Here is a 72089-nt window from a genome sequence, read left to right as displayed (position 1 = left end):
TATCATTTCAGTAATAAAGATTGAATTTTCTAAAAATGTTCTACTTTCTTAATACTCTGTTCATTTAGAAATATTTGGAACTAGGAATGGAAAACTACTGCATAGTCTCTCAAATAGCTTCTAATTTGCTGCATTTAACAACCTCATATTAACAAAACATGGTTCTCAGGAAGGGGTCATGTTATGTTTTTCACTTATTTTCACTTCCTCCCCTAGTAAATTAGACATATGGATAAGCAATTGGAGTAATGATTCAAATACTTCAAATTCCAGGAAATAGCATGCCTTGTCTTCCAGTTCTCTTCTGTATATCTAGTGCCTTGTACAGGACCTGCAGAACAATGGAATTTCCTAAATATTGAATTAATTGAATTGAATTTGGTAATATTAGTGTAAAACCTTTTTTGAAACAAAGGGGCTTGTATGTATTCAATATAATAGTTAATTGTATAATATTACTCTGATAATATTTCCCTGAGCTGTAACCTGGATCAGAAAAGAAGCACAGGAAGAAAAAAAAAAAAAAAAAAAAAAAGGAAATAAAGAAAAGATTAAGCCTTAGTATAAGCAATGCATGATTATGTTTGTTGTAATCATTAGGAAATTAACATTTAGCACTCTTTGCAGGATATTGTCCTAGCCATCTTGGCAGGGATTTTGAAATAAAGAGTTATATCATGGAAAATATCTAAACAACGAAAAGTTAAGAAGCACAGCCTCTAACCCAAGTAAGTTTTGTTATACATTCACATAAGAAAACTCTCTTGGGGAGGAGTCTCCTTTCCAATTTTTGTGTAATACAGGTGTACAAAGGAAAAGTTAGATAAGTATTGCAGGCTGCTGCCTGCAAACCCGAGACCGATATATCAAATTTATAAAGGCTATATTAACAAAATACAATATAACTTATTAAGTTTTAAAAACACCATGATAATCTAGGATCTGGCTCAAATTTGAGAAATCAGTCACTATTCATTACAATAGGTTATACTGATTGGGGGAAGGATGTGAGAGCTTGTCTTCCATTACATGTCTAAGATTACTCTGTGTCCCTGGAGAGGTAGATGAACAGACTCCTAGGATTTTATCATGGGTCTGTGCTTATGTGTGACGGGTACTCAAATGCCTTCCACACACAGTAGTTGGTATATACAGGCTATATTGATTGATATTCCCAAGACGTGGGTCATGAACTTAGGAAATTAGGTCAGCGAAAGAAAGAACCATTCTGTAGACATAAGGCATCCTATCTTCATTTAGAAATGCCTTGAGTTCAGGTAGGCATTTTCTATGTTATAAAGTCTTGGTTATTACTATACTCGTACAATTTAATGTTATTTTATTTTATTTTTTATTACTTAATGAATTTATTACATTTATAGTTGTACAATAATCATCGCAATCCAACTTAGTGTTATCTATTAAACAATATTTCCTGAGTGATGATGGTGTTGAAAATGTTAAGCCTGAGGTAAACAGTAAATATGATAACAAATGATCAGTGTTCTCAAATAGTTGATAATTTAGAAGATTTTGTAAATGGTGCTAGTTGAGTAGTCACAAGCCAAGGAATGCAGATACCATAAGAAGCTGGGAAAAATGCAAGGAATAGAATCTCCTCTAACGTCTGAGAGGAGCACAGCACTGCTGCCACTTCAATTTCAGACCTCTGGCCCCTAGAACAGTAAGAGAATAAAAATCTGCTGTTAAGTCACCAAGTTTATGAAAGTATGCCATAGAAAATTTGTTACAAATAGGAAAACTAAGATAGCAAAATGAACCACACTCAGACACAAATGCTCACACACAGAAAGTGTGTATCAGCAACATATGACTGTAATGACCATAATATTAAAAAGAAGACAAAAACTCCCTGAAGACAGGCAAAGATGACTCAACATACATTTAGCAGGAACTCCTGACCCACTGTGCCTTAAGTATTATCTTTATGGTCTAATAAACTACTATAAGCTTAGAGGCTTAAAACAAGATGTACTTATTATCTCACAATTTCTCTTAGGCCACAGCTCATGAATGACTATATGATTGCATGTCTGGCCATTTCTCCTTCCAGGAAGAATGAACAATAAGGTCCACTTCTCTAAGCTCTGCCTACTAGGAGAGTTTTGCTTCATCACTGTCTTTCAGGGATGGCCCAGAATGGGCTATCGTGCTGAAGCTGCTCACTTTCAGGGGCATACAGAACCATGTCTAAACCAGGCCTGGCTCTTCTCTTCCTCTGTGAACTGATTGTAGGCCAGAGGGGAAGGCTGGGGGAGGGAAGGCAATGTTGCAGGAGTGGCAACCATGGGTATCTGAGCTACTTCTTCATATAATTTATGTGGGCCTTCAGAGCCTGCTTGGGGCTATTCATACATACAACTTATATTTGATGCTGAAGTGTTGCTGTGCACTCCCAACATGATGGGTTGGTGTGTCAGATGGGCAGCTCAGGTTGCATATGCTGGGTTGTGGTTAAGGGTTCAGCCTCTGCTAAGCCCAGTAACAGGCCAAGAGCTGTTTCTCAAAAGGAGAATAGTTCAGCAGAGGATGGCAGGACTTTGCTCCACAGTCCTAAGGGCCTGCCAGAAGCTTCAACAGTTTCCCTCTCTGCCACCGACACCTGAAGCACCACTGGATCTGTTAGACCATATGGCCCAAGTGAATGAGAAGCTTGCTTAGCAGCCTGGACCTGTTGCAGAGCCTCCTCCTAGGCTGAGCCCCACACAAAACAAGAAGCTTTTCAGTCACTCAATAAATAGGCCAGAGCAACCCACCCAAGTGACAAATATGTTGCCTCCAAAATCCAAAGTCTAAATCAAAATTGGAATCCTTTTTTTTTTTTCCAATATATAATGGGGAAAAAATGTTCGCAAATCATTTATCTAATTTCAGACTGATATCCAGTATATATAAATAACTCTACAAATGAATAATAAATAGAAATAAATAATAATTGAATAATAAAAACCCAAATAACTCAATTTGATAATGAGCAAAGTATTTGAATAATCATTTCTACAAAGAAGATATGCAAATAGCCAATAAGCACATGAAAGATGCTCAAAATCAATAGTCAGTAAGGATGTGCAAATCAAAATCACAATGTGTTACTATTTTATATCCAATAGGATAGCTGTGTTCCCAAGACAGGTGATAATCACTGAGAAGTAGGTAATTTGGAATCTCATAGACTTCTGATAAGATTGTCAAATGGTGTAGCTACTTTGAAAAATAACTTGGCACTTCCTCAGAATGTTAAACACAGAATTACTGTCTGTCCTGGTGGTTTCACTCTTAGGTATATAACCAGGTGAAATTAAAACAGAGGCCCAGGAAAAACCTTTTTTTGCCTTTTTTAGTCGAGGATAAATAAAAATACGTACATGTACAAATAAAGGACATTTGATTTATTATGACAATATTTTGATTTAAATAGTAGGATTTTGATGCATTCTCTAAGTGTTTTAATAAATTATTCAACATTTTGGCAGAATCATTAAATTGTCAATTGGTTGTAAAATGATACTCTTGTTTTCTGTTAACTCAATAGGTAAATTAAAAGCCACTCCTGTAACATGTCTAAACCTAAATACAAACCAATATTACTCTAAAATTTCAAGAAGAATTGAAACCCAGTAACTTTTTCTAATACTCAGGTACATTTTTTTAGACTCTGGAGTAGAAAAGTTAGTTCCCTTGTAAAATAGTGTTGTAATTTTTTTTAACTGCATTCTAATCCTCTGAACTAATTAGCACATTTTATGACTTTATTTGGATGATCTCCAAGTTTATATCCATGCCACTACACTTCATAATTACTTTATTTAAAGAGGCTGCATCAGACCCTCACCACTCGAGATGGTCTGCTATCAACTTATGGGATGACTACGTTTATTAAGCAGATGTCAACACTACAGATTTTTAATTAGTTACAAAGTATTTGTATCATTTCCTCGTATTCCCAAGCACCATAGTCATTCATTGCCAGACCTCCCTGTCACCATTCAAATCAGACAGAAAACACCCTAGGGAAGGTGGAAGCCAAGGCCAAGCATATGTTACCCCTGCACTCTCTTAGAGTAATGACTTGGCAATAAAAATGGAGCTAAGTGAAAGAAAGAAACAGAGGATCTATAAATTAATGCGTTCTCACTTTACTCCCAATGAAGACAACTTCAACTGCACTACAATTCTCAGAGAATGTTTCTCATTTTACACTTAACACCCCCAGTGGAGAAAATCTTGCTAAATGTTAATGTGTGAGTAGCTGATGTCTTATAAATAAAGTTTTGCATCTTCAGATGGCACCAAAAATAGCCAGAAAAATTGAGACAATCGTTTAGAAACTGTATGAGAAAGCTGAAAGGAAGAGTTTGAGTCTCATATTTGAAATCCAAGAATCTTAACTGTAAAATACTCAGACAAAGCCATTTTGTATAATGATGAAGAAACAGGTTTTGCAGTGAGACAGGCTTGGCTTATATCCCTGGTCTGTGCCTAAGTATGTGTTGGACCATAGAGAAGTTATTCACATTTTCATGCATTTAAAAATGTATAGTGAGCATTACTGCACAAACACAATGCTAGGTACTGGTAATAAATTCCTGTAAAAGTCATAATATTTTTTCCTTATTGGAACTTACATTCTTTTGGGGAGGTATATCACATCCAATTAAAAATCCATCCTTCAAAACAAGGACCTACTGCATAGTACAGGGAACTGTATTCAATATCTTGTAATAACCTATAATGGAAAAATAAGAATATACATATATTATCACTGAATCACCTTGCTGAAACTAACATAACACTGTAAATCATATATACTGCAATTTAAAAATTTTTAAAAATCAATGAGTTCACAATAGACTTTGGTAAGTGCTAGCAAAGAAAAGAAACAGAGTGCCAACCTAGAACACAATGCAGTATACTGTAAAAACCTCTTGATGAGTTGGAAATTTAGATCAGTACTGAAGAGTGAAAAAGTGAAAACTATGATTATCTTTAGAATAGAAATTTGTTGTATACATGGTAAAAAATAATTTTTCTATAAAGATTTTTAGCAGAGTTTCTGGCACAAAATAAACACTCAAAATTGGGGAATTGTAATTATTATTTTTGTCACTATTATCATTATTCAATTTCTATTTGAAAATCCCACCAGAAATTATTTGTTGAGGATCTCTTTGAATGTATATCTTACCTAAATCTGATTGACTGACTTGGGGTTTGGGGCTCTTGTAATTGTCTGTTTTAAATATAAAAGAAACTTACCACCTTCTGGATACTTTGTTAGGCCATTGTTTGAAATGCATTTATTTACATTTAAGAAACCTGTGACATTTTTCATGCTTTATGGAGAAATGATTTTAAAATACAGAATATATTTGTTTTTATTTTGTTTTATTTGTTTATGGCCACACCCACAGCATGTGGAAGTTCCCACGCCAGGGAAGTTCCCACAGCAGTGACAATGCTAAATTCTTAACCACTAGGCCCCCCGGGGAGCTCTTAACGGAATATATTGGTCAAGTGTGTAAAAGTTCTTCAATACCTGGGACTCACAAAATTATAAACCACTTAAAATTATTTGCTCTCTTTATTCATTAATTAGAAACACTTTTATCTTTATTTTATCCTAAATGGACATATGAGATACTTTATTTTTTTAATTGAAGTATAGGTGATTTATAATCAACTGATTTTAGTGTATAGCAAAGTGATTGTCATTCATTTTCTTTTTCAGATTCTTTTCAACTATAGTTTGTTATACGATACTGAGTATAGTTCTCTGTGCCATACAGTCAGACCTTGTTGTTTATCTATTTTATATATAGTAGTTTGCATATGCTAATTCCAGACTTCTAGTTTATATCTCACCACCCCCTTTTCTCTTCAGTAATCATAAGGTGTTTTCTGTGTCTGTGAGTCTTTTTATTTTGTAAAGAAATTCACTTGTATCATTTTTTTAGATTCCACATATAAGTGAGTTATTTGATGTTTTTGTCGCATTGGTCTGACTTACTTCACTTAATATGATCATCTAAGTCCTTCCAGGTTGCTGCAAATTGTATTATTATTTTTAATGGCTGAATAATAGTCAATTGTATTATTATTTTTAATGGCTGAATAATATTCAATCGCATTTTCTTTATGCACCCATATGTTGATGGACACTTAGTTTACTTCCATGTATTGGCTACTCTAAATAGTGCATCTATAAACATTGGGGTGCATATATCTTTTCAAATTAGAGTTTTCTCCAGATACATAGGCTCAGAAATGGGATTGCTGGATAATATGGTTACAGTATTTTTTAGTTTTTTAATGACATAGGTGTTTTGAATTAGAGACAAAGATCTTATTAAATCTACACAGTATATAATGAGTGTGGTGATCCCACTTTTTCCTTATCCTTATCCCTCATGGCAATACAACAAGATATAGGTCAGTTGTCGAAGGAGAGTGGCGGAATATTCCAAAATGAGAGAAGTGGAAATGGCTTTTCTTTGTTTACAGAGGTGTAGGGGGCAGCTATCCCCTTCCTCTTCTAAAAGGATTTCCTCTTTATTACAGTACTTTTGTATGTAATTAAAATATCTCCAAGAACCAGAAAGCCCTTACAATATAGATATGTCTTCCTGAAATGTAAATAGCTAAGAGAATAATGCTCCAGTTTTCTAGGTAGCTTCCTATCTAACCTAGGTACCTGTCCTAGAATATAACTATTTGCCTGTAAGAGAGAGAAGTTTTGGATAAATAACTACAGAGTTAACCCACATTGTGTTAACATATGTTACTAGGAGAAATGAACCAAACATCCCCTAACATATAGCATAACTTTCTTTCTCTTTCAAGGCTAGGTTTCTATGAAAGTACACTGGGAAACCTACTGAAGTTTTATTTCCCAAAATGTGGGTAGAAGAAGCTAAATGCATATGTAGAAAATGTTCTTGTTATGCAAAAAGGGAAAGAAGCACAACATTATCACATCCAAATCTGTTACATCACACTGAGTAAAGTGTGTTCAATTGCCTCATATTTTATAGTGTACCTTGTACTTTTATATTGACAACTTTATTGTCTTATCAACTCTTGTGAAATCATGCTGAGTCTCTTTGATCTGCTAAACCAAATTAAGTTTCTAAGCTTTGTTTTCATAGAATTTTAAACAAAAATTCGGTAAGAAAATATTATTCCATTGGAAGTTTGACTTATCGTTATTGGGTCAGAGGTTCTGAAATTTGCCTTTTCAAAAAGTGATGATTGCTGTTCGGGTACCAATGGTAGGCAGTATTGTACTGTATTTCATTTTAGTTCAAATGTGTGCTTACTCTAATTTAAAGTCCTATTTCAGATTAGTAAATGTTCCCAAATGTGTAGGAACAATGAAATGAGCTCTCAGAAGCACATCTGGCTCCTTGTCTGCAAAACATGACTTCACCTTTCCTTTCACCACAACCCACATGTGCATCAATATGTAGAGAGACACAGTTCTTTTTGGGCCTCTTTGTGATTCACTGTACTCCAGAGACTTGGATATTGAAGATAGAAGATAAAAGGTGCTGAAATGCATTTAGATAAAAGCAATTTTCACTAATAATCAAATTGTACATATTAAAAACTATCAACCACCTTCCCATAAATGCTTATCCTTTAAAGAGAGCTTTTTATACATATACATAACCATAGAATATGAGTATGTAGATGGTATGTATATCAACATCAGAATTATTTGATAATTACATATGTAAAAAAAGAATATGTACATATTCACATGTATATGTACGAGTATGTGTTTTAATTAAGCATTTCTTTTTTTTTTTTTTTTTTTTTTTTTTTTAGGGCCACACCTGCAGCATACGGAGGTTTCCTGGCTAGGGGTTGAATCGGAGCTGTAGCCACTGACCTACGCCACAGCCACAGCAAACAGGGGATCCAAGCTGCGTTTGTGACATACACCACAGCTCAAGGCAACGCTGGATTCTTAACCCACTGAGCAAGCCAGGGATCAAACCTTCACCCTCATGGATGCTAGTCAGATTTGTTTCTGCTGAGGCATGACGGGAACTCCTAATTAAGCATTTCTAATCTTAAAACATTTTTGGATATATAGTAAACAGTTTTTTAATTGAGTATATCATAAATTTAAAAAATCACTTTCTTATAAATTTTAAAGTTGTGTCCATCCTTGAAGCAGAAAAACATTCCTAGAAAGGAATGACAGAACATAATTCCAATGGCAGAAAAAGAATATTTATAGAACTCCAAAGGTCTGAGTGTTTGAATTTCTGCCACTCTTCAGGTCAGCTAGATTTGTAGAAGAATCTTACCCTTAAAAAAAATAATAAGTGTCAAAACTTAGATTATGACCGTATATCTATTCTAATTTGAAACCTATCATATAATGCATAAATGGTTCATTATACTGTTAGAAAAGGTTGACTTCAAATTCTAATTCATAAAACAAAACCAAGATTTGGCCAGATACCAGGCCAACAAAAGAAAAAAGAACTACTGATCAGATTAGGAGAGCAGTCATGAGATTTATGGTCATGCTTGCTGTGAGACTACGTTCATATGCATGACTTACAACACCCTTTAGAATTTGATGATGCTAAGTTTATCTTGTTTTTAGCCCCTAAAATTATTTTTAGTGTTATCAAAGTAATATATGTGCACAGTTAAAATAGTTGTTGTCCATTTCTATATGTCAGAATAAATGGAAGAATAAGCGAATTTTAAGATATAACTTGAAATTACTTTCAGAAAAAAGGACAAGTAGGGTTAAAAGTAGTTAAAATATGAAGTATTTTATGGGGAATATGGCAAAATTTTATTGAAAGATATTAAAGTCATCTTTAGTAAGTGAAGAGATACTCTGTGGTCCTGACATAAAAATATAGTATTTTAAAAATTTTAGTTTTCCCCAAATTAACATCAAAGATTTAAAGATCTCATTTTGGTAGATATTGATATACTATAACTAAAAACCTCATGAGAACACAAAAGGTCAAGAATAATTTATCAATATTGAAGTAGAATAAAAATGGAAATGTCCATAAGACATTAATTTTTAGTTTAAAATTATAGTTCTGTAAGAGAGCAGTGACATTTGCTGAGCTAAGCCAAATAATAGAAGAGAAAATGTTCCCAGATTTATGGCAGCATGTTATATGGAAAGGGTGACATTGCAAATTGATATGGAAAGAATGGACTGAGAGTAATACTAGGGAAATAGTGTATTTCTTAAAGAATAAACATAATTGGATTTTTTTTTTTTTTTGGTTCTTTTAGGGCCACATCCATGGCATATGGAACTTTCTAGGCTAGGGTCAAATCAGAGCTGTACTGCTGGTCTGCACCACAGCCATAGCAACACCAGACATAAGCTACATCTGCAACCTACACCACTACTCACAGCAACACTGGATCCTTAACCCACTGAGCGAGGCCAGGGATTGAATCCATGTCCTCATGGATACTAGTCAGGTTTGTTACCACTGAGCCACAACAGGAACTCTGAATTCTTATTTTTTTAACTGTACATTGAAACATAACCTCAGGGAAGTATTTCTAAGTATGAAACAAAACATCTATAATAAGCATCAGTGTGTATTTTAAGACCTCAAAATAAGAAATTATTTTATAAAAAATATACAAAAAGAAGCAAAGAAAAAACTACTCAGGAAAATATTAATAGATTTTAATACATTAAAATGGGAATTCCCATTGTGGCTCAGTGGAAAGAAATCTGACTAGCATCCATGAGGATGTAGGCTCAATCCCTGGCCTTGCTCAGTGGGTTGAAGATATGGCATTGCTGTAGTTGTAGGTCAGTATAGGTTGCAGACATGGCTTGGATCTGGCATTTCTGTGGCTCTGGTGTAGCCCAGCAACTGCAGCTCCTATTCAACTCCGAGCCTGGGAACCTCCGTATGCTGCAGGTGAGGCCCTAAAAAGACAAAATAAATAAATAAATAAATGTGTATATCAAGACATAAGAAAATATTTTTAAGAGAGTAATAAATTTACAAATGGAGAAAATATATTTGTGACACATAAATGTTAAAGGGTATTTTTAGTCAAATGGTCTTCCACTGAGCTAAACCCCCAAAGGGTATTTTTTTAATATATATATTTATATATTGAAAGCAATAATGACATTTAAAGTTAAATGATAGTAAAAAAGGAAAAATATCTAAACAAGTAATTCCTAGAAAAGGAAATATCACTAGTATGAAGATTCCAGGATTAAGAGAATTTTCAAACAAGCACCTCTTTCTTTTCCAACTGTTTCATGGTGTATGAGCCAGTCTCAGCCCTCTCACTGTTATTCAACTGACCACTCACATTAATAGCTTCATAAAGTTAAATTAGGAGGGGAAACAAGATGGCAGAATAGAAGGACTTGAGCTCCTCACTTCTCACAAAAACAAAATCACAACTAACTGCTAAATAACTATTAACAAAAAAGACTAGAACTGACCAGAAAAGTTATTCTACATCCAAAGACAAAGAAGAAATAACAATGAGACAATACATTGGGTGTTTTTACAATATAATCAAATCCCATACCCACCAGGTGAGAAACCCACAAACTGAAAAATAATTATATTGCAGAGGTTCTGCCACAGAAGTGAGAGGTCTGATCACCATGAAAGGCTCTTAAGTCTGAGCATCATCCTGACCCTGAGCTCCCTCTAAACATGCCCCTTGACATAACCCTGAACAGCAGGCTACTCCATCCACTGGTGGGCAGGCACCAGCCCCTCCCATCAGGAGGCCTACACAACTCCATGGACCAATGTCATCCACCAGGGTGCAGACACCAGAAGTAAGAGGGATTACAATCCTCCAGCCTGTGGAAGAAGACTACAAACAGAGAAAATGAAACCAAATGAGATAAGAGAAATATGTTCCAGAAGAAGGAACAAGATACAACCCCAGAAGAACACCTATGTTAAGTGGAGATAGGTAGCCCACCTGAAAAAGTATTCAGAGTAGTGAGAGTAAAGGTGATTCAAGATCTCAGAGAAAGAATGGAGGCACAGACCAAGAAGATACAAGACATGTTCAACAAAGAGTTGGAAGATTTAAAGAACAAAGAGGAACAATACAATAACTGAAATGAAAAATATACTAGAAGCAATCAGTATCAAATGAGGCAGGAGAAAGAATAAGTGAGTTAGAAAACAGACTGAAGAAAATCATTTCCATGGAGCAGAATAAATAAAAAGAATGAAATGAGTACAGTTTAAGTGAATTCTGGAACAACAGTAAATGCACCAACATTTGTGTTACAGAGATCCCCAAAGGAGAAGAGAGTAAGGGCTGGAGAAAATATTTGAAGAGATAATAGCTGAAAACTTCCGTAACATGGGATAGGAAACTGTCATCCAAGACCAGAAAGCTCAGATTCTCATGCAGGATAAGCCCAAGGGGAAATAGGCTGAGATACATATTAATCAAACTGACAAAAAATAAGGAGAAAATATCAAAGGTAATAAGGGAAAAGCAACAAATTACATACAGGAGACTCCCCATAAGGTTTATCTGATCATTTTTTAGCAGAAATGCTTCAGGCCAGAAGAGTGTAGCATGATATATTTAAAGTAATGAAAGAATAAAACCTACAACAGAGAATACTCTACACAGCAAAACTCTCATTCAGACCTGATGGATAAATCAAAATGTTTACACAGAAGCAAAAGTTAAGAGAACTTAGCACCACTAAACCAGCTTTACAGCAAATGGTAAAGAAACTTCTCTAGGCATAAAAGAAAAGGCCACAACTAGAAACAAGATTATCAATGGGAAAGATCACTAGAAAAGGCAAACATAAAGTTAATGTATGAAATCATTCACACACAAATCTGATATCAAAACCAGTGATTGTCATAAAAGAGAGTACAAATGCAGGATATTGGAAATGCATTGAAACAAAGAGAACAACTCTAAATAGCTCTTTTATACATAAGACTGCTTTATCAAAAATTCATGGGAACCACAAACCAAAAAAATCTACAGCAGATACACACACTAAAAAGAAAAAGGACTCTAAACACAACACTAAATATAGTCATCAAATCACAAGATAGGAGAACAGAAGAAGAAAGGAGAAAAAAGACCTACAAAAACAAATGCAAAACAATTTTGAAAATGGCAATAAGAAAATACATATTGATAATTACCTAAAATGTGTATGGATTAAATAGTCCTACCAAAAGATATAGACTAGTTGAATGGATACAAAAACAGGAACCATATAAATGCTTTCTACAAGAGACCCACTTCAAATCTAGGACACATACAGACTTAAAGTGAGAGGATGGAAGAAGGTATTCCATGAAAATGAAAATCAAAAGAAGGCTGGAGTATCATTACTCATATCAGACAAAATAGGCTTTAAATAAAGACTATTATAAGAGACATAGAAGAACACTACATAATGATTAAGGAAACAAACCAAGAAGTATGACAGTTGCACATATATATGCACCTAATATAGGAGCACCTCAATATATAAGGCAAATGCTAACAATTATAAAAGGAGAAATTGGCAGTAATTCAGTAATAGTGGGGGATTTTAACACCTCCCTGCCATCCATGGACAGATCATCCAGACAGAAAATCAATACGGAAACATAGGCCTGAAATGACATTATGCTAGAGGGACTTAATTGATATTTATAGAGCATTCCATCTGAAAGCAGCAGAATATATATTCTTTTCAAGTGCACTTGGACATTTTCAAGGATGGATTACATAGTAGGCCATAGAACAAGCCTCCATAATTTAAGAAAATTTGAATTGTATAAAGAATATTTTCTTGAAATAATACCATGAAATTTAGAAATTGACTACAAGAAAAAACTATAAAAAAATTCAAACATGTGGAGGATAAACAGTATGCTACTAAACAACCAACAGATGACTGAGAAAATCAAGGAGAAAATAAAAAATACCTAGAGACAAATGAAAATGAAAACATGATGATTCAAAATCTAGCTGATACAGCAAAAGTGATTCTAAGAGGGGAGTTTATAGTAATACAAACCTACACCTGAGGAAATAAGAGAAACCTCAAATATTCAATCTTATACATAAAGCAACTAGAGAAAGAAGAGCAAAAACCCCCCAAAGTTAGTAGAAGGAAAGAAATCATAAAGATGAGAGAAGAAATAGATAGAGGGAAAGAAAACAATAGAAAAGATCAATGAAAATAAACTTTGAAATGATAAATTGATAAACTTTTAGCTAGTCTCATGAAGAAAAAGGGGGAGAGTGCTCAAATCGATACAGTTAGAAATGAAAAAGAGAAGTTACAACTGACACCACAGCAATGAAAAGAATCATAAGAGAGTACTTCAATCAACTATGTGCAATAAAATGGACAACCTAGCAGAAATGAATAAATTTTTAGAAAGGTACAATCTTGCAGGACTGAACTAGGAAAAATAGAAAAAATGAGCAGACCAGTCACAGTTAGTGAAATTGGAATTATGATTTAAAAACTTCCAAAAAACAAATGTCCAGGACCAGAGGGCTTCAGAGGTGAATTCTATCAAATATTTAGCAAAAAATTAACACTTATTCTTCCGAAACTTCTTCAAAAAATGCAGAGGAATACACTGAATCTTATTGTGTAAGGCAATCCTTACCCTGATACCTAAACTTGACAAATATACCACACACAAAAAAAGAAAGGTACAGGCAGATATCACTGATGAACATAGATGCAAATGTCCTCAACAAAATACTATCAAAATGAATCCAGCAATACATTAAAAGAGTTATAAATCATGAGCAAAATGGATTTATCCAAGGATAAAGTATTTTTCAATATCTGCAAATCACTGATACTCCATATTAACAAATTTCAGAATAAAACCATATGATCATCTCAATAGATGAAGAAAAAGCTTTTGACAAAATCAAACACCCATTTATGATTAAAAAAAAAACAAACCTCCAGAAAGTGGGCAAAGAGAGAACCTAGCTCAACATATAAAGAAAGGCCATATATGACAATCCACAGCTACATTATTCTCAATGGTGAAAAGCTGAAAGTATTTCCTCTTATATCAAGAACAAGACACAATGTCTATTCTCATCATTTTATTCAACATAGTTTTAGAAGTCCTAGCCATGGCAATCAGAGAAGAAAAAAGGAGTCCAAATTGGAAAAAAAGTAGTAAAATTGTCACTGTTTTCAGATGACATAATAGACACAGAAAACCTTAAAGATGCTACTGAGGTCATCGATGAATTTGGTAAAGTACAATATAAAAAATTAATACACAGAAATCTCTTTCTAGAGAAATTAAGAAAACAGTCTCATTTGCCAGTACATGAAAAAGAATAAAATATCTAGGAATAAACCTACCTAAAGGATGCGAAAGAACTATACTCTGAAAACTACAAGGTGCTGATGCAAGAAATCAAAGATGACATGAACAGATGGAAAGACATACAGTGTTCTCGAATTGGAAGACTCAGTGTTGTCAAAATGACTGTACTGACCCAAGGCAGTCTACAGATTCACTGCAATACTAATCAAGTTACCAAAGGCATTTTTCTCAGAACTAGAACAAAAAATTCTAAATTTTTATGGAAATACAAAAGACCCCCATAAAGTCAAAGCAATCCTAAGTAAGAAAAATGGAGCTGAAGAAATCAGTCTCCCTATCTTCAGACTATACTACAAAGATATAGTCATCAAAACAGTATGGTACTGGCATAAAAACAGAAATATGGATTGATGTCACAGGATAGAAAGCCTAGAAATAAACCAATATACCTCTGGTTAATTAATCTGTGACTAAGGAGGCAAGAATATACACTGGAGTAAAGGCAGTGTCTTCAAAAAGTGGTTCTGGGAAAACTGGACAGCTACATATAAAAGAATGAAATTAGAACATTCTCTAACACCATACACAAAAATAAACTCAGAATGGATTAAAGACCTAAATGTAAGACTGAGAGGAAAACAATGGCAGAACACACTTTATAATAAATTGCAACAATACCTTTTTGGATCTACTCCTTAGACTAATGAAAATGAAACAGAATAAAACAAGAACTTACTAAACTTCAAAGTTTTTGCATACCAAAGAAAACCATAAACAAAACAAAAAGATGACCCACAGAATTGGAGAAAATATTTTCAAACAAAGCCAGTGACAAGGGATTAATCTCCAAGATATCCAAAAGAAAACCCAATTGAAAAATCGGCAGAAGTTTTAAATAGGTATTTCTCCAGAGAAGACATCCAGATAGCCAAAAAGCACATGAAAAGACGCTCAACATCACTAAGTATTAGAGAAATGCAGTCAATACTACAGTAAGATATCACCTCATGACATCATCAAAAATCCACAAACATTAAATGGTGGAGAGGGTTTGGAGAAAAGAGAACTCTCCTACACAATTGATGGGAATGTATTGGTACAACCACTATGGAGAACAGTATGGAGGTTCCTTAAAAAACTAAAAATGTAACTACCATGTGATGCAGCAGTCCCACTCCTGGGCATAACATATCCAAAGAAAACCATAATTTAAAAAGATGCATGCACTCCAATGTTTACTACAGCGCTATTTACAATTGCCAAGATATGGAAGCAATCTAAAGGTCCATTGACAGAGCAATGAATAAAGAAAATATGGTACATATATACAATGGAATATTACTCAGTAATATAAAATAATGAAATAATGCCATTTGAAACACATGGATGGGCCTAGAGATTATTATACAAAGAAAAGTAAGTCAGAATGAAAAGGACAAATACCATATGATATCACTTATGTGTGGAATCTAAAAAATTATACAAATTAACATTTAGAAAACAGAACAGAATTACTGACTTTGAAAACAAACTTATGCTGTCCAAGGGAGAATGTGGGGGGAGGGATGAATTAAGAGTTTGGGATTAAAATATTCACACCAAGGTATATAAAATAGATAACCAATGAGGACCTACTGTATGGCACATGGAACTATACTCAATATTCTTTAACAACCTGTATGGGAAAAGAATCTGATAATGAATATATGTATAACAATCACTTTGCTGTACACCTGATATTAATACAGAATTGTAAATCAACTAAATTCTAATATAAAATAAAAATGAAAAGTTTTATCCTGCCTATTGCTATCTTGCTAACTACACAGTTGGCCTGTGATCCATCCACTGTTGTACAAATAATGTCTATGTTCGTTTGCCTCTAGATGAAGCCAGTCCTACCTGGTTTAACTTGTGTGGTCAATTTCCTTTTTTCTTTTCAATAGTTTTATGAAAGTTAGGGCATTTGTATAAAATTACAATTGAAGGATGAAACAGTCCCTTCCCCAAGACACACACACAACACATATCCATAATTGAGCAGGCAGGTTAGAGAAACCCAACATTTTACAATAAGTAAAATTTCGAAATACACTCTGTTGTATTAAAATGCACAGTATCTCAGAGCTCCCACTATGGCACAATGGGATCAGTTGGGGGCAACTTGGGACTGCTGGGATATAGATGTGATCCCTAGGCAGCACAGTGGGTAAGGATCCAGCACTGCCACAGCTATGGCATAGGTCATGCCTGCAGCTTGGATCTGATCCCTGACCTGGAAGCCTCATATGCTGCAGGGCAGCCAAATAAGAAAAAATAAATAAAAATTTTAAAAAGTGCACAATATCTTAACTTAGTATTTTAATTTTTTCTTTATAATTACTTTTGTCTTTTATAAAGATAACTGAATTATATATAATTCTTCTGATATCAAACTAATACTCTAAAAAAGGATCAATTTCGAACTCTTCCAAAAGCCAAGCATGCCTAGTGAAATGGCTGAACCTACAGTTTCAATTGACATATTAAATTTGATGGTTGATATAATCGGATGCCCAATTTCAATCTGTGTTAGTTTCCCTTACTTTGTTCCTAATTACATATTTCTCATAGAACTGATCTCATTGTCCTATAATTAATAGCCTAGAATTTGACTAGATATTGAAGCATTTGAAAGAGGAAACAGCCTTCCTATCTCCACCACCTATCCTCATGTCTAGCACAGGAGAGGAGCTGAAAAATGTTCTGGAGAGAAATAAATGGCAGTAAGAAGAGCTATTCCTAAATTTGTTTTGGAGATATCTCTTTTTATATGCACAAATAAAATAGCTTACTTGAGTAAATTTCAGTAAAAAAAAAAGGAGAAACTGATCATGAAGTTACAGCCAAAGAAAAGCAGAACCTTTTTTGAAGCCATTGCTCAAGGCTAAAGATCCAGTTTGCCTATTCCTTATTTTCATCTCTGCCTATTTCATTCTTATCTCTGCACCATAACATTTAAAATTTGATTGAAAAAATATTTTAAAAGTTCCTATATGCTCTCTAGTTTTTGTGGCATCCAGAACTCCCACTTTACTAAAGCCTATAGCAAATTTGGAAAGAGTTATAATTTGCTAAATTTTAGTCCTAGGCAAAGTAATGTCTCCAAACTTAGTAGCACTCAGGAAGGCTGGAAGGAGGAAAGAATACTCCTAGATTTGTAGATCACATCTCAGCAAGGGGCACATTATACAAATATGTATCTGTTGCGAAATATTTCTCTACGTCATTTCTGCAAATCTTGTATCTGTGTTTGTTCCAGGTCTGTCTTTCAAAGAATACTTGTAAAGTGAGCAGTCGAAAGACAGTGTCTTACTCTAGGGCAAAAAGCAGCTTTGTTTCTTGACTGATATAATATAGAAAATGTCTTATCAGTGTTAAAATTGGACAGTTTGCCAGTAGTATCTATAAATAAATAGGGTGTTTCTTAAACTATGACAAATCCTACTTCATGGGTAACATCTGTCTGGGCCGACCTCCTCATGACCCTTTTGAGACTTGGGGGAACTAAATAACAAATGTGATATGAAACTCATGCTGCCAGAGTAGCAAAGTCCTTTTATTCTGACCCAGGAGTTTCACATCTTCTGCCAGATCCATGATACTGTGGCAAGCTAACTTGGTAGCTGGGCAAGTTGGGTAAAATCTCAGATCCTTCACACACAGCTCTTGACAATATGTATTACATTCATCCAGTTAATACTTTCTATAGTCCAATTCTACTAGTAATGATATGCTAGAATCATTTATACAATTTTCACCCATTTTCTTTACCTTACTTTGAAATTTGCCTTCATTTGGAAGCACAAATTTATTCACAAGAATATTTATAACTATCAAAATAAAATGATAATGAACATATCTTATTGGAGCAATAATTATGACAGTATTTATGCAAATTGTATCAAACCAACTTTAAGAAATCTAAGTGCAAAGAAATAGTTTTCTGATAAAATGCTTTATTTTTATGTGGGACAGATGCTATTATATTGATGCGTGCATTATAGTGATGAAAAATACATACCACCATCCCTATTTTTAAACAAGGACATCTAAATGTATATCCAACAAAGAATAAAGCTTTAGTGCTTTGATGATAATATTGCCAGAAATATTTTGGAAATTCCTCCTTTGGAGCTGCTTCTAGAGGTAAAAGGAAATATTGAGTATGTAAAATTATGGTAAATATTCATCTAAGTAATACTTTATTTTTATAAACTGCCAGTACATGTTAATAGCAAAACCAAATAATAAAGGAATGTTATGATTCTTAGTAATAGCATTTTAAGAGAAATGACTGTGTAGACTCACTGGAAGTAATTTTTTTTCTGTTGGCTGATAAAATAATTTTTCATATTCATAAGCTCTCATAACAATATTGAACAATGATTAGTCAAAGAGTGGAAAATCTGATTCACAATGAGACTTGATACATTCATTTGTTGAGATTTTAGCTTCTTGTTCTTTTACGCAGAGGGCTGTGATGTCAAAAAGAAGTAAGTCAGCGATCGTGGGAAACTTGCTTAGTATTTTTGAGCATTTTTATATTAAGTGGAACTAACCCTAACTAACTTATATAGATATTTTAAATATTGAATTAAAATACTTAATATATGCGAAGACCCTAGAACAGAAAATACAGAATGTATAATATACCTGTAAATGACAGTATAAATGTTATCAGTTCTTGTTATGCACCCTATAGTATAAAATGGTTGAAATTACAGTAGGCAGAGAGAATAAAATAACAGGTTCCTTTATTGCTACTGGTATGCTTTGCGTCTCAGTACTCCATTGGCTGGAGCTGAGACTCTGTTTCTCTCATTTCAATCAAATAAGAAATGAGCCAGAAAGACAAAGACAAATACCATATGATATCACTTATAACTGGAATCTAATATCCAGCACAAATGAACATCTCCTCAGAAAAGAAAATCATGGACTTGGAGAAGAGACTTGTGGTTGCCTGATGGGAGGGGGAGGGAGTGGGAGGGATCGGGAGCTTGGGCTTATCAGACACAACCTAGAATAGATTTACAAGGAGATCCTGCTGAGTAGCATTGAGAACTATGTCTAGATACTCATGTAGCAACAGAAGAAAGGGTGGGGGAAAAACTGTATTTGTAATGTATACATGTAAGGATAACCTGACCCCCTTGCTGTACAGTGGGAAAATTAAAAAAAAAAAATTCAGTAGAATCCCTTAAGAATTTGATATCTATTGCATATAAATTGAAGAATACAATACCTGGTACACGACCAAAGTAATTATTATTGAGGAAAGGGTAATTGTTTGGTGTGATTTTCTGTACTCCCAGAGTATTTAGAGAAAAGGATGTCTGTGTTTCCTCTGGACAAGTTGTGCCGTGTATATAAAGAGACAGCTCCAACTGGGGTATAATTCTGCCCAGAGCAGTTACTTGGAGAAGTAATTTGATGCTAGCTATGAAAAGCTGGTGACCCAACTGGTAACCACTAGTTTTTTTTCCTACATTGGTGAGTCTGTTTCTATTTTGTTTATTCATTCATTTATCTTTTATATTCCACATATGTGATAGCATAAAGTATTTGTCTTTCTCTGTCTGATGTATTTCACTAAGCATAATACCCTCCAATTCCATCCATGTTTTTACAATTGGAAATTTCTATTCTCTTTTATTTTTTTGTATTTTTTTTTTTACTCAAACGAATTTATCACATCTGTAGTTGTACAATGATCATAACAATCCAATTTCACAGGATTTCCATCCCATAACCCAAGCACATCCCCCCACACCCCAGACTGTCTCCTCTGGAGACCATAAGTTTTTCAATGTCTGTGAGTCAGCATCTGTTCTGCAAAGAAGGTCATTGTGTGCTTTTTTCAGATTCCACATATCAGTGAAAGCATTTGATGTTGGTGTCTCATTGTATGGCTGACTTCACTTAGCATGATAATTTCTAGGTCCATCCATGTTGCTAAAAATGCTGGTATTTCGTTCATTTTAATGGCTGAGTAATATTCCATTGTGTATATGTACCACATCTTTTTGATCCACTCCCTGTGGATGGACATTTAGGTTGTTTCCATGTCTTGGCTATTGCAAATAGTGCTGCAATGAACATCAGAGTACATGTGTCTTTGTGAGTTGTGGTTTTCTCTGGATAGATGCCCAGGATGCAAATCAAAACCACTATGAGGTACCACCTTACACCAACCAGAATGGCCATCATCAAAAAGTCTACAAACAATAAGTGCTGGAGAGGGTGTGGAGAAAAAGGAACCCTATTACACTGTTGGTGGGATTGTAAATTGGTGCAACCGCTGTGAAAAACAGTATGGAGAGTCCTCTGAAAACTAAAAATAGAACTACCATTTGATCATTCTCTTTTATGGTTGAGTAATATTCTGTGTGTGTGTGTGTGTGTGTGTGTGTGTGTGTGTGTGTGTGTGTGTACCTTTATCCATTCCTCTGTTGATGAACAATTAGGTTGCTTCTATAGCTCGGGTATTGAAAATAACGCCCCTATGAATATTGGGATGCAAGTATCTTTTTTATTTTTTTGGCTGCACCTGCAGCATGCATATAAGACCAATTTCTTGATTCAAGGGCTTTGTTTGGTATGGATGCCCTTCATGACTTTCCTCAGAGTATGTTGGCTATTATCTTCTTGATCAGCTGTGTGATTTGTGTTGTGGTGACCAGAGCCTGCATTTGATGTTTGGTGGGGCCCCCTTTTTACTCCCTAGCTTTAACAGCCCTTTATAGGTGGTATCTGCTCTAAAGTTGTTGTGTAGAAACCCTGAGGGTCAAGTTCAATAAGGCTATGTTTCCCTTAAGTGTAGACTCTGTCCCCAAGGTGGTGAACACTGAAGCAATTTGGTCACAGTAAACTGTGTGCCTCCTGTGCACGCGTTCCTGGTTTTGCCCAGAAGCAACCCAAGATTGCACTCCTTTGTCGCTTGTGTTCATCTGGCTCCTAGTGCTGGGGGCCCAGGGTATTGTGACTCTGGGGGTTAAGGTGGTTGTGCTGATGTCCAGGACATGGGCTACCTCTATGGTAGGCCTCTGCCCAGAGTCATTGGCTCCAGACCTGGCCACATCATTTGCAAGAGCTTCACCCTGCCATGCACACATTGGTAACGGGGCTCAGATGGTAAACCTGTGCCCTGTCTTGCATGTGCTAACAGTGGATCTGAGTAGCTAGACTGAGTCTTCTCTTAGGTCTCCTAATCTCCTGAGTTTCAGGGACTAGTAGCTATGCATACCAGCAGCCCTATCCAGCAAGCTTTACAGCCAGGAAGTGCTGTGAGGTGGCATTTATCAGTTCAGCTCTCTCTCTGCCTGACTGCTGGCAAGCTGGCACTCATACATGCCTCCGGAGCAGAGTCCAGGCCCCTCCAACTTCTCTATCTCTACACATGGGGGGTTTGCAGAGGCGGAGCCTTCCCATGCAAACACTCCTCCCCCTTCACAGATCCCTCCCAGGGGTGCTGCTTCCATCCTGATGCATTATTTTTTTCACCCTACTTAGTTACATGGAGATCTTTCTTGCAGCTTTGGTTGTAAAAGGGATCTTCTGCCTATTTACAGATGGTTTTCTGTGAGAATTTTTTTATGTTTGTAGAGGGAGGTGAGCTCCACATCCTCCTACTCCACAATTTTGATCTCCCTTTATTCTGTCTTTCCTTCCTTAAAAAAAATCTCTCCATGGAGGAATTTGACAAATAGAAGTTTCTAATTTTGATATAACTTAAATTGTCAATACTTTTTTTCATGGAAGGTCTCTTTATGTTCTGCTTAAGGGATTTTTGCCTGCTTTAGAGATACATGAGAATCTTACTTTTGTTTAAACTTCTTTCTGTTTCAGTTGAGGAAAATGATGGTCCAACTGAGTTAACTGAATTTATTTACAGGAATAGATACATGTACGCATATGTGGTTGTTGGGAATTTATATTCTGTATATGAACACTGTACTTTTCTATCAACATTGTCTGGTGTATTTACCTATAATTGATGAGGTGTAGCTGAATGAAAGAATGCAAGCTAGTTATATAACACTGAGGGGATTATGTGATTAATTATAAAATGGGAGAAACCCAGAAGTGATAGTTAACCTGTGCAAAGATGGCATACACCCATTTAAGCTTATCTTGTGGTATGGACAAGTAAGTGTATGTGTGTGTGTGTATTGAAAGCTGTGCCTGGGAATTGAGAGAACTCTGCTCCTGTCTGTACTTTCTTAAATATCACTAAACTTGGTTCTAGGTCAAGTCTATGATGTCTTATGATTTTGATTATCATTCCAACACCCTTCCTTTTTTGGTGTCCATGCATACATTTAGATCTATAATACACCAGAAATCAATTTATATCTATGAGTAGTGATGAGAAATTTAATTATACTTAATAAATTAACCCTCTAGAATTACCAAAAGGACTTTTTCACTCTACTCTGTAGTGCATAATTTTTCATAAATAAATTCTCCATATATATGTGGATCTGCCTCAGGATTTTCTGTTGTTCTATTGCTTTGCTTCCTTTTTTTTTTTTTTTTTTTTACCAATAATACATTTTCTTAAAAGTGCAGCTTTATACTAGATCTTTGTATGTTGTATTACCTTCAACTTTTGTCTTCATTCTTCAAGGCTTTTCTTGGTTAATCATAGCCCTTATTATTTCCATGTAAAATTTAGAATCAAATAGTCAACTAACAGAAATACACTGCATCAAGGAATGAATGGAACTAATAGGTCAATTTGGGGAAAACTGATCTCTTGACAATATTAAGTTTTCATAACACAATAACATGTTATATCCTTCTAAGTTAAATAAAATTATAAACTGAACTAGGAAAATACTTATTTAATTTCTGTTTTATTCAATGTCCTATGCTATGCAATTTTATAATTATTATTTAAATATATCCTAACCATAGTCCTGTGACAGTAATTTTACTATCTTTGCTTTATAGCCAAAGTTGCTGGTAATGTCTAGAACTAAATCAATTCTTTCTTTTTGTTTTCAATATAGCAGTAAAGCTTTTTTTTCAAAAATTTTAGTTACTTTTAGTGATTTTATTATTATTTTAATGTTCTCTAATAATATTCCACATAAAAATATCTGCCCATTTCCCATTTCATTTCGCTATTTTTCTGTTTTAATTACATGTAATAAAAACCTATTATTACACTAGTATGTATTTCTGTAATTTTTATTGTATACATCTATTTTACAGCTGCAATAATTTCACAGTATTGTATAGTTGAAAGTACTTATAAGTCTTCACAGACCATACTCAGTAGGGTTTTAACCAAGGTAAAGGATATAGTAAAACAGGAGAAAGGAAGCAGAGGCAAACATCAGGAGCCCAAAGATACACCTGAGTGCATCTCCCAGGTTTCTTAGAAACACAAGATGTACTTCATCCTTGGATTATGAAACACAAAAATAAATGGAAGTATTCTCCCTTTTGAAATGTCTAGTATGGGTATGATTAAGCATCCTTAAGGAAAGATGCATACATACATACATGCATACATACTTACCAAAAATCTGATGGAGAAAAATGGGAAGACATATAGGTAGGTAGGTTACTACCTAGGAAACAAGTTCTTATTTGTATGTTGCTTCTTGTTTGGCAGCAATTTTACATATACTCATAAATAAACATTCCCAGGTTAAAAAAAAATAGAACAACTTTCATTAAACCAACAATATGTGTTAGTCGACTTTGCACCTAAGATCCAAAACAATTAGCCAATTAAATAAATGTGTCATATAAATATTTATTTCATATCTAACCATTGTTAAGTTACCTGAAGGACATTTGCATTTTAACTACATTTCCTTAAGAAATCCTACAATCTTTCTTAATTATGAATGGATAAAATGACAGAAATTGGTGATTATGAATAAAATTCACATAGAAAATTGATATTTTATAAGGTCTGAGTAGAATAAAAACCAATTTATTCTAATACATTTTGAAAGTTCTAATACCTGGTTTCTTCCAAGAGGAACTGTATGTTTAACCAGATTGAAATCTGTAGGATTTGCTCATATAAATGCAAACTAGCTGTGCTATACTGAAAAGGCCATTTCCTCAATCTAAATCTCTTTAAACATCTGATCTAATATTGGAAAAATTCCATCAGGAAAGTCACAGCAAACTTTTCTATAAAGGCCAAGGAGTATCCAAAGGAAAATAGGAAAAATAAAAAATTACAGACGTATTATGCATTAGTTATTTATACCAATCCTTTTTTTTTTTTTTTTTTTTTTTGTCTTATCTAGGCCACACCCACAGCACATGGAGGTTCCCAGGCTAGGGAGCTGTAGCCACTGGCCTACGCCAGAGCCACAGCAACTTGGGATCCAAGCTGTGTCTGTGACCTACACCACAGCTCATGGAAATGACAGATTCCCTAACCCACTGAGTGAGGCCAGGGATCAAACCCACAACCTCATGGTTCCTAGTCAGATTCGTTAACCACTGAGCCATGACAGAAACTCCCCAATACATTCTTATATCCACCCAGAGTTTATTCTTCCCTGTACCCCAGCAAATCTTTCCATATACCATAAACACTACACTATGCTTGTAGGAAAGAACCTAGAAGACTTGCTGTTTTAAACAGGTTTGTGCATAAAGTAATAAAGACTAATTTTTACCACTGTCAAGTTGAAAAATTGCCTTTAAAAAGGAATACAATTTTTCACAAAGAACTATTGCATGGTGTTTTGAGACTCCAAAAAGGAGATGTGTTGTATTTTTGTTTTCTGAAGCCTGCAGTTCTTCATACAAACATTATTTCCTAGCAATTCTAATTCTGCACCCAAGACTCTACTAGGTGTAGAGGGAGGGAAAGGAAGATTGTTTATCAATCACATATTATGGGATCAACCTTACTATTTATTATTTTAGTGGTGCCTGAAAATATTCCTAACTCAGAATGCTTGGTGTGCTCCTTTTCTCTCCTTTCTTCTTCTATTTATTGACTGGTGATCTCATTTAGATTTAAATATCATCTGTGTGATGACAGCCCCTACATGTGTATCCTTAGCCAAGTCATCTCTGAATTCCAGACTTAAGTTTTCAATTGTCTACTATATATTTCCACTTGGAGGCCTATATTAGACTTCTCACAGTTAACATGTCCAACATTGAGTTCTACACATTCCTTCAAAACCTGTCATAGATTTCCTCATTTTTACTAGATGACAATTCAGTTATTTTTGTTCCAAGTTGGAGCCCAGATGCCATCTTTTTATATGAAGTCAGTGAGCATGATGCCTCCAGTTTTGTTCTTTTATCTCAAGATGGCTTTGCATCTGTGGCATGTGGAAGTTCCCAGGCCAGGAATCAAACCTACTCTGCAGTTGCAGCCTGTGCCACACGTGCAGCCTTGCCAGATCCTTAACCTGCTGTGCCACATGGGAATTTCCTCCTGCTGTTTCTGATAGTTCATTATAAATGTATAGGAAAACAGCCTATTTATGTATATTAATCTGTATTGTGCAACTTTACAGAATTCATTTATTCTAATAAATTTTTTTGATGAAGACTTTAGGGTTTTCTATGTGTAGTATAAAGTCATTGGCAAATAGTAATAGTTTTACGTCTTCCCTTCCTATTTGAATATCTTTTTTTTCTTCTCTTGTCATATTGCTATGGCGTGGGTTTCTAATACTATGTTATATAGAAATGGCAAGTGTAGACATCCTTGTCTTGTTCCTCATCTGAGAGGAAAAGTTTTCAGTTTTTCACCAGTGAGTATAATGTTTCCTGTGGGTTTGTCGTAATTGGACTTTATTATGTTGAGATATGTTCTGTCTATACCAACTCTGAAAGATTTTATCATGGATAGATGTTGAATTTTGTCAATTGATTTTTCTGCATTTCTTGAGATGATCAGGTGACTTTTATTCTACATTTTTTTTGTGTGTTATTTCACATTGATTTGCAGATATGGAATCATATTCTCATCTCTGGAATAAATCCCACTTGATCAAAGTGTATGATTCTTTTTATGTATTATTGAATTCAATATGCTAATATTTCATTGAGAATATATATATATATTTTTTTTTCTTTTTTGTGGTGTCTTTCTCTACCACTTTGATTTTTGCGTCAAAGTAATAGTGGCCTCAGAGAATAAACTTGGGAGTATTCTCTTCAATATTTTGGAATAGTTTGAGTACAATAGATACTAACTCTTCTTTATATGTTTGGTAGAATTCATCTGTGAAGATGTCTGGTCCTGGATTTTATTTGTTGGAAGTTTTTTGGTAATTTAATTTCAATTGGTCTGTTCAGATTATCTATTTCTTCCTGATTCAGTCTTGAAAAATTATGTTTCTAGGAATATATCAATTTCTTCTAGGTTGTGCTATTTGTTGGCATATAACTCTTCGAAGTATTCTCTTATTTGTTTAATTGGGTCCTCTCTTTTTTTCTGCTTAATGAACCTGGCTACACTCTTATCAGTTTTCTTATTAAAAAACAAACAAAACCAGCTCTTGGTTTCATTGATCATTTCTACTGTTTTTTTGTTCGTTTGTTTGTTTTGGTCTCTGTTTTATTTATTTCTACTCTGATCTTTATCATTTTCTTCCTTCTTTTGACTTTGGGCTTTGTTCTAATTCTTAGAGTTCTTTTAGATAGTAGGTTAGGTAGTTTATTTGATATTTTTCTTGTTTTATGACCTAAGCCTATATGTCTATAAACTTCCCTTTTAGAACTGCCTTTGCTATAACCCATCAATTTTGAGAAGCTGTGTTTTTATTTTCATTTGTCTCAAATTATTTTCTGATATATTCTGTGATTTCATTGTTGACTCATTGCTTTTTTTAGTAACATGTTGCTCAGTCTTCACAGATTTGTATTTTTCCTATTTTTCCCTATAATTGATTTCTATTTTCATACTGTTATGATCAGAAAAGATGCTTGAGATAATTCCTTGTTAAATTTGATGAGCCTTTTCTTGTGGCCTAGTATGTGATACACACTGAAGAACATTCCCTGTGCACTTGAAAAGCTTGACCGTCTTCTGTGCTCAGTGACTGTCACTGCCCTATAAGAGGTGGGTTCAGGGCCCAAGGAGCTAGAGTAGGAGCCCTGGGGGAGTTGGGTTTCTCTTGAGTGTGTTAGCAGTCTCTTCCTTGGTTTGGCACATGGCTAGGGGTTTTACTTTTTCCCTGTTTTGAATGCCTTGGTTAGAGGCTGGGTTGGGGCTGAAGGGGTTGATGCCACACTACTGAGCTGGCTTCACTCTCACTCGGGTGTATGCAGGGAAGTGTTATGTGCAGTGATATATGCACTGAAGCCTGTTCTGGCAGAGGCAATGCTGGAATCTAGTCCAACTTCATTCCCTCCAAGTATGCACACTCTCATTGGCAGTGGCAGCTTCCACTTTAGTGAGGAACAGTCCCTTAGCAAGAGGGACGGGAGCTGGAACCTGGGGTGACACACAGGCAGTTCTGTCAATGTGGCCAGAGCCCAGGCAGTTTTCAGTCTGCTTCTTCCTTGTAGTGACTGGGACAAGCAAGTCTGTTTGTGCATTCTCCATGAGCAATGCCTTGGTTTCTTACAGCCCTCTAGGAAGCCCTACTGTTTTTAAACCAGCTGAGAGGGCTTGTCTTCCCAATGACAAACCCCAGGATTGGGGTATGTAGTTTGAACCCTTTACTCCTAAGACAGGATCCCTGAGTCTGTACTGTCTTCTTTTTGTTTGTACCCATCTAGGGGTATAGGCTCCAACCAGAACATTTCCTCTCTTAACCTGCAGGATTCCATGTGGATCTTTCTTTGCAGTTTTGATTGTACAAGAGCTGTCTTTCTGCTTCCCAGATTGATTTCAGCAAGAGTTGCTCTATATATAGTTTTATTTTATTTTATTTTTTATTTTTGCCACACCCTCAGCATGTGGAGATTCCCAGGCAAGGGGTTGAATCGGAGCTGTATCTCCTGGCCTACACCATAGCCACAGCTATGCCAGATCTGAGTCATGTCTGCAACCTACACCATAGCTCATGGCAATGCCGGATCCTTAACCCACTAAGCGAGGCCGGGGATCGAACCTGCATCCTCATGGACTCTAGTCAGATTCATTGCTGCTGTGCCGTGATGGGAACTCCTAGTTGTAGCTTTGATGTTTTTACGAAGGGAGGTGAGCCCTATGTCATGCTCTATCATCTCTATCTCTCCTGAATTATAATAATTATGTGTTCTATTTTATCTATATTTACAAGATATTATATCTTCTTATTTTGTTTATTTACAGATACGTATCTTTGTGACATAATTCTTATTTTGTCTTTTCTATATTTACTTGAGTTTTACCTAGTTTTTTTTTTTAATAAACTTCTCTACAAAATTAATTTGTTCTCATTTTACGTATCTTTCAGTTTTAGAGAAGTTTTTGATTTAAAGAAATGGTATAATTTAGTACACAGAGATCCCAGATATCCTGCACCCATTTTTCCCTATTATTAACATCTTATGTTAATATAGTATATCTGTTACAACTAATAAGCAAATATTGACACATTATCATTAAAATCAATACATTATTCATATTTCATTACTTTTACATCTAATGTTCTTATTCTTTTCGTGGATCTCATACAAAATACCATATTATGTTTAGTCATATGTTTACTTCAGCTCCTCTTTGCTGTGACAGTTTCTCTGTTTCTCCTTTCTCCTTTGATTACCTCGATAGATATTTCATAGAATATCTCTCAATCGATATGTGTTTGATGTTTTTCTCATGATTAAACTGGGATTAAATATTTAGGAGAGGGAGACCACAAAGGTAAAGGGCTATCCTCATTTTATATCAAAAGGTATGCATATCACTATCAATGTTAATTTTTATCACCTGGCTAAGTTAATATAAACGTAAAGTTACATTTTTTAAGTTACTCTTTTTTTGCCTTTTATATTGCACTTTTTGAAAAAGAAAAAGAAATATCAGAATCTATAGGGGTTATATTCCGCTTCCTTGAGGGAAGAATATAGGTACGTTTTTGCAAAAAAATAATTGCCTATTCTCCTGCCTATTGAATAAATGGTTTGGGTTATGTTCTAATAGTACTTCGTGTTTCTCACATTGTCACTAGCCCCCCAAAATTGTAAAATCCAACCAAACAAACTCCTTTTGGTTTCAAGTTTTGGTAATAATTCTTTGTGGCTCCCAGCAAAGCCCTGTGGGCTACTGGCTTCGTCTATGCTGGATGATCCATCCTCAGTGTCATCCTTCTCATTTGTGAAAGCTAGCATATATTTAGAACTGAGTAGATATATCAACTTGAATTTTGCTCTTAATATACTAACCATAGTTATCTATTCCCTTGCTGATAATTCTAAAATCTTTGTCATATCTGAGTCTGGTTCAGATTTTTTCTTTGTCTGTTCAGGCAGTATTATTTCCTGCTTTTAACATTTTTTAGTTGAAAGATAAACATGATGTATTAGATAATAGGAACCGATATAAATAGACCTTTATTTTGAGGCTTTATTCTAATATGGCTAAGATCATGCTATTTCATATTTTCTATTTCTGTAAGTGCTATGGGCTTCAAATTACTGTTCTGTCCAGTGTTTTGTCTACCTTGAATCTTTGGACTTCCCTAAGAGCTCCTCTCAGATTTTTTGCATCTTAAATCTTTTTCAAATAATCTACTGTTATTTTAATGGAGTCCTGTTTGTCTAGTTGTGATATGTGGTGGAGGGGCTTTCTATAATCTTATGATTAAATCTCAGATTCTCAGTGAGCCAGTCTCCCTGGACTATACCATTCACAAGTATTTCTTATCTCCAACCCCTCCTCTTAGGCTAGACATGAGTGCTAAAGAAACTGAGGTTGAATAATGTCCCTTCCCTCATGCCAGATAAGGTTCTGATAAAGTCACTCCCAATCCCAAGTAAGCCTTTCTTGTAAAGAATCCTCTGGATGCATTTCACAATGGTTATGCTTTCTCTGCCTGTGCCAGAACTTGCAAGGGATCTTTCATAGCTTTTGATGATGAGTATTTGGTAATTCTGGTGTGTGTGTGTATATATATATCCATATACACTGGAGAGGGTGTTGATATGACTGAGGCTTACACCTTTAAGCTATCCCACACTAAGCTTCCAGCAATTTATAAACATAACCATTTAAGTTTTCCTGCCAATTACTGCTCCAGCAGCTTCTGCTCCAAGTAAGCAGATCTTGGCTCTGTTTTTATTCACCTGTCTCTTCAGATTTGGAGGTGGTAGTTGGTTTGCCCTTGCAAACTCAGTTTTCTGATGAGTTCAAGAAAAGTCTTTATCTTTTGTTGGTTCAGTTCTTTATTTTTCTATAATAATGGAATGACAATTCCAAGGTCATTATATGTTAGAGCTGCTACTTACTTATTAAGAATAGTATTCTATTCTAAAATGTCACTATGTTAGCAGAGTTCTTTGGGACTGAGTTATTATTTAAAATTCTGAACTTCATCCAGCACCAGTTTTAACTAGGTTGTATATCTGGTATAGCCTGGATTTAATGTAAAAAGGGGGCTTTAACCAAAGATCAAATCTGCAGACATTTCTAAAGCTAAGAAAAAGCAGAAAACCACTTCTTAATCATTTTCTTCCATATTACTTTACATTCCAACGTCTTTCTTCTGAGAGTGCTGTTTACTACATTGAGGGTACAAGGCAATGGCATAGCATCTTCAATCTACTGAGAGGAAGAGACTTCAACCTAAAAATCTTAATTCAGCCCAATTTTTAAGAATCTATTAATATTTTTCCATTTTAAACAAAGATATTTAATTTGTTTTTTCATAGTGAGTAGTTAGGGAATGTACTGTAACCATATTCTACTTTTTTATCTACTATTTTGTTAAATAATATAACCTAAATTCTCAGTTATTAAAATTAGTTTATAATTTTAATTTTCCTCTATTTTGATTTTTTAAAATTTGGTTTTCATCTCTGTTCCCTATTAGTTTTCTTTAATTGGAAATGAGTTTTTATCTTTCCATTTGTCTCTAAGTTTGTCACTTTTGAGTGGCTTTTTGTTTTTATTTGTCAGTTCATTGTATTTCATTATATTTTTACCACATCCTAATGACTTCTGGGAGATGAAAACTTCTCCTTTCCCTCAGGCATCTAAAACCAAGAATGCAGGTGGTCAGTCCCCTGCTGACGAACTATAAGTCTTACTAATTTAAGATATATATGTATTATATACTTTAAGAGACAGAAATTATAGCCTAACAGCCCTGCCCTGTCACAGGAGGTGAAAGACTAATTGGACTTGGAAAATTGGGGGAGAGTTCACAGAACTTATTATTGGTTTAGATGGTTTAGATGGGGGATATGATAGAAATAGTAGACAATGATGACTGAACTTGTAGCAGTTCTTTTTTACAGTAGCACCAAATTCAAACATGTATAACTTTTCTGTTACTGAACCAAACTTGGGTCTGCTTGCCCACATGTAGTAAAGCCAAGCTGCTGACACTGGATAGTGGTATAGGAAAGTGCAATGTTTATTGTAGGCAATATACAAAGAGTCCAGGCAGCTCATGCTATAAAAATCTTGAACTCTCTGGTGAGTTTCAGGGAAGCATTTTAAAAGGTAAAGCGAGGGAGGGGAGTCAAAGGCTGTGTGATCAGCTCATACATAGTTCTCTTATTGGTTGATGGGAGGGGTATCACAGCGGTTAACATTACTGATGCGCAGGATCAAACCAGTCTGGGGGCTCTGTGCTCATGGTCATAACTTCTTCCATTTGGCAGGGACTTTAGTACCTGCAAAATGACTCAAGAATGTACTATTATCTATGTACTTAAGGGAAGAACTAAAGATTCTGTGACTGAAACATAACTGATTTATTATTTAAGTTGTTACTAGTTCTACTGGCCCAGATGCCACTTTTGTCACTACATGCTTACATTTTTTCAATCGTTAATTCTTGAAGCAGGCTTTTTTGACTTAGGATAGGCCTGAGAGACTACAAACAAAAGGCAAGCAGACGTCTTGGGGGAAGGGGGTCTGTTGCAAGAAGGCCCAATAGGCTCCTGCTCAGTTACATTTCTACTTTCATCCTTCTGGTGTAGTTGCTATATCACTATTATGTTTTTATATAATTTTAACTTTGGAAAATATTTTCCACAGGTGAGTTGTATAGAATGGCATTTCACTTCATAGAAAATATTTTTATTTCCCAGGAAATAATAATTTTTTCATTTTTTTAATTTTTATGTACATAATACTTATCCACAAACTTGAAAAGCAATAAAACTCTTATTATAAGATAAATTTCCTCAAGTAACCTAATAATTCCATTCTTTTCCCCAAAAAATCCTATAGCTTTCCTGTATCATCTTTTCAGTCTGGACTATGTGTTTTCTAAGTCTGCTCTATAGGATATTAAGAGGGGAAATTTTTCTTTCATTTGGAGATGTCTTTCTCCCCTTTCTTGGGTTGGACCTAGTTTTCCAAAAATCCAGGTCTTTCTAAACTACTTATGTCTTCTTGAATTACTTAGTTCCCTATATTATTGTAACAAATCATTTTATGCTTGTCTGAGTAAACGTGCACAGGAAGTTAAGATTTTGTGATTTTTTAAAGAGCTTTTGGAATGAAAATATATTTTAACTATCTGCTCTCTTTAGTTTTTTCCTCTTAGTTATTTCTTTTTAAAATATTTTTATTTTTTAATAATGATTTTTATTTTTTCCATTATAACTGGTTTACAGTGTTCTGTCAGTTTTTTACTCTACAGCAAGGTGACCCAGTTACACATACATGTATATATTCTTTTTTTTAATTTCTTTCTAATTGTTTTTGCTGAAACATTTTTCACTTGGAGTATTTATGAATTAAATACTAATAAGCTGTTTGGATACTCTCTGGGCATTGGTGATCCTTATATAAAAACAGATATATCAGGAAACTGGGTCTTTCATTGACAAATCCACTAAAATTACTATACAGTTTTTCTTTTCTCCTGGACGAATTATTTTCCTTAGAAAGGAATTTTCATTCTTCTGTCCAAGAGAATGTAAACAGAGATTTTATTATTTTGAGAGAAATCAAAAAGAACTGGAGGTATCAAGATCCAGTATGAAAAGTTTTACTTAATCTACCTGCTTTTGTTTTAATTAAATTAAATTAATTAATTAATTTATTGCTTTTTAGGGATGCACCCACAGTATATAGAAGTTCTGAGGCTAGTGGTTGAATTGGAGCTGTAGCTGCTGGGCTACACCATAGGCACAGCAATGCAGGATCCAAGCCATATCTGCAACCTACACCATAGCTCATGGCCGTGGTGGATACTTAGCCCACTGAGTGAGGCCAAGGATTGAACCTGTATCCTCATGTATATTAGTTGGGTTTGTTACCACTGAGCCACAACAGGAACTCCCCTACTTATTTTTTAATAGGGCACCTATTACCATTCCTACCTGCGTCTAGTATGCGTAATCTGAAATTTAAATCTTTGAGTATCATAGAGTAAACTGTTTACTTCTGCCAATATTTGGGAGGGACAATTGGTTAATATTAGGGTTGAAAGAGTGGCTTTGGGAATTAACCTTCTCCTTAACCAGATATTTAGGCAATAATCCTTTTTTTTTTAGATTTTAATATTCAGATTTTAAAATTACCCAAACGTCTTAACTTTCTATCCTTTTCTGAGTTTTCTATAGAACATTGCTCTTTATTTCCACTATGCTGGAGGTTAATTTTCACTTGATTTGTTTAAAAACTCTGATACACTGTCATTTCATTTGTATGTCTTCTTTCTACTTTCAAAAGTTTTACTGACATTTATGTTGTACTTTCATCTCTTCTCTCATTGTCTTTCTATTTCTTTCTTTTTTTATTTGCTGCTTTTAAAAAAAATGTTAAGAGTTGTAATTTCAGAAATATTTTCATCCATTTGGGTCTAACAATATGCTCTTAGTCTTGCAGAGTTAAATGAAGAACATGTAACAAAGAGAAAAAATAATTTTAAATATGCCCTTATATTTTATCTTTTATGACTAGAAAAATATGGCTGGTAAAAACAGAAACTAAACAAAAAGCCAAAAAGATATATATGCCTACTTTGAAGTCTTTTCCAGATAAATTTTGAACCAAGAAAATTTGGGTAAGAGTGGGAAGACTATATTTGTATTAAAAAAATAATATGATTTTCAGCTGAGTTGCATCTTGGGGAATGGAGTTGAAATTGCTTCTATCTTCACTCCCATTTTCCATTATGGAGCTCATTACCTTATAGATTAATTCTTTCACAATGACTTAATAAATCATATTATATTTCTCATTCCATCCTAAGACTGATATACTTTCTAAGCCTACTCTGGAGTGAATTTAATAGATAAATGAACATTTTCAGATATTACAGGTATAGTTTCATTTTTATAAGAAAAATATACAAAGTATCTTTTTCCATGGTATATAAATTGTATTTGTAATCTACTCAGTATATGCACACAACTGCTAGATAAGAGGAGAAAAAATATATATCTCCTTCCATGCAGAGGATGCAGATGAGAATGACAAATCAAGATGCATTACAGAAAGCATAGTAGAAAACCACAGGATGTTAATCTTCTGCTACTGCTATGTGATGTCCCATAATTGTCATTTAAATTAAGGTGCAATAGGGCATAGTAGTGGTTTGGATTGGAGATAGATTTTTCTCAGATCTAGTCGGATTTGAGATAAATATTCTAAGAGCAAAGAGTTACAGCAAAAAAACAAATAAGCAAAAAGAGTGGGGAAGCATTTATTATTAACTTGTAAAAGCATTATCTGATGATATATCACAATGCAGTATGGTAATTATTTGGCTTTAAGTCTGTATATATTTAAATTTATTTTACCTTGAATAGAAACTACTTTCACATATATATATACAAATCTGGCTTGGTAAAATGTTATTAGTATGATTTTATTACCTTAGTAAATAAAAAAAAAATAGCTTAGGTAAAAATCAGTTTGAAAGGAAAAGACTTGAAATTATCCTTACAGCCCTGTGAAAAAACATATCTGATTTTATGTGTAAATACAAAAGAAGAAAGTAGAATAAAAGCTGTAATAACATTATGAATGAGATTAAAGAATTGCACATCTGAACCAGAAAGAAATCATTAGTATTATGTAGGCAGAATATTCTGAACACACAGAGCTATGTAATGTAAATATTCACAAAAGCAAAATATTTAGATTTTCCCTAAAGAGCATTTTGTTTTAGCTTTTATTGGTACAATGTATACATTCTTTAGAGACATCCACCAAATTAGGGGTAAATTTGCCCTTGTCAGTGCCTTTGTTTCCCTAGGCTGGAAAACAATAACCTGGATGGGTTAGAGATAAAAACGGCTGACATACACACTGGAACAGGAATAGTGTCTATTCATAGAAGCTACTTTGGATTTCTCCTATTTCAATAGACATTTGGTAGAGTACTCAGAAGGGTCTAAACTCCACAGGGGATCATAATTAATGTGCACCAAATACTACTTTTTCCTTTCAGAGTTCTTCCATCTCCAAATTAATTTTTTTTCCTAGGTAACTAAACTGCATTCCAAAGCAAAGAGCACAAATATTTAAAGGAATACATGTATATCCAAAACTTAATAAGGTAAAATACACAATGTCTGGCACCTAACTAAAAATTACTAAGTTACAAAGAAATAGGGAGATACAACTGGTAAGGAGCAGAAAAACCAATCAATTCAAAACTGTTCAAAACTGGCATAGATATTAGATTAGCCGACCTGAACATTTAAAAAGCTATTATAAATATATTCTCTAGTTATGACATAGGAAGAGAGAGATTTTTTTCAAAATATCAGTCATACTTTAGAGGTATAATCTATAATGCTGAAAAACACACATAATGGCAGTTACCCATTATAGAAGAAAATATTAGTAGACTTAAAGATATGTTTTATAATATTATATATACATATTATGTATATAATGTTGAAAGTTTTAAAACAAATAGAGCATCAGTGAGCTGTAGGACAACTTTAAGCTGCCTAATATACATGTAATTAAGAGTCTGTAGAAGAGAAAAGACGAAAGAAGAAGAGAAAAACAAAATCTTTTAAATGGCCAAAATGTTTTCAAATTTGAAGAAAACTATCAAGGACAATATCCTAGCAACTCAGTAAACCCAAAGCATAAGAAATATAATCAAAACTATACCAAGGAACATTATAATAAAATTGTTGAAAACCAGTTGATGATATTATACAATATTCCAAAAGAAGATTTTGGTCAGAAATAAAAATGCTACCAGATAGAAATATAAATCTACATGGAGGAATTATTTTCATTATTTATATCTCTTTAAAAGATAATTAACAACTTAAATAAAAAATTCCAGTATTGTATGTTGATAAAAGATATAAAAGTAAGAAGAAAACACATACATATGTGTATATATATATATGTGTGTGTGTATGTGTATATGTATATATCTCAACAATAATACAAAAGTCAGAAGGGGATAAAGTGAATTATGTTATAAATTTATCATACTCATTATGTAGTGGTATGATATCACTTTATGGTAGACTACAATAAGTTAAAAATATAAACCTAAATGACCACTGTATAACAAATAGTTTTAGCCAATAAGCCAAAAAAGAATAAAATAGGGTGATTATTATGGATTACATAGGGTGGCCCAGTGTAATCAAATGAGACATGTGGGAGAGAGAGGCTGGAGTCAGTGAAAAAGAATGTTATGATATAAGAAAAACTGAACCAGCCATTACTGGCTTTTAAGTTAGAAGGGAGCCATGAGCCAAGGAATGTGGATAGTCTCCAGAAGTTGGAAAAGGCAATAAAATTGCTTCTACACTGGAGTATCCAGAAGGGAACACAGCCTTGGAAACACATATTTCAGCTTAGTGGGATCTATTTTCAAATTCTTACCTCCAGTGTGCAAAAGCTTGTCAGTTTGATTAAGTCCCATTGGTTTATTTTTGCTCTTATTTCTGTAGCTTTGGGAAGCTGACCTGAGAAAATATTCATAAGGTTGATGTCAGAGAATGTTTTGCCTATGTTCTCTTTCAAGAGTTTGATGGTGTCTGGTCTTATATTTAAATTTTTCAGCCATGTTGAGTGTTTGTGTGTGTGCATGGTGTGAGGCTGTGTTCTAGTTTCATTGATTTGCATTCAGCTGTCCAGATTTCCCAGCAATGCTTGCTAAAAGACTGTCTTTTTCTCCTTTTATGTTCTTGCCTCCCTTGTCAAACTTTAATTGACCGTAGTGTCTGGGTTTATTTCTGCATTCTCTTCTGTTCCATTGGTCTGTATGTCCGTTTTGGTACCAGTACCACACTGTCTTGATGACTGTGGCTTTGTAATATTGCCTGAAGTCTGGGAGAGTGATGCTTCCTGCTTGGTTTTTGTTCCTCAGGATTGCTTTGGTAATTCTGGGTCTATTGTGGTTCCATATAAATTTTTGGATTGTTTGTTGTAGTTCTGTGAAAAATGTTATGGGTAATTTGATAGGGATTGCATTGAATCTGTAGATTGCTTTGGGTAGTATGGCCATTTTTACAATATTAATTTTTCCGTCCCATGAGCATGGGCAATCTTTCCATTTCTTTGTGTCTTCTTTAATTTCCTTGATTAAAGTTTTATAGTTCTCAGCATATAAGTCCTTTACCTCCAAAAAGAAAAGGAAAAGACAACTTACAGAATGGGAGAAAATAGTTTCAAATGATGCAACTGACAAGGGCTTAATCTCTGGAATATATAAACAATTTATACCACTGAACAGCAAAAAAGTCAACAACCCAGTTGAAAAATGGGCAAGAGACCTGAATAGACATTTTTCCGAGGAAGATGTACAGATGGCCAATAAGCACATGAAGAAATTCTCAACATCCCTGATTATTAGAGAAATGCAAATCAAAACTATCCCTAGATACCACCTCACACCAGTCTGAATGGACATTATCTTTAAGTCCACAAAAACAAGTCCTGGAGGGGGTGTGGAGAAAAGGGAACCCTCCTGCACTGTTGGTGAGAGTGTAAGCTGGTACAGCCACTATGGATATCAGTATGGAGATAGCTTAGAAATCTATACATAGAACCATCATATGACCCAGCAATCCCACTCTTGGGCATATATCTGGACAAAACTTTCCTCAAAAAAGACACATGCCCCCATAAGTTCATTGCAGCTCTATTCACAATAGCCAAGACATGGAAACAACACAAATGTCCATTGACAGATGATTGGATTAGGAAGAGTGGTATATATACACAATAGAATACTACTCAGCCATAAAAAACAACAAAATAATGCCATTCACAGCAACATGGATGGAACTAGAGACTCTCATCCTGAGTGAAGTAAGTCAGAAAGAGAAAGCCAAACACCATATGATATCACTTATATCTGGAATCTAATATAAGGCACAAATGAACCTTTCCACAGAAAAGAAAATTATGGATTTGAGAATAGGGGGACTTGTGGTTGCCAAGGTGGAGGGGGAGGGATTGGGGTGGTTGGGGACCTTGGGGTTAATAGATGCACAGAGATACCACCAAAAAAGAAAACTATCGGCCAATATCATTGATGAATATAGATGCAAAAATTCTCAACAAAATCTTAGCCAACCGAATCCAACAACATACCAAAAAAATTATACACCATGACCAGGTTGGGTTCATCCCAGGTTCACAAGGATGGTTCAACATACGCAAATCAATCAGCATCATACACCACATTAACAAAAAAAAAAGTCAAAAATCATATGATCATCTCAATAGGCGCAGAAAAAGCATTTGACAAAGTTCAACATCCATTCATGATCAAGACCCTCGCCAAAGTGGGTAGAGAGGGAACATTCCTGAATATAATCAAAGCCATTTATGATAAACCCACAGCAAATATAATCCTCAATGGGGAAAAACTGAAAGCCTTCTCACTCAAACTCTTGCCTTTGGAATGGATTAGCAATGAGATACTTCTGTGTAGCTCTGAGAACTATGTCTAGTCACATATGATGGAGCATGATAATATGCAAAAATAGAATGTGTATATGTGTGTGTAACTGGGTCACCATGCTGTACAGTAAAAAAAAAAATCATATTGGGGAAATAACTATTAAAAAATAGTAATAATAACAAAAAATTCTTATCTCCAGAACTATAACAAATTTGTGCTCTTTTAAGCCACTAAATTTGTAATAATTTGTTATAGCAACATAAAACTAATACAGAATCACACAAAAAATCAGATACTTTAAAAGAATGCACAAATGGTACAAATAGAAAACAAAACTGAAACATGAGCAATAAAAAATTGAAAAAAAAAAGCAGTCTAAATAACCAAAGTAAAGGTACTGCTTGTCAGTTTAAATTAAAAATTAAGTCACTATACCATTTCCTTTAGAAAAAACAATTTAAGACTCCAATTGGTGAACGTAAAATAATAACAAAAAGATATGTAATACACTAATCAAAGAAAACTGGAGTGAGTATATTCATAACACCAGAGTATTTCAGAACAAAAAATGTTATCAGGGATAAGGAAAGTCATTTCTTAAAGAAAAAGTCTCAATTACTGAAGGTATATAATTTTAAATATAAACACAGCTAAAATAAAGTATTTAAAATACATGAATAAACACATTCACAATTACAGTCAGAGATTTCAATATTACTCTTATAAGTGGCAGACTATACAAAAAATCAGCAAGGATATAGAAGATTTGAACAATGTTATCAACCAGCTGAAATAAATGGCATTTATAGAATGCTCCACCACAAAAAGTTGTATACAGAATATTTGTAGAGATAGGCCATATTCTGAGAAATAACACGTTACAATAATTGTAAAAGGATTTAATTCATACAAGTTATGTCCTAGCCCAAGATATGCTAGACTGGTTCCTTAACATTATGAAAATTTGTTAGAAAAAAATTTAATTGCAAATAAACGAGGGGAGGGTCATGGCATTTTTCTTCATATTTATCTTTAGATTCAAGAGATTCCTACCAAAAAATAAACTCCAAATGTGTCATAGACCTAAATTTAATACCCTAAAATTTGTAAACTTATAGGAAAAAACATATGTGATCTTGAATTAGACAAATATTTCTTAGGCATGACATCAAAAGTGTGATCTACAAAAGAAAAATATGCTTAATTGGATTTGGCAAAAATGAAAGTTATTTGATCTTCAAATAAGAGGGAGAAAATACTAGCCATAGGTAAGGAAAAATATATTTTGCAAAGTATATATCTGATAAAAGAATTATATCCACAATAAATAATTTTTCAAAAACCAATGGACTAGTTTCCAAATTCTGCCATATAAATTGCTACCAAGTAAGTGGCTTATAACAGAACAAATTTATTTTCTTTCCAGTTCTGTAGGCAGAAAACCCCAGTTTCATTGGAATAAAAGTCAGGTTAGATGACTGTGTTCCTTTAGGAGACTCTGGAGAAGAATCCGTTTCCTTATTTATTCCAGTTTATAGAGGCTACCTATATTCCTTGGCTCGTGGCTCTTTATTCCATGACCAAAGCCAGCAGCTTATCATTGTATCTGATTTCTGCTACCATCCTTACATCTTATATAAGAGGTTGTCCAGTCATGCTCTGGACTTTCGCTGAAGACCATGTTTCCTTTACAGTGAATCTCCTAATTTTAAGATATTTTATAACAAAAATAGGTTGATAATTTCCCAAATCATGAAGTCCTTGTTCATTTTGCCTAACATTTATTTTAACTCATCTCTTTCCTCTCCCATTTTACTATAAACAGTAGGAAGAATCCGAGTTCCAACAACTCTTTGCTTGGAAATTTCCTCCACTAAATTTCAGAGTTCAACATTTACAAGTTCTGCTTTTTACATAAGTACAGGTCAGAATTCAACTGAGCATTCTGCCACTATATAAGGATTCTCCTTTTACTAGTTTTAATAACACATTCCTAATATCCATCTGAATCCTCTGTAGCAGTCCCTTTGACATCTGTACTAAGCTTCTGTTAAAGATGATTTGTGTATTATTTAAGACCATATATGTTCTCTCTTCTGTGTTCCTCACTTCTCTCTGAACCCTCATCAAAAGCACTTTTAATGCTTCTACAGGAGTTTGTTTATGGTCATTTAAATACTGCCTAAAATAATGTAGTTTTTCTTTATCATGCTCCTCATTTCTGAGTTTAATACAGTAAAGTCATTAATATCCACATATCAACTCATAGTCCCTAATCTACTCATAGATTTAAAACATCTAGGCCTTTTCTATCATCCCCCCCCCAATATATCCATTTATCCTGCCTTTGCCTAATCCCAAAGCCATTTCCATGTTTTTATGTATTTATTACAGCAATACACCCTCTGTGCCATAAGCTGTCCTTAGTTTCCTTAGTATTGTAACAAATTGCTATAAACTTATTAACTTAAAACAATCAAATATATTATCTTATAGTTTCTGGAGGCCTGAAACCTGAAAATAGTTTTACTGGAATAAAATCAAGATGTCAGCAAGGCTGGTCTCTACTGGAGGTTCTAGGAGAGAATTCCTTGGCTCAAAGCTCCTTCATCCATCTTTAAAGCCAGCAGCATAGAATCTTCTCCAACCACTGATTTTGTCATTCTTATTTTGAACCTCCTGCTTTTTATAAATTGTGGAGGGGGTTGTGTGCAATCATCTGCTTTTTAAAAAAGACTCTTGTGATTACATTAGGCCCATCTAGATAATCTAGAAAGATTCCCCCATATCAGGATTTTTTATTAAATAATTTCTTCAATGTTACTATTACTATATAAGTAAACATATTCGTAGGTTTTGGAGAATAGGATATGGACATATTTTGGAAGCAATTATTCATTCTAGAACAGTCAATAATAGTAAGGAAATAGCTAACCCAATGAAAAAGTGAGGAAAATATTTGGACATTTCAGATGTCATATAAGCACATAGATTATGGAAATCATTAATCGTTAGGGAAATGCAAACTAAAGCTATAATTATATATCACTGCATACTTCTTAGAGTACTCCAAAGCAGCTGAACATAACTGATCCTAAGTGTTGCTGAAGATTTGCAACTCACTTTCACTACTAATGGGAAGGCAAAAATAGTATAACCCCAATGGTAGACAAGACGTCAAATTCTTAATATTGAATCATCATCTACTTACTACATTATTCAAGCCATTCCACACCTAGGTGTTTACACAAGAGAAATAAAAGTATACATCCATAAACGACATGTACACAACTGTCCCTAACAGTTCTAATTTGTAATAGTTAAAACTAGAAACAAATATCAATCAACAATTCAATAGATACTCAGTTTCAGGAATGATCACTCATAGAATTCTACTCAGTAAATAGGAATGAATTAATGATATATGATACACATTGGGTTGATTTGGATATGATTATGCTGGCTGAAAGAAGAAAGACCAAAGAAGAGTGCCTAATGTATGATGCCATTAAACTAAAATTCTAGAAAATACAGACTAATCTATAGTGACAAGAAAGGAAATCACTTTTGCCTGTGGATGTGGTAGAGTTGAGCTTTGTGAAAAATATGGGAGAAGACAAAGGAACAATATGACTCTAGTTAATAATATTGTAGTGGATATTGGAAATTTGCTAAGAGAGTACAATAGTCATTTTATTATGTATATCCAATCATCATTTTTATACTATATATTTTTTTTACTTATTTTATTTTGTTTTTATTTCATTTTATTATTTTATTTTATTTTATTTTAATTTTTTTGCTTTGTAGGGCCACATCTGCAGCATATGGAAGTTCCCAGCTAAGGGTCAAATCAGAGCTGCAACTGCTGGCCTATGCCACAGCCCCAGCAATGTGGAATCGGAACCCCATCTGCAACCTACACCATGGCTCACAGCAAGGTCAGATACTTAACCTATCGAGTGAGGCCAAGAATAAAACCCACAGCCTTTTGGATACTAGTTGGGTTCATAACCTGCTGAGCCACAACAGGAACTCCTGTAATTTTTATTTTAAAAAAGGGACTTTTGGAGATGAAGGTATTCGTTATTTTGATTTTGGTGATAGTTTCCTAGGGTGTGTGTGTGTGTGTGTGTGTGTGTGTGTGTGTGTGTGTGTGTGTGTATGTATGTATCCAAATTTACCAAACTGTACACTTTATATATTTCCAGTTTAGTGTGTGCCAATTATGCCTCCATATAATTCTTAAAAACTTAATAATAAAGATGAATTTTGTAAACAGAAAGGCACCACTAAAGGTGAGAAAATAAAAACTACACATGTGAAGAGATATTTGTAGTACATTTTTCAACCACAAAATCTTCATTTAAATATTACATAATATTTTTGAAAATAATGACAATGTGTATTGGTGGGTATTCCTAGTGTGGTTATATAGGCACATTTTTCTTCTGCCGCAGGAGTACAAATTTATAAATATTTATTCCGAAGCAGTTTATCAAAATATATGTATATTTTAAGGCATAAATATGGTGTTTGATCACAAAAGTATGCCTCTAGGATTTTACAATAAGGTCCTTTTTCAAATAAGGACCCTGGATGTGTGTGAATAAGTTTCATTGCAGCATTTTTATTAATAGGTAAAAATTGGAAAATTAAATGTCCATGGTAAATAACCGCTAAAATAAATATGGCAGTTTCAAACAGTTACAGTTAAGTGCTTTGGGAATCAATGGTAATGCAGATATTTTAAAAGTAAAGAAATTTGTATATTTGTATATACATATGTAAACAAAAAACCTCTTTATGATAATTCATTTTACTAGAGAGTCATGACTAATGCTGTGAAAATTAGTGTACCTTTTTTCCAAATAAAAAGCTTTTATAGAATAAATAATAGAATCACTCATACCAAATATCCAGTATCAAAAGGCTATTATATAATTGAATTAATGAAAGAGAGTAAACCTACAAAATGAAGACAACCCCTTTCCTTCATCTATTCAATAGCTTGATATTAGGACTTTAGAAAATTTATTCAAGCTAAGGAATTATCACACTTTTTAAAAAAGTATTCAGTATATCTGGAGTTCCCGTTGTGGCGCAGTGGTTAACGAATCCGACTAGGAACCATGAGGTTGCGGGTTCTATCCCTGGCCTTGCTCAGTGGATTAACGATCCAGCGTTGCCGTGAGCTGTGGTGTAGGTTGCAGACGCGGCTTGGATCCCGCGTTGCTGTGGCTCTGGCGTAGGCTGGTGGCTACAGCTCCGACTCAACCCCTAGCCTGGGAACCTCCATATGCCGTGGGAGCGGTCCAAGAAATAGCAAAAAGACAAAAAAAAAAAAGTATTCAGTATATCTTAAGAGAATATCTGAGCTCAGGGAGAGGAAGGCATGAGAAGATCATAACATAAATTAACTTGATGCCATTATTTTCAATTTCTTAAAGGTTTAAAAATTCCATTTATTTTTATAATGCCTTAATCATTGCTAATACATTCATTTAAGAAAATAAAATTTGGCTTGTTTCTATTAAATGGAAACCTCCATGGTAATTGAACAAGTAGACAAGGCTCTTACTAAGTGAAATTAGAGTGATATATCAGGCTCTTTATAGGTTTTAGAAAATCAAAAATCCTAGACATTTTATTTTAAGTACTTTTGATGCATGAAAATTTGTGACAGTAAAAGGAGAAGGATAATGTGTTATCTTTACCAACCACAGAATACTATGAATATTATGATTTACAAAGGATATAAATCTGACACTTTCATGCTAGTGGGACTCTTCACTCTATTTGGCAATCTCAGATTTTTCACATGTAATGAATTATTTGATTAAAACAAAAATAATCTGTCATGTATCTGAAAACGAGTATTGCCCTCATGTATGTTCACTTGTAATAAAGTTTTATAAAACTACCACTTGGAAAATATTAGAAGCATGCATAGTTCTCAAGTAGTCAACAATATCATTAGATTTTCCTTGTCTTTCTCTTACATACGTTTGCACAAACACTGTCAGTTTATAATTTAGGACATTGAGGAAATAACTTAGACATCACTAGTATCCAAGCAAGTACAATAATGTATTTAAAACCTATTATACTTTTTTTTTTTTTTTAATGGCCACACTTGTGGCATATGGAAATTCCCAGGCTAGGGGTGGAATCAGAGCTGTAGCTGCCAGCCTAGGCCAGAGCCACAGCAATGCCGGATCCTAGCTGCTAACGCCACCTATGCTATAGCTTGCAGCAATGCTAGATACTCAGCCTACTGAGGCCAAGGATTAAACCTGAATCCTCATGGAGGTGAGTCAGGTTCAGGTTCTTAACCCACTGAGCCACAATGGAAACTCCTAAAACCTATTTACTTTTATGTTAAAATTATTACTGTTTGTACTTAGGTTTTACTAATTATAACATCCCATGCTTTTGAATAGTAATTGTGCTTAAAATCTATTCCTATGTGGGATTATTTTTTAATTAATTATATAATATAGTGATTTAAAGAAATAATATATGTATGAGAAATATGGACGTAGAAGCTCTAATTCAATATCCAAGATACCCTTTATCCTCCAGTCTATTGAAATTATTTGAATTTTCATAGGTTAATTTTATTTTTGTTTTCATTTTTCTGAAAAATTATTGATTCAGCTTGAGAAGACATTGAGGTGTAAAAAAGTAATGAGATGTGTATAGACATGCCACTGGAATTCTGGATAAGGAGATTGGTATTCTGTAACAGTCATCTATACCATGTCACTGTCTGATTTGGGAAACAGAATTAAATAGATAAAAGCTTTGAAGGATAAAGTCCTGATACTCTGCTACTATGTTTTATTAGTACAGTGTAATAGAAATGGTGAGAGAAGATTTCAGCTGATGCAGTTTAGAGGAAAGAGAGAAGTCTGATAAAATGACCACTGTCCCGATGGCTGAATGGATTAATCCAACAAAACCTTAAAATATCATTATACCATAGTCACAGTTCTTGGTTTAGATAAAAAGATGGGCTGCCAGAATTGGTAGTTTGTTTTTTTCTTTTAGTATTTTTTAAAAATTTATTTTCAATTTACTATTGGAGTTAAAAAGCAGGCATATCTAATTATAAGGAGTTGATAACTGTTAATTCCATACTCGTAATTTACCCACCTTCCCCTTTGTCAGCCAGTTTATTTTCTATGTTTGTAAGTCTATTTCTGTTTTGCATATAGATTTCATTTTATTATTTCTTAGATTCCACATATAAGTGATATCATATAATGTTTGTCATTCTCTGAATTACTTCACTTGGTATTATATTTTCTACATCCATCCCTCCTGGAAATTTCAATATTTCATTTTTTATGGTTCAGCAATATTCCATTGTGCATACACACACACACATGCATATATATATCATATCTTTTATATATATATATATGAGTCATATCTTTTTAAACTACTGTCAATGAGTACTTGAGTTGATTCTGTCTTGCTATTGTCAGTAGTGCTGCTCTGAACATTGGGGTGCATGTATCTTTAAGAATTATATTTTTCCTCTTTTCCAGATATATGCCTAGGAATTGGATTGCTAGATCCTACGGTACTTTTATTTTAGTTTTATAAGGAACCTCATCAGTTTTCCATTTTCCATTCCTTCAAACAGTGTAGAAAGGTCCATTTTCTCTACACCCTCTCTGGCATTTATTATCTGTAGACTTTTTGATGATGGCCATTGTGACCAGTGTGAAGTGATACTTCATTGTGGTTTTGATTTCATTTCTCTAGTACTTAGTGATATTGAGCATCTTTGTATGTTCCCCTTGTCAGTTACACCATTTGCAAATAATTCCTTCCATTCAGTAGGTTTGTCTTGCCAAATATCACTAAGTATTAGCCACAGCAATGCAGGATCTGAGCCTCGTCTGCCACCTACACCACAGCTTATGGCAATGCCGGATCCCTGACCCACTGAGGTAGGCCAGAGATTGAACCCATATCCTCATGGATGCTATTCAGATTCTTTTGTGCTGCACCACAACAGGAACTCCATGGCATATTTTATATTACCCATAGATCTTGTATGTGGCTTTCTTTCCTTCTTTTTTTTTTTTTCCCCCATTTGTCTTCTGTCTCCTGTTCTGAATGGGTAATTTCCACAATTCTGTCTTCCAGTTGACTTATTCATTCTTCTGCATTATTTAGTCTGATATTCATTGCTTCAGGATTGGTTTTTATTTTGGCCATTGAGTTGCATACTTTTGATTGATTATACTTTAGAGTTTCTACCTCCTTATAGGGATCTGCATTTCTATTGATGATCTTTGTTCATTCCTTTAGCATTTTCTTAGCTCCTTTTTGAACACAGGGTCTAGAAGACTTGTGCGGTCTATTTTATTATTTGTTCCTTTAGGGGATTTCTCTTGTACTTTTTTTTTTGTCTTATGTCTTTTTAGGGCTGCACCCATGGTATATGGAGGTTCCCAGGCTAGGGGTCGAATTGCAGCTGTAGCTGCTGGCCTACACCACAGCCACAGCACCACAAGATCTGAGCCACCTCTGTGACCTACGCCACAGCTCACAGCAACACCAGATCCTTAACCCACTGAGCAGGGCCGGGAGGTTGAACCCGTGTCCTCACGGATGCTAGTCGGGTTCGTTAACCACTGAGCCACGGCAGGAACTCCTCTCTTATACTTGTAATTGGGAGAATTAAAAATCTTTGCTTTTTCATTTTACTTAACTTCATTTTTCCCTATGAGTTTAGGACATGCAATTATCTACTGTGGTCTTCAAGGGCTATTATTATATGGGAGCATCCCTGTGTAGACCATGTGAGCTCAATATTTTTTGGTGCAAGGGCTCTTTTTGGTATGGACACCCTTCACATCTTAGAGTATACTGGATGTTATGCAACTTATAGGGTTTGTGATTGGTTTTGTGGTTACCAGATATTGCACTGGATGCTGAGTGGGGCTTTTTATTTGCTCTGTGGCTGTCTTAGCCCTATTGGGGTGGGATCTGCATGCTCAGTTATTGAGGGCTGGGTTCCATATGGCTGCATTGCCCTTGAGTGCATCCCTAAGAAGGGTGTGCTGAAGCAAGTGAGGCCCATGTCGCTACAGTGAACCTGTTTTCCTCCCATGTAGGGGGTCTACAGTTCTGCCCAGAAGGAGCCTACAGCTGTGTCCCTTTTACATTGTATGTATTACAGACTTACTGCTAGGGTGTGGTATGGAGTCAGCTGTACTGGGAGCCAGAGTGCAGTGGCTGCAGGAATTGCGGTGGTTATGTGCAGCCTGGAACCTGGGCTGCCTCTGTGGTAGACCTCTCCCAGGACCTGTCTGTCTCAGATATGACTTCAAGATTTGGTTTGTCATATGTGGAACTGGAGGACTCAGGGAATTGAATTTCTGTGTACTGCTCCCAAGGGGCTGTCCACCCAAGATGTCCATTTCTCTTTTGTCACCAGGTATGTATGTAAAGTCCACCGCTGCTGGATCTGCCTCTGCCATGGGTGAGTTGACAGTGGGCTCAAAGAATCAGCCTGAACCACACCTCAGGCTCTCAGAGCTGTCTCTAGAAGCTTAGGCTGAGTCCTCTCCCAGGACTGATATGCCTGAGGTCCCAGCACCTAGCCAACTACATGTACTAGCAGTCTGGCTTTGCATGCATTTCAGAATGGAAAGTGCAGCAGGGTGGCAGCTGTCAGAGCAGGTCTCTCTCTGCTGTCATTGCCAGCAAGTAAGCACGAGCACATGTACCCAAGGAGAGAACAGGCCCCTCCGGTGCTCCTTCTGTCACAGTGGATTTCCCAGCAGGCAGGGGGGGTCTCCCCAGGACAAGGACCTTCTTTCCTGCTTCACATGTCCCTTCAAGTGGTACCAGACCATCCTGATGCCTTTTTTTTTTTTTAAACCTACTTGATTAAGTGGAGATCTTTCTTACATTTTAGTTGTATTTGGGATCTTCTGGCTGTTTCCATTTGTTTCCTGTGAGAATTTTTCCACATATAGATATATTTTTTTAGTCTATTTGTGGGGGAAGTAAGCTCCACATTCTCCTACTCTGCATTTTGATCCTCTCCTCACTTGTACATTTTTCTGTATTCTTTCTGCTGTTTATACACAATGGCTTAAAGACAAATTTTATTTAAATAATAAAAATACATACCCGGAACTTATTTGCAGTAGTGGATATGGGAAATATAGATTAAAAAATCCATTTGTCCTTACATTTCATAAGTTCTTTTGAGTTAGAGCCAGCTTCCTTCTGATTCATGGAGTGGTATGGTTCCCTTCTGAAAAAGTCATTAAAACCAATATTCTTCCTTGGTATCTTTGGTATCTTTTCTTTTGAGTAGTGACCAAGAATTTCATGTGTTGAGATGGTTGTGAAACAAGATTGAAACTGCCTGATGCTCGAACCTTCAGTGAGGATTGATGCTTTGGAGCCAACCTCAGATTTTGTGTGTGAGAGAAATATAAGGAGATACACCATTGCTGTGTTTTGATATATAACATTTTAGGGTCTACCATTATTGTCTAATATAACTAACACAGAAATTAATTGCACCAGATAAGAGGGGTACAGAAATATAAACATTGGAAGGTGTTGGTGAAAATAAGGGCAAGAGGGCCAGCTCATGAGATGGTGAGCCTGAGTGAAGTGGTAAGCGAGGTTTAAAAAGGAGGCGGTAAGGGGTTAATGGTGAGTGGTAGAAAAAAAAGATCATGCGAGGAATTAGAGCAAATTTTAGGACGATGGTATAATCTAGAAAATATTTTCCCGTACTCTGTTATGTGGCATACAGAATATCTTTATTCTTAGAGGTAATTAAGAAAATGTAGGAAACTAGAACATAACCACTTATTTTGCCAACTTTAGAGACTCTCATTCACTTTCCTTTCCCTCCTCTAAAATACCTACTGTACCGGTGTGCCAGGATCCCATCAGGGAATGGAGTGCACAGACTAATCAGGATATGTGAGGAAAGTATAAAAAGGAGTTATTTACAGTTTTGCACATAATGAAGTTAAACATCAGAAATAGATCTAAACCAGGGCTAGTATTAAAGTTGTTGCTATTGCAGTTCCCGTCGTGGCGCAGTGGTTAATGAATCCGACTAGGAACCATGAGGTTGCAGGTTCGATCCCTGGCCTTGCTCAGTGGGTTAAGGATCCGACGTTGCTGTGAGCTGTGATATAGGTTGCAGACGTGGCTTGGATCCCGCATTGCTGTGGCTCTGGTATAGGCCGGTGGCTACAGCTTTGATTCGACCCCTAGCCTGGGAACCTCCATATGCCGCAGAAGTGGCCCTAGAAAAGGCAAAAACAAAACAAAACAAAACAAAAAAAAGAATCCAGCATTGCTGCAGCTTCAACATAGGTTGCAACTGCGGCTCAGATCTGATCCCTGTCTTGAGAACTCCATATGTTGCAGGGCAGCTGATAAATAAATAAATAATTAATTAAAAAAAAGAAAAAGTTGTTGCTATCATCCCTAAGACCTTGCGAGATAAAAAAAGGTGCAGGTTACTGGAACTGAGGAGGAGAGAGTCTTGTAGATAACTTACTTTGGGGCAGCAACTTTCACTTATGAGGCACAGCCAGCCTAAATCTATCTCACAGGGAGGGAGTTAGAGAAATAATACCCTGATCTCACTCTTCCTTTTCCAAATGTGTAGAGGATTCCTTTTGACAATACTGGACTTAAAAATAAAGACTATGGGATCCTATTGATGTGATTTATATAGGTCAGCTTCCTGGAGCAGAGAGCAGGTGGAAAGAGATTAAAAGTAGAATGGAAAGTCATACAGAAGATATTTGACTTTGTTGATACATTATACCCCTTGATATCCTGTTTCCCTCTCATCTGGATGAAAAGTTAACTTCCCAGACAGGTGATATGAAAGTCAGGTTAGCTACTTTATAAAGTGATGTCAATTCTCTCATACTCTCTCGTGAAAACCAACATGTATTATCCTCATATCTTTGGCTGAGCAATGAGGCCAAAATGATATGGATGCCTTCCTCCACTACCCATTTCAGGTATTCATTGATTTTTATGAGTATCTCAACCACACAGCGCTCGTTATTTGATGACATGATATGAGTTCTTATACTCGTGTGTGTGTCTGTGTGTGTGTGTGTGTGTGTGTTTATTTTTTTCCTAGGAAATATTTGACAAAGTCAACCCTGGGACTCCAATACAGTCCTGCTTGCCCCATTGTGTTGCATTTGTGACTTATATCAAATGGTCAGTTTTCAAATTAGAACCAAAACTGTCACTAATGAAATCAAATTTGTCAATCTCCCTAGCCAGTAGTGTTTAGGAATCTAGCTTGAACCTCCTTAAATGATCAATGTCCTTCAGAGAATAAAAGTGGAACATAGCAGACCTTTTGCCAGTCTACTAATACCTGGCACTGCATTATTTCTCACGTTCTCTTGATCAAAACCAATCAAAAGTCCAACTCAGATTCAAAGGAAGGAAAAATATTTTTCCATTTCTTACTGTGAGACTAGCATGTTCAGTTACTGGTGAAATTACTAGTCACTATCTTTGGAAATAATCCACCATAATTACTTTTGCCATAGATAATTCCAATATCATGAGTTGGCTGAACCCTAAGCCAAGGTTCAAGGAAACTTGTAGTATAGCTTGAATGTTCTGTAGAGTCGTTTCTTGCTGCAGGCCACACTCAAAACATCCTTAAGGAAACTGTGTAAATATGTTATAGAAAAATGTTTTCTCCAAATCTAAAATGACCCTCATAATGTGATATCATTTTTCATGATAGTGATTTTTTCTCAGGTTAGAGGGGATAAGCTGACTTGTACCAGACCTCTATCTCTTGAAGATTTAACCTCCAGCATAGTTATCATTTATGAAATAATTTAGTTTTCTTACTTCCTATTCATCAGATCCAATTAGCATTTCATTGTCAATGTAAAGAGCAGTGGTTTTCGAGGCTCACAGATTTCCTCCAGATTATGACAGAGATGGAGAGTTTATATTATTTTGAGGTAAAACTTTAAGATTTGACAACATCCTGTTGTTTGCTTTTTTTCAAGTAAGCAAACCACTTCTCATTTTCTTTAATGATGTAAATGGGGACAGAGGAGGGAAGCCTTTTCAGTTCAGTAACTGCAAACCAGGTCATAGACTCTTTGTATGGGCTTTTATCTTTTCAAGAGCTGTGTTAGTAGAAAATCAATAATTTTGGAGGACCAAAACATATCATTTGGAACCTCACTTGTGACTGTTATTAAGAGATGAATTTTTATATTTACAAAGTGAGCTAAGTGCATAATCTTCCTTGGATAGCTTTTAACTTTGTCCCCAATCTTTTAAATCTACTTAAATAACTATTTTTCATATTCTACCTTTATTGAATCTTTTCAATGCACATAACTTAGTTAGATTCTATAGAAATAACTTACTTTTGCCTCTTTTGCCTAGGAGATGGGAGTTCCCATTATAGCTCAGGTAGTTAAGAACCAAACACATAGTGCCCATGAGGATGCAGGTTTAATCCCTGGCCTTGCTCAGTGAGTGAAGGATCCAGCATTGCTGCAAGCTGCAGCATAGGTCACAGATGTGGCTCAGATCCAGTGTTGCTATTGACTGTGGCATAGGCCAGCAGCTGCAGCTTCTATTCGAACTCAACTCAAGAACTTCCATATGCCTCAGGTGCAGCCTTTAAAAAGAAAAAGAGAGAAAATGATCTGATTAAGGCTGAGGCAGGAAACCTGAGGGTCTACCCTTTCCATCTACTCAGAGAGAGAGAGAAAAATGAAGTTTTGATTGACCAAATAAACTAGTTAATAGAGATGTATTAGCTGTCTCAGAAAATAAAATGGCAATATTTGGAATTTTGGTGAGATATATATCTACCCATCTGGATTTTGCACTAACCAAAAAAGTCAGCTAAATGGGAATGTATTAGCAAACTTAATGTATTAGTTCTTTATTAATTTTGTAACAAATTACCACAAACACAAGTGAGTTAAAACAACACAATTTTTTTCTCTTAGAGCATATGAGGTCAGAAGTCTGAAAGTATCTACAGGGAAGACAGTCTGAGGGCTTCAAGGAAGAATCTGTTTCCTTGTTTTATTGGCTTTGAGGCCAACTTTATATCTTGGTTCATAGCCCATTTTGTACATCATTCTAGCTTCTTTCATATGTTCTCATATCTCCTGAGAATGAATCTGATCCTTTTGTTTCTCCCTTATAGACCCCTTAGGATTATATTGGATCCACTCTCATAATCCAGGTTAACCACTCATCTCAAGATTGTTAACTTAGTTACATCTGTAAAATCCCTTTACCATGAAACATAACATGTTCATAGGTTCTGAGGAGTAGGATGTGAATATCTATAGAAGGATATTATTCAGCTTATGACACTCAAGAAGAAAAATTTGAGAGAATGGACGAATGTCAGTATTTAAAATTGCGTTAAAGAATATGTGATATTTTCATTCTTTTCTTAATTTTGAACTCTTCATATTCTTTTCTCTTCGACAATTTTGCACATTCATTTTCTAGTTAATTTCACCAACTTTTTCTAAACTATAATGTATGGCATATTTTTTATGTATAAACAATTCTTTTTTATCATTTACTTATATATATATATTTTTTTTTTCTACTGTATAGCATGGTGACCCAGTTACACTTACATGTATAGGTTCTTTTTTCTTGCATTACATGTTCTATTATAAGTGAGTAGACAGAGTTCCCAGTGCTAAATAGCAGTTTATAGAATGTCCTGTAGGTAATTTATATATTTCTAGGCATTTATGAGTTCCCCAAATTTCCTTTAAACTTTTTATTTATGATCATTTATACTTAGTATTAAATCATTTCAATATTTAATGCGCATGATGGTGTATAAATCTTTACATATTGTTTTTGCTGAATCACACACCTGGTCGGCAATTTCCTTATCTGTTATTAATACATATTTACACATATATTTATGTATAGTGAAAGTTGCTATTTGAAGGCTTATATATATTTATGTATATAAAATAAAAATCACAAGTGTATAAATCCTACTTCTTCAGACCAATGAATTGTTACAAAGTCTAAATATGCCACACCAAGAAGTAGAAAATTATAAGCCCAGAAACAACTTTCATGCACAGCTTCTACCACAAAGATAGCATGATCTTGGTGACTTACTCGCTATATAAATTATCTTGTTTTGAGATACTGGTATTTTTCTGGAATTTTTTCTACTCATTATTTTGCTGGCATTTTGGAGTTATACCATTTGGGTTAAAATCTAGTCTCCTTTACTTCTTAGACTTTTTGGCTTTAAGATGTTGGGGAAATTAATTAACTTTTTTGCACGTCATTTTCTATATCTACAAAGTGAAAATAAAAAGAGTAGATACCAGTTGATATGATTTTAGAGTTAATTAGAAAAACCTAAGCAAAATTGCAAGTAAAGTTTCCACTCTATAGGAGCTGAATAATTGTTAGCATTTATTATGTTATTATTTCCTCGTAAAAGATCTGGATAAAAATCTTGTTATGCTTTTTTATTTATATATAAAAATCCACTATGGAAAACATTATGGAGGTATCTCAGAAAACTAAATGTAGAACTACCATATGACCCAGCAATCCAACTCTTGGGCATATATCCAAACAAAACTTTCCTTGAAAAAGATATGCACCTGTTTGTTCATTGCAGCCCTCTTCACAATAGCCAAGACATGGAAACAACCTAAATGTCCATTGACAGATGAATGGATTAAGAATATGTGGTATATATACACAGTGGAATACTACTCAGCCATAAAAAATAACAAAAATAATGCCATTTGCAGCAACATGGATGGAACTAGAGACTCTCATACTAAGTGAAATAAGTCAGAAAGAGAAAGCCAAATACCATATGATATCACTTATATCTAGAATCTAGTATATGGCACAAATGAACCTTTCCACAGAAAAGAAACTCATGGACAAGGAGAATAGACTTGTGCTTGCTGAGGGGGAGGGGAGGGAGTGGGATGGACTGGGAATCTGGGGTTAATAGATGCAAACTATTGCCTTTGGAATGGATAAGCAATGAGATTCTTCTGTGTAGCACTGGGAACTATATCTAGTCACTTGTGATGGAGCATGATGGAGGATAATATAAGAAAAAGAATGTATATATGTATGTATGACTGGTAGGTACTGCTGTACAGTAGAAAATTGACAGAACAGTGTAAACCAGCTATAATGGAAAAAATAAAAATCATCAATAAAAATAAAAATCCTATAGTCTTGTGATTAACTTGTCCAGTATCAGAGGACACTTTATTCAGGAAGTGATAATCTGATAATGACTCCAAATTCCATGCATTTTCCACATTTTCCACCTTGGCTATTATCCAGCTATTGGTTAAGTTAGAGAAAGGAACCAGGGGAGTTTTGTGAACTTCAGCAAATATATATCTCTGCTTGACATTTTTGGCATAATTTTATAGATGTGACCATGTAAGATCATAGGCAAAACATCTCAAAACCTTGGAGTGTACTAGTTAATTGTCTTCAGCATAGGTAGCCAATTTTCCCTTGTTTATCATTATACCAATACATGAAAGATAGATGATAGATAGGTAGATAGAGGTGCAAACATATACATTTAAACTCAATTTTAATAATATGTAAAACTTTATATATTTTGCTTACCAATTTATCAATTACTTCATTTACCAATAATTTCTGATTATATATTGAATCTATTCATATATGCCTCTGGTTTCTTAGAACTGTGTAGATTTAAAATATTTTAAATAACCCTGTTTTAGTTAATATAGAAATAAATACACTAGCAATTCCTTGTTATATTCATTATTTTTGTACTATTTGAAGATAGCTATGCTTAGTATAATAAATAGCTTAGTATAATAAATAGCAAGACATAATATAGTGACTAAGTCAGAATAAGACTAATGTACCACAAATCTTCCCTTTTTGGCCCTCTTCTCTCAATTCTTGTTCCACTGGTGATCTCTTATTTTCCTTAGGCCTTATCCATCACTTCTATAGAGACAACTATGAAAGTAGTAAATTCACACTTGATATTTCATGTTCTTGGCTCACATTTCTGCTTTCATACACCTTGTCCTGGAATTTTCTCGAGCAACTCAAACACAGTCTACACTGATAAATTTATCAACTCCCACACAAAACTGGTTTCTAACCTTTATTCATGACACCAACATTTTTTTTCCCAGACACTGAGTCAGGCAATAATTATAGCACTGACATCGAGTACATGAAATGTACCACATATTATCCTACATGCCTTACGTATAACATGTATATTTATATCATGTTGCTTATTATCCCTCTCTTACATGTGAGTGATAAGGAGGCAATCAATTTTGCATATGTTTTTTCAAGTGGTTCCATGGTGTAATGGTGAGCACTCAGAACTCTGAATCTCACATGGTTTTTCAGCTATCACTTAGGCATCCAGAACCTAGATTCAGGCAATTCTGCTCCAGATGCTAATAAGCAATATCACCTTAGTATGGAATCTAGGGTCATATGCTACTCCTCTAATACCCTATAATAATAATAATAAAGAGTTGGTAGTGAAGGCCCATTTTTTCTTTCTTTATAGAATCATAAGAAATTGGAGGAAATGGAGTTCCCATTATGGCTTAGCAGAAATGAATCTAATATCCATGAGGACACAGGTTCGCTCCCTGGCCTTGCTCAGTGCATTAAGGATCTGGCTTTGCCATGAGATGTAGTATGGGTCTCAGGTGCAGCTCAGATCAGCCGTTGCTGTGGCTGTGGCATAAGCCAGCAGCTACAGAGCCAATTTGACCCCTAGTCTGGGAACCTCCATACGCCATGGGTGCAGCCCTAAAAAACAAACAAATAAACAAACAAATAGAAGATTAAATTGGAGGAGGCATTGCATTGCATGTGGCACCTAGACCAGAATTGCCTGAATTTAGATCTGAGGTGTACAGCTTAACAGCTGAACAACCTGATGCAAATCCCATAGTCTCCTGTCTCTCATATGTAAAATGGAAACAGTAAACAATCCTATTTAAAAATTCTTTGACATGTATGACATTGTAGGATAAAATATGACATATTTTAGCTACTCAGGGACCAGCACCAAGAGGAAGTGGCGTGGGAGACCATGGGGAAATGTGAGGGACAGCAGTTTAGCAGGCATAAAAAGGTTATCATTTGTGAATCTTCAGAAACTTATAAATGACTTCTCACAGAAAAGAATGTGTTACTCTTCATGATATGATAAAAGGGCTACAACAGACCATTGAATATCATCATAATTCGAAAGAATTGTACAGAAGTTAAAGGAAGATGCCAGAGTAGTAGGACGTGAGGATCAGCTACTCCCACAAATACATTGAAAATACATCTACCTGTGGAACTATTCTTACAGAAGATGTGCTAAAAACTGACAAAGGACCTTAGGATTATGATAGAGCAAGAAAACTTCGTGAAACCAGATAGGACAAAAGAAAGAAGAAAAAGAAGAAAAAAGAAGCAAGATGGGGGACCTGCACCCCTGGATGGAGCTGGAAAGAGGAAAAGCTCCTGCACCCTGGGAAGTTCCCCCACCAGCCAGGATATCAGCCAAGACAGAGGAGGAACTCTAGACAATCCTGTGAAGTTAAAATGAAAACAATTCTCCAGAAATGGTCAGTGCTATGGGCAACTGTATGCAGATGCCAGCAAACTCTGGCCTTAGAGATTCAAATAGAGAGCTGGGGCTGGCTATGTGGGAAAAAACTGGGGTTAGCCACGTGGAAATAGCCTGGAGGGACTAGAGTATAGGGCCACCACAACTGAGGGCATGTAAGAGAAGCAGCCCAGTTGGGCTTAGAGGCGAGGCACCATTGTTTGAGGATATTGGAAGGAACAGGCAGAATCGGCCATTACAGCCTTCTTCCCTGCATGTACTTTCACAAGCTGTAGGACACTGCCTGTTTCAGCTCTGGGAGCCACTCAGCAGCAGTGGCTGTCTAGCAACAGCTGGGAAGCAACCCCACCCTTATGGCTACAGAGTTTTTAGAGCAGGCAGAGTAATTACCTGGGGGAATAACACAAGCTCCTAGCTCCTGTGGGTGGCCCCCATGCTAGCAGTACCTGGCCTGCACCCGAAGAGCCACTGGCAGTGCCCATTCCCCCTGAGAGCTGTAAACTGCATGACCAGGGAAGATACAAGCAGTGCATCTCTGCCCAGTGTCTCTGCTCATGCCAGAAGACCAGCACTTGTTCCCTTGTGGGAGCCGCAACCTGTTGATCCAGGAAAAGCACCACTCCCTGGCTTTGCATGGGCTTGTGCTAGCAGTGGTGATTCCAAAAGAGGCAAGAGAGGGCTGCAAGTGCCCGTTCCACGTGGGAGCTGTAAACTGCCCAACCAGGAAAAGCACAAGTTCCACTACTCTGCCTAGAGGTTCTTGCAGGGGCTCACACTAGCAGTGTCTGATCTGCACCAAAAAGAGCCAAGAGAAGGCCACCAGTGCATGCTCTTTTCTGGAGCTACAGGCTGCTCTGCTGGAGAAAAACATAAGCTAAAGGGTCCCTGCTAGTGGACCTGCAAGGGTCCACACCAGACACTCCTTCCACACTCAGGGAGCTATGGGAGGCCATTAGTTCACACTGTGACTTTGAGCAGCTATAGAGAACACTCCTACCAGCAGTCAGGCAGGGGGAATGATCACCAGAAATACACATCCTGCAGCCACACAGAGAGCCTTTAGCAAGTTAGGGAAAAGCACTTGCCCTTAGGGCTATAGAGAGAGATCCTTAGACTGGCCAACCAAGGGGAGTGAAGGCAGAACACTGGTGCCAGCCCCTTCAGCTGCAGAGAGCAGTCCCTAGAGCCTTCCTGGCAAACAGAGGGGCTATAGAGCTTTTCACTCCAAACAGAAGCAGAATATACTTTCTTTTCAAGTACACATGGAACATTCTCCAGGATAGATCACCTCTTGGGTCACAGATCAAGCCTTGGTAAAGTTTAAAAAAAATGAAATTACTTCAAGCATTTTTTCTTTTCTGACCACAATGCTATGAGACTAGAAATAAACTACAAGAGAAAAAAAATGGCAAAAAACCAAACTCCTGGAAGCTGAACAATATGCTGCTAAACAACAAATGGATCAATGAATAAATAAAAGAGGAAATTAAAAGATACTTAGAGACACATAACAATGAAGATACAGCAATCCAAAAACCTATGGGACATAGAAAAAGCAGTTCTGCAAGGGAGGTTGATAGCAATACAATCTTATCTCAGGAAAGAGGAAAAAACTCAAACAACCTAACCTTACACATTAAACATCTAGGAAAGGAAGAACAGACAAAGCCCCAAATTAATATAAGAAAAAAAAAGACATCATAAATATTAGAGCAGAAATTAATAACAGAGACAAAGAAAACAATACAGAAGATCATTGAAACAAAATGCTAATTCTTTGCAAAGATCAGCAAAATGGATAAACCTTTAGCTAGACTCATCAGGAAAAAAAGGGAGAGGGTTCAAAACAATAAAATTAGAAATGAAAAAGAAGTTACAACTGACACCACAGTAATAAAAGGATCATGAGAGACTATTATGACCAACTGTATGCCAATTAAATGGACAACCTAGGAGAAATGGACAGATTCTTATAACCTACCAAGACTGAGCCAGGAAGAAATAGAAACTATGAATAGACTAATCACAAGTGCTGAAATTAAAAATGTGATTAAAAAACTTTGAAAAAACAAAAGTCCAGGATGGACTTCACTGATGGCTTTACTGCTGAATTCTGTCAATCATTCAGAAAAGAATTAGCACCACTTCAAAAAGTCTTCCAAAAAATTGCAGAAGAAGGAGCACTCCCAGGATCATTCTGTGAGGCCACCATCACCCTGACACCAAAGATGCCACACACACACACACACACAAAGAAAATAACAAGCCAATATCACTGATGAAATCACTGGTGAACATAGATGCAAAAATCCTCGACAAAATATTACCCAGCTACATACAAATAAATACTAAAAAGATCATATATGATCAAGTAGGTTTTATCTGAGGGATGCAAGGATTCTTCGACATCTGCAAATCCATCAATGCGATATATCACATTAACAAACAGAAATAAAAACCATATGATCATCTCAATAGATGCAGAGGAAACTTTGCTTAAAATCCAACATTCATTCCTGGTAAAAACTCTAGAGTGTGAGCATAGAGGGGAACTTCCTCAATATAATAAAAATCACTTATGACAAACCCATAGCCAACATCATTCTCAATGGTGAAAAAATGAAGGCATTACCACTAAGATCAGGAACAAGACGAAGATGTTCACTTTCACCAATGTTATTCAACACGGTTTTGGAGGTCATGGCAATCAGAGAAGAAAAAGAAATAATAGGTATACAAATTCAAAAAGAAGAAGTAAAACTATCACTGTTTGTAGATGACATGATACTATACCTAGAAAATCCTAAAGACACTACCAGTAAACTGTCAGAGCTCATCAATGAATTTGGTAAAGTTGCAGGATACAAAATCAATACACAGAAATCAACTGCATTTCTATATACTAACAGTAAAGATCAGAAAGAGAAATTAGGAAAAGCATATTTAATTTGACCATATTGCATTGAAAAGAATAAAATACCCAGGAATAAACCTAACTAAAGAGACAAAAGACCTATACTCTATAAACTATAAGATGCTGATGAGAGAAATCAAAGATGACACAAATAGATGGAAAGATATACCAAGCTCTTGGGTTGGAAGAATCAATATAATCAAAATGACAGGCAATCTACAGGTTCACTACAATCCCTACCAAAACATTTTAAAATTTGTATGGAAACACAAAAGACCGCGAATAGCCAAAGCAATATTGAAAAGAAAAAACGGAACCTGAGGAATCAGGCTCCCTGACATAAGACCATACTACAAAGCTACAGTGACCAAAACAGTTCAGTACTGGCAAAAAACAGTGCCAGTACCATATAGATACTGGAAGTTGATATAAATATAGATCAATGAACCTGGATAGAAAGCCAGAAATAAACCCAAGCACCTATGGTCCACTAATCTGCCACAATGGAGGCAAAACATTCAGTGGAAGACTCTTCAATAAGTGGTGATGGGAAAACTGGACAGCTATATGTTAAAAAAGGAATTAGAACATTTTCTAATACCACATATAAAAATTAACTCAAAATGTATTAAGGACCTAAACATTTGGCCAGATACTATAAAACTCCTAGAGGAAAACATAGGCAGAACACTCTTTGACATAAATCACAGCAACCTCTTGTTTGATCCACCTCTTAGAATATTGGCAATAAAAAATAAACCAATGGGAACTAATTAAACTCAAAAGCTTCTACATACCTAAGGATACCATTTATTAATAAAATGAAAAGAGAACCCACAGAACAGAAGAAAATCTTTGCAAATGATTCACCTGACAAAGGTTTGATCTCCAAAATATACAAACAAGTTATACAACTCAACAAAAAACAAACAACCCTATAAAAAAAATGGGCAGAAGACCTACATAGACATTTCTCCAAAGAAGACACATATGGGGAGCAGGCAAATGAAAAAATGCTCAATATCACTAATTATTAGAGAAATGCAAATCAAAGTTACAATGAAGTACCACCTCACACTGGTTAGAGTAGCCATCATTAAGAAGTCAACAAACAACAAATTCTGGAAAGGATGTGGAGAAAACAGAACCCCACTTCACTGTTGGTGGGTGTGTTATTGGGTACAACCACTATGGAAAACAATATGGAAGTACCTCAGAAAACTAAATATAGAACTACCATATGACCCCACAATCCCACTCCTGGGCATATATCCAGACAAAACTTTCACTGAAAAAATATATGCTCCCATATGTTCATCGCAGCACTATTCACAGTAGCCAAGACATGGAAACAAGCTAAATGTCCATCAACAGATGAATGGATTAGAAGATGTGTTACATACATATAAGGGTATATAGTATGCAGCCATTAAAAAACCAAAATAATGCCATTTGCAGCAACATGGATTGAACCAGAGACTCTCATGCTAAGTAAAGTAGGTCAGAAAGAGAAAGACAAAGACCATATAATATCACTTATATGTGGAGTCTAAAGTATGGCACAAATGATCTGTCTAGAAAACAGAAACAGATCATGGACCTGGAGGCCAGATTTGTGTTTGTCAGGGAAGGGAAGAGAGAGGGGGACTGGAGGGAGTTTGTGGTTTGTAGATGAAGATTCTTACATTTAGAATGGATGGGTGATGGGATCCTGCTTACAGCTTAGGGAACCATACCCAGTCTCTTGTGTAAGAACCTGATTTAAAAAAAAAAAAAAAACAGGCAGGCCGTGGGGCGGGTGCTGTGGGCCTGCATTGCAAGGGCCAGGGAGGGTGGAGTCCACGCAGGCGCTGAGGGCCAAGGGAGGGGGCGCAGTGGCTCTGGAGTCCAGCACTCCCTCAGGCCGTGGACGTGATGCTGGCTGCTGCGGGTCAGGTGGTGGGGCCGGCGGGGATGTGATGGACGGCCCCTCGCCTCACCTGCCGTCCTTGGGCCTGTAGGTCTCTGGGCGACCCACAGCCGGGCAGAGGAGACAGCCGCGACCTCCGTACAAGTCACTTGGAAAATGAATTTGTGTTTGATTTCTTCTGCTACCATTTGCTTCAGAGCATCTTTGTCCTTCATATTCTGCTTTCTCCTTCCTAGTATCCATCTGCCCAGTTTCTGTACTTGATTCTGTCAAATTTTAAGAACAAATGCACCATATAGCTCATGGAAGAAAAAACACAAATCAAGACTTTTTTGGGTTCCAGGTTGCCAAAGTATGGAACAAAATCTGTAAGAAGTACACTGCAGCCAATGCCAAATGGAAAACCTGTTAATTTATTGGGAACTTCAAAGAGCAGCAACGTCGAAAGTTTCATCAAAAATAATGGCTCTGATTTTTCATCATCCCTTTCATTCAATTGGAGAACAGCAAATAAATACCAGTTTAGTGCACAAGATAAAGTAATTGATCCTGAAAAACATGTACCTACTCAAGGAGTATTTGATAAAAATGGGATAAAAGGAGTTTTGAAAAGTATCTCTTTATTCACATCAAAATTAGCAAAGTCAACAACTATGTTTGTGTCATCTGCAGAGGAGTTAAATCGAAAGTCTTTGTCTGGACCATCTAATTTGGGTAAATTCACCAAAGGCACATTATTAGGAAGGACTTCGTATGCTTCAGTAAATGCTCCAAAATCACAATTGAATGAATTTTACAGAAACTGATCAACTGGTAGCATACAAAGGCCGAGAGCAAACTCCTGTGCCACCAGAAGCAGTTCTGGAGAAAGCTTAGCACAATCCCTAGATAATATTAAATCTCTTGCTTGTGAAAAAATGGTAAGGTCACAAAGTTTTTCACATTCCATTCAGAATTAATTGCTTCCACCTTCATCTATAACCAGATCACATTCCTTCAATAGAGCTGCAGATCTTACAAAGCCTTATCAGAACCAATAGCCACCCATTAGAGTGCCTCTGAGGTCAAGTATGATAACAAGAAATTCCCGACAGACAGATGGAAGTACTCAATGGGAATGAACATTTAGGGTATGGGTTTAATAGGCCTTATGCTGCTGGTGGAGAGAAGTTGGCTTTACCAAATGGCCCAGGTGTAACTTCCACTTTGGGTTACAGGATGGTTCATCCCTCTTTACTGAAATCTAGCCCACCGCCATTTTCTGGGACTATCACAGTTGATGGTAGTAAAAATTCACCTGCTGGCACATGTATAGAGGAAGATGATGCACTTGTGACTAAGGACAGAGCTGCTGATAAGGACCAAGAACTAATTGAAAGTGACAGTTACAGAACAGAAAATGACCAGACCATGGGCATGATGCTAAAATTAGATACTTGAGTGATGATGTGGGTGACATTTCCTTGTCTTCTTTGTCATCTTCTGATAAGAATGACCTAAGCGAAGACTTCAGTGATGGTTTATAGATATGGAAGACTCCAACAGAACTAGAATAACTCCAGAGGAAATTTCTCTCAAAGAAGAAAAGCATGAAAATGTACCACCAAAGGATATATTTGATTCCCCCAAGGAAAATGAAAAATCCTTCATTAAAACTGAAGAGTGGTAGATATAAGTGTCTCTGACAGGAGTGAATGTTCAAAACATACTTCTGGATATAACTTGATCTCACCAGATACAGATTACAGAGCTGGTTCTTCGTTTGAACTCTCTCCATCTGAAAGCTCTGATGGGACATACATGTAGGATGAAGAGGGCTTGGAGCCCATTGGAAATGTCCACCCAGTTGGGAGCTATGAGTCCCCTGAAATGAACAGCATAGTATGTATGGATTTATATACCCTTTTGGAACATTTTGTTTACCTTATTGTACAGAGACTTGGGATATTGATTGGATTTTTTAAGTTTATGAAGAAGTCTCCTAGTTTGAGAAGTAGGAATTCATTTCTATTAAGGGCCTGTAAGATGTGTGATGTTAATACATTATAAAGCATATATTCGTCATATGAAAAAAAAAAAAAACAAGTTTGTATGGGTGGCTGGGTCACTTTGCTATAAAGCAGAAATTGAAGGAACACTGTAAATCAACTATACTCTAATAAAAAATACATGAATGAGTGAACAAATATTTGTGTATTTTCTATCCATTCTCACTTTTTCATTCTTGAAGCTATTATTAATTATAATCTATGCATGTATTGCACATTCTTTTAGTTTTTCTGCCTTGCGTTTTCCCATTTATTTGCAACTTCTCAAGCAATTCCACAGACAAAGAATATTCAGATTAAATTGAATAGCACATCCCTATGATTGATTCTCTTCCCTGATGAAACTATTTAAATGACTGACAGCTTACCAATCAAAATTATATTTTGTTAACATTGAAAAGTAATGTCTTCATCAGCTTTTCAGAATTTATTCACATGTTCTCCTTTCAGGTAGAGCAAAACAAAATAAAAGGAAAACAAAAACAAATTATACTTCAGTTGTTAGCTATGGTTATTGTCAATTGTGGATAAGAACATTGGTTTAAAAAGGATTAATGGTAACAATAAACATTATAAACAAAACAATTAGCAAAGTAATCATAAAAGGAGAGCATAACTCCTAATTCAGAAAAGCTTAATTATAACTTAACAATATGTTAACGAAACCAAAAATAAATGTAACACAAGTAAATGTGAATTAGTCAATCACATAATCAGAGAACGTGGAGAGTAACTGATGGACGTAAGAATTCTCCAAACATTATATGATGTAGGAGCTTTGACCAAAAAACAAAAATTGTGGTTTTGCAGGCTAGGCATTCCTCGATGTGATATACATAAAAATATTCAACATAGTACATTTGAACATTACAATCCTAAATAAAAAATGTATATGTTAGACTGGCCTAGCCTGATACCATTAACTATTTGAACAAAATAATTGTGATTTTTCTAATTGTATGCATTTACTCTGGGTTCTTCAGAAAATGATGAAACATTTCACAGATTTTCTAAAGTTGTACCATGAGCTGAAAATGCAGAACAAAGTTGTATCTTGTTATATATTTAGTTGTAAATTGATAATTTAGCATTACAATTTTATATACTAGACTGAGAAAATTTAAGAATGACAAAATGCCCCTTAGATAGAAACTTAAATACTGATGGTATTTCAGGAATGGACGCAAGTATTTCCTAAGTCTAAGGCATGAGGATCAGATTTTTTTGGAGCACAGTTAAATAAAATTATGAATGCCATTTTATCTTTTAACGTTTTTAGTTGGAAGCAAAATTAACCAACTTTCTAATTTAAGTATAAAAATGATTTCTTCCAAAGATTTTTAATAGGTCATAATATCTTCAGAACTTCCCTTGGAAATAAATCTTTAAAAAATCAGAGGAAACAATTGATACATGGATGCTATACATATTACAAAACTGTAATAAACATTATATTTCTCCCAATATAAGCAAATCTAAGATAAGCACTTCCTGATGTTTTCTAATTTTATCCCCTAAATATAGTTTTTAGAAGAAAAATTACTGGGCCAAAATTATGTGCAATATAAAAACTTTGTATATGTACTGCCTAATATCCCTTTGAAAGTTTGCACAAATTTAAGCTGACACCATCATTTTATACATGCTATTAACATATGTTGTTGTGAAAAGTGAAATTATGATTTACAATAATTATCAAAACTATCTTTTATGAGAAAAACCTTCTCATCTTTTCATTTTTGAACTAGTAAGCCTAGGAGTTCCCACTGTGGTGCAGTTATATTGGGACCACTGGGACACGGGTTTGATCCCCAACCCAGCACAGTGGGTTAAGGATCCAGCAATGCTGCAGCTTGGGCTCAGGTCAAGACTGCAGGTGGGATCTGACCCTTGGTCTGGGAGCCCCATATAGTGTGGGGCTGGCAAAAATGAAAAAAATTTAATAATATTAAATAGGAAGATTAATTTCTTATAAAGTAATGGCATTTCTGACCTTGGCTTTTTATACCAATATTGTCTTTTGCTCTGCATCTTTTGAGACCTTTGACTTTTACAATTACTTTGAAACTTTTAAACACATTCAATATGTTAAGGAATCAAGTATGAGAGATACTGGAAAGCAATCAGCAAACAGATAAAAGAAAGTTAAGACGTTTGGGTGGTGAAGGCAAGAGACCTGGCATGAATTATAACAGATTCCAGAAAGTGTAAATATCAAGACATGCAAAAGAGGCATATTTTATTTTTATTCCTTCCATTGCAATTGTTTACAGCGTTCTGTCAGTTTGCTACTGTATAGCAAAGTGACCCAGTCGCACATACATATATGCGTTCTTTTTCTCACATTGTCCTCCATCATAAGTGACTAGATATTGTTCCCAGTGCTATACAGCAGGATCTCATTGCTTATCCATTCCACAAGTAATAGTTTGCATCTCTTAACCCCAGATTCCCAAACCATCCCACTCCCTTCCCCTAAAAGAGGTCATTTTTAAACAGGGACAGAAAATTTAGGTGAGCTTAAGAAACAGCAGGATCTGCAGATTTAAAGGACTTACTGTGTTCTAGGCTGGATTGATGAAAAAAGAGATAAACACAAGCAACATTCTTGAATCCTAATAATAAATAGAAAAATTTTACAAGCTTCTGCACAGAAAGGAAGTTATGGACAGAGTGGTATATGACCTCTGAACTGGAGTGTTGTAAGCATGAAGTTGGAATGGTATCAACAGTCAATTAAGACAGAAGATTGCAAACTGTGAAACCTTATCTGTCAAGATGAAAGAAAGCTACTGAGTAAGGAGCAGACAGTATATCAACGAAGTACCACATCTGAGAAAAACTCATGGAAAAATATACTTATCAAACAGCAGAGAACCAGAACAGCAACCTCCAGATGGGAAAAGAGGAAAAGAATGAAAATACTGGTGATCAGTTACTCATGACTGGGGAATTATTGTTTATGATTGTTACAAAACCCAGTAATATTTTCAAATTCCAGTTGTCTAATTTGAAGCTGATTAAGGCTCCTATACAATGATTACACACATGATCTAAAGGATATAATATGGGAGCTCGGAAAGATGGATAAATTCTGGAGCTGTTAATCTGGAAACACTGAGAGACAATATCAGAAAAATGATCAGAAGGGTGTCCACAATTTTCACAAAACATCAAGTTGAGCAGTGCAACAGTTCAACTGAGTAAGGAGTTAAAGAAAATCAGAAAGAGGTCATTGAACCAAGAAGAAGCAAAATCAAAGGGCTCCAATTTGCAGGAACAAGCTGAGTGAAGGGACTCAGGGTTGTTTCAGAGCTGCATGTGCATTGGTAGCTGCCTTCTATCCTTTACCTCTATGGGGCATTGCTTCTCATTTTATAGCCCCATCCATATTGATCATAAAAATCTCTTATTGACTAATTGATAGAGGAAGAGTCCCTAATAAATCTCTTTCTACATTTTCATCTCCCATTGTCTATTTCTCAGCACTCTCATGGTATCTAAGATGACTACTCTTAATTTGCTCTAAGAGTAGGGACATCTTCAAAATCCGCAAAACTCCAAACAAACAGATGATCACACCAGTCTGTTGATTTTTGTTCTTCTAGGCACCCATAAAATTATGTCTGGAATATTTCTGTTCACAAAAATGGCCTAATTTTCCATTTTTTTCTCATCTGTTGTTTCTACATGGCCTACACAGTACAAAAACTGAAATGAAAATATTCTTCAAACTCATGTTTTTCTGTTTTTGCTTATACTATTCCTTTAACCTAGAATTTTCTCTTCACTTTTGTTATCTGTTTTTCTATGCTGCACTTTAACTAAATTTTAAAGACTTAGCCCAATTTCATTCATCCATCAGATTTATTTACTAATCTTCTCATCTAAGTTATTCACTTATGTTAATACATTCATATATCACTATAGCATTTTCTTGTAATTATTTGATTGCAATCTTACAAGTTACACATCTCAGAATTAGAAAACAAATTTTATCTCTATATATCCAAGTTATAATACAGTAACTGATACCTGGTAGTTGCTCAATAAATAAAATTTGAGAGAATGTGTAAATCTACTAAAATATCTATTTTATGTATTGTAAATTCTTCATTAAGTTAATTGTGCTATTTGCATTGATGGTAAAGTTTATTCTGCTTTTCTCTTTGTTTCACTGAGGGATTCCTACAGGAGCAAGCCTCAGTCCACATACTTTTCTTAAAGCGGTAGTGCTGGATAAATCTAATTGTAGCTGTTTGTTAATTCTTCCATTCTAATACATTTATCATGTTTTGATAAATTAAAAAAATCCATAATAATTAAAATACTCAGTCTAATTTAATTATAAAGTTTTCTGGGAAAGAAGATTAATAGTTTTGAAATTTAAGGGTCTATGATTGCATATACAAACTTTCCATGTGAAAATATAATTTGCATGTACAAATTAAACAGAATAGTCAAATTTCTTTAGTTCATATGTATACCTTTGAAAATCATTTTGAACTTTTAGAAAATTGAGCCCTTTAATGAGTTGCTATGCTTTTTAAAAAATTTACAGAACTGGTATCTTTATAGAACTATTAACTGATACCTAATGAACCAGCAGTTTAATATACATTAAATATAGCCATTTAAATTTTTTGATGATATACTCTCTCAACCTTAACATGAATAATTGATCAAGAAATATTTAATAAAATATGAACTGTTTCAACACCTGAGAAAATTATACAAAGAAAAACTCTACCTACCAATTTGCAAATGCATATTTATCATCAATAGTCCAGTTAAGATTTTACCAAAAGTAAAGAAATTGAATAAGGGCCATATAAGAAAGCAAGAATGCTTCTAGTGGAAGACAAAGTTTGGCATTGCCTTAATACTGACCTATGATGAACATAAGAATACATAAGACATTGATAGTATGGTTGGGTTAACTCATCTGCTTTCTGAAATTAAGCAATTAAGGAACCATCTTTGAGCATCAAGGTCACTTTCCTGATTGATGATTAAAGAAATACTTCTTAAAAAGAAATAGGACTTATAATCAAATTGCCTTCTTCATTGCTATGAAGCCCAGTTTTCTTCCTGCTGGATTTAGTGTATATTTTTGAGAAAAGCAAAAGTAAGTCCACAAAGTTACTATCTCAAGATAAGGCAAAGAGAAGACCTTTAAACAAAAATCAAGTTGTGGCTCAACAGCTAACGAATCTGACAAGTATGCATAGGGACACAGGTTCGATCCCTGGCCTCAGTCAGTGGGGTTAAGGATCCAGCATTACTGTGAGCTGTGGTATAGGTTACAGATGTGGCTCAGATCCCGTGTCGCTGTGGCTGTGGTGCATGCCAGCAGCTACAGCTCTGATTCAACCCCTAGCCTGGAAACCTCCACATGCTGTGGGTGGGGCCCTAAAAAGAAAAAAAAAATTAATAAAGCGAATCTCACTCCCTCAAAAAGGGACTTTGTGTATATATAATTATTTAGCTAAAATCTTTCCACTGATGCTTTTTAAGCAGACACCCTTATTTTGGTTATGTATATCATAGTTTAGCTCAAATGCATGTGACATTATTTAAACTTGAAATGATATCTAAAGCAGCATTCTGTAATTTAGCAACTATAGCTTTTTATCAGAGATAATTTGATATTTTCTTAAAAGAGTAACATCTTATTTTTGAAGGCATAATTCTGTGGCAAGATTCTAATTTTTTGATTCAACAAAGAGATAAATTTACATTTGATATAGATTTAATCATTGATTTTTCATATTTTATTTATTTTGTAATTCTTTAGTTATAAAAGCTAACCTTTGAAACTACCCAGTGTATAGACTGTTTGCTTTGCCTCAATACTCCATTAAGATAAAGATGAATATACTTTTTTATGATTTCCTATATATTTAATATTTTGTTGTTGCTTCAGTTCCTCATTTCTTATTTTAAAGTGAAAGAATATTTCTTTAAAAAGAACATTCAGTTTTTCAGTTAATTACTTCATAATTAGTGTATGTATTTTAACACTACTTCTATCTAACCTATTATATGAATGTTTAATTATTGTTGATTATTAGATACACCATACTATTATTTTATTTATTTATTTATTTATTTTTGTCTTTTTGCCATTTCTTGGGTCGCTCCTGGAGGTTCCCAGGCTAGGGGTCTAATCGGAGCTGTAGCCACCGGCCTACGCCAGAGCCACAGCAATGCGGGATCCGAGCCTTGTCTGCGACCTACACCACAGCTCATGGCAATGCCGGATCGTTAACCCACTGAGCAAGGGCAGGGATCGAACCCATAACCTCATGGTTCCTAGTCGGATTCGTTAACCACTGCGCCACGACGGGAACTCCCATACTGTTATTTTAATGGATTAGCAGACCAACTAATTTTATTCACAATAAAACTTTAAATATGAAAAGCCTTTTGTATTTACGCATTGTTTGCAATTTTTCCCAAAGGCTATCAATATCATTAAAATTTCCTTTTTTTTTTTTTTTTTAATGGCTGCACTCATGGCATATGGAATTCTCTAGGACATGGGTTGAATCTGAGCCACAGCTGTGACCTATGCCACAGCTACTGCAATGCTGGAGGCTCTGGGATCAAACCTGTACCTCTCCAGCCATCTGAGCCACTGCAGTCTCAATCTGGGCCACAGCAGGAACTCCAAAAGTTTCTTTTTTACATAAAGTATTAGCTGTAGTCCATGTGTGGTACAGTATATCCTTGTCGCTTATTTTATACATAAGAGTTTGTACCTCTTAATTCCCCACCCCATATGCCCCACCACTGATAACTACTAGTTCTCTATAAGACTGCTTCTTTTTAATTATATGCACGGGTTTGTTGTATTTTTTAGATTCCATACATATAAGTGATATACAGTATTTGTCTTTCTGTGATTTATTTCACTTAGGTTAATACCTCCAGCTGCATCCATGTCCTGCAAATGGCAAAATTTCATTCTTTTTTATGGCTAGTAGTATCTATTTTTTTATGGTTTAATGTTATAAAATTTATTATTTTATTCATCATATTAATAAATTACAAGAAGGAGACATGTATGATCTTTTTCAAGGGTGCCCCCCAAAGCCTTTGACGGTAGTATCTTTATCCATTCATCTGTTAGTGGATACTTAGGTTGCTTCTATATCTTGGCAATTGTA

At 35.2% G+C, this 72089-nt stretch overlaps 1 pseudogene; it reads left to right on the top strand.

The window, feature by feature from the left end:
* The first annotated feature begins 63137 nt into the window (after positions 1-63137).
* LOC100620733 (serine-rich coiled-coil domain-containing protein 2 pseudogene) lies at positions 63138-64833 on the top strand (annotated as a pseudogene).
* Positions 64834-72089: the final 7256 nt, after the last annotated feature.

The sequence above is a fragment of the Sus scrofa genome, chromosome 4 (genome assembly GCF_054392235.1).
Source record: "Sus scrofa isolate SSC_HxYL_T2T_F1_AM1 chromosome 4, Sscrofa_HxYL_maternal_Yorkshire_Landrace_v2.0, whole genome shotgun sequence".
Classification (NCBI taxonomy): Eukaryota; Metazoa; Chordata; class Mammalia; order Artiodactyla; family Suidae; genus Sus; species Sus scrofa.
The sequence above is the reverse complement of the archived record's forward strand: the minus strand, read 5'-3'. Positions and strand labels throughout refer to the sequence as shown.